Source organism: Haliotis asinina, chromosome 10 (assembly GCF_037392515.1).
Source record: "Haliotis asinina isolate JCU_RB_2024 chromosome 10, JCU_Hal_asi_v2, whole genome shotgun sequence".
NCBI classification, from domain to species: Eukaryota; Metazoa; Mollusca; class Gastropoda; order Lepetellida; family Haliotidae; genus Haliotis; species Haliotis asinina.
Genome location: NC_090289.1, coordinates 15,638,651 through 15,710,739, shown reverse-complemented (window position 1 = coordinate 15,710,739; position 72,089 = coordinate 15,638,651). Strand labels below are relative to the sequence as shown.

The 72,089-nt window shown below is 39.0% G+C and overlaps 1 protein-coding gene across 1 annotated transcript; it reads left to right on the top strand.

The window, feature by feature from the left end:
* The first annotated feature begins 23,742 nt into the window (after nt 1-23,742).
* Nucleotides 23,743-49,747, top strand: LOC137298483 (isotocin receptor-like). The gene is made up of 2 exons (XM_067830771.1): nt 23,743-24,820; nt 47,012-49,747. The coding sequence occupies exons 1-2, from the start codon at nt 23,809-23,811 to the stop codon at nt 47,263-47,265; spliced, it is 1,266 nt and encodes a 421-aa protein (XP_067686872.1). The 5' UTR covers nt 23,743-23,808; the 3' UTR covers nt 47,266-49,747.
* The last annotated feature ends 22,342 nt before the right edge of the window (nt 49,748-72,089 follow it).

Below are 72,089 nucleotides of genomic sequence, written 5' to 3'. Positions count from 1 at the left end.
CGCAACCACTCTGTGCAGATAAGATGACATGCATCTATGTTGAAATTATGCGTTTGTTGAAATTATGCCATATAAAGATTCAAGTTCACGCGCGTGATCAAAACCAAGTAAAGAAATTGTGAAACTGAAACAGAACTGAAACCTGACGATGTATTATCGGGGACACACCTATGATTCATGGGAAGGACACAATGTTCAAATTTAAACGCACCCAGATGCCGTTTACGTCTGATTCGAAATTTACAAGATGTCAAAATACAGGACAAACTATGTGCTTTGAAATTAAGCAAAAACCTTTGGCAGGATACCAGTTTTTTAAAAAGAAATTGAGAACAACTCATTAGGGTGTTTGATGGAAACAATTTTTTTCTCACGCTAGTGACGGCAACCTCTGCAACTGACGCTAGGTTACTGTCACGTTTCCTGTAAATGCTGAAATACCAGAAAAAAAACGAACGGGAGTTGGAATTAAATATGATTTTACTGGATAATTACTGGAATACTGATGCCGTTGGTTACAAATTTAGCTGGGGATATGATACGGTTTTTGTTTTCAAAGGTTATTTCCTAAAGAACGACTGTATGTCCAGTATGTCCTTCGTAGTCGGTCAATATCTCCTGTTACACGCCTGATCCGTCACACGAATTGAAACTAGGCAAGGGTCGCAGTTTCAAATTTTTAACGACTTTTGTTGATAGATTTCAACTAGAAGCTGCCCAACCCTTTTCGGCATGAATAAGAAACCTCTGCTTCAAGCAGAGTCGATTGTACAATAGTAACTAAATCATGAGTGATGAGAGCGAACTGTGTGAGTTATTTATATCCTGGTCTTGAAAACGATAATCTACGTCAAAAGGATTACAATAACGTAAAATATTTTACCCGTGAGCACAATGAAATCTGACTGTGATACTCATCACATTATTGTTGTTTTACACCATGGTACCGGTATTTTTGAGTCCGTATGGGGTAGTTTGTTTGGATAGTTTTCTCGAAATATTCTTAGGAAACATTATCAGCCTGGGTGCTTCATAGCTAATGAAACATATTTTGTAAACATCAAATGCTTGTATCGTTGGTAAGGTTGCGTCCCTTCGGTGGACATTGAATCCACTGTTTACAATGTTTTGTTTTCTGCAAAGTACCCGTGCCCTTTGCTTTCTCTGAAGTGACAGGCATGGGTTACCATGAGGGACATCCATGACAATATAAAACGACATGACATAACTGAACTATTGTTCAAAGACTCGCTAATCCAAGCTCAGTGACTGCATAGAATGTCACGAAATACTGGAAATAACGCGAGATCAGAGCATACTGACACTTCAAGGAAGACCAAGAAATACCCGTGACATGATATCCTCCGTTGACACATAATGTTGATATCTTAACTCCAAAAGGTTAATGCATCATGTCGAATTCTGACGAGGCTAAAACGAGGAAGCAGCCTCCTGCTCTTGAAAAAACGTTTCGTTATGGCACAGTCGGACACGATGTGTGTTTCCACAGTCCTTGGTAACACATCAGCAGAAATCGACTCTGGTTTATCAAAAACTCCGAGGATAATACAGCTAAAGCAGATAATATTCATGCAACTTAAACCTCATATATTGATTGAAAATTGATATTCCCCCAAGATTTCGCTGTTTGTTTCATTTCACTTGCCTTGTAGCATTCTTGATCCTCCCGCAAAACTTCGGTAAATGTATGTTTTTACCAGCGCACTGCTCTCTAAACAGCACCTCGGATAATTGTCTGTATTAGCATAATCTTCAATAAAAAGAGTTATTGCATATCTCTGAAAGCAATTTAGGACCAACAGGCACAAATGTAATATAACACATGAACACGCCAAAGAGCGCCAGCGAACGGACAGTTTGTGCTCACATGAACTCCAAACACACACACACACACACACACACACACACACACACACACACACACACACACACACACACACACACACACACACACACACACACACACACACACACACACACACACACACACACACACACACACACACACACACACACACACACACTGAAAACATGACCAGACATACACACCGACAAAGAGGGTATGTCAACATTTTGTCCAGGTTGATGATTTTAACCCATTCAACACCGTATGTCGAAAAATTGCCCAAGGCGTCACCAGTCCCCAGACACCGAAGGCCGTAAAATCGACCAAGGAGTAGTAGCATCAAAACTATGTATCATTTAAGGAACCTAACTAACATATGATTCATTTATCACATCTATCACTCTCCATAATACATGTCAACGCTTACTACATTTCAAATAACCATATATTATCGATAATATATATTAATATATTAATGCTAAAATATATGCATGAAACATTCTTGTCATGGGTCATAAGCCAAAACTTTCGTCTGAATCTACAGGTTTTCGTTTACGAGGACACAATCCATTGCTGTTATCTGATTGGCTGACGTGTCTGATGTTGACCAGTCTTATTGCAGACTGAGGTGAAAATGCGTCCTTATCCAATAAAATCACTTGTTACAACCATGAAAGTACTCTTGGCAAGGGCACAGTGATAATGTTGATGGTCAGAGCTTTCGAACGAATCGCTTCGCGTGTTATTCATACGAAACTTCGAAGCTGGAGGTTTTAGGCGGAATGTCACTGATATCGGGAAATACACGACCATACATATTATTTCAGAAATCTTTCTATAATAACTTTCTGGTCGTGTAAAAATGAAAATATGAAAGAAGAAACGAAGGGGATATCATGACATGTTACAAATTGAAAGAAATTGTCCCAGTTTTTGCTTCCTTCGTGGTTCATCTGGACATAAAAGTGTGCAAGCCTGCATTTTCATTAGAAATTAACTTATTTAAGTTGTAGTCGTATTACGTGAATGATATGTGAATATATATATTTATTTTATATTCATAAACAGTATAATTAGACATCTCAAAAAGTGTATGTATGTGGTAGTAATACCTATAGTAATCTATGACCTCAGAGTGTCTGGGAACTCGGTGTCATTGCAGGATATGCCTCTGGTTGACTGGTGTTGAAAGAGTTAACGTCATCGTGTAAGTAGTCTCGATGTAGCTGCCTTGTGTAAACCGGTGTCCGGTAACTGAGAAGCAGTTACCTTCACGATGTGTACAGGGCGAGTAGTTTTGGCAGTAAGATATTTGCGTGAATGTGTTTACGTGCGTGTGTGTGTACCCTGACATGAATAAATGGACACGTGTTATGCTTAAAGTTATATCTTTGTAATTCCTTCAAAACGTCAGACATGACAATGTTGCTGTATTCTAAGGAATACCGTAATAGTTATTTTGTGAAAAGGGTCATTTTATGCTTGGGTGGATTTCTATAATAATGGACTTCTATAGGTCTCCTTAAAAGTAATTTTAAGGAAAATATCCAAATATTGTTCGGCGGGTAGTCGACAAGCATGCAGATAACCTTTGTGAAATGTTGTCACTGCCATTAAAAATGGACATGATTTTAAATGCCACGTCCCTGGGTAAATACATGTTTCGCATAGCAGGGAAAACCTTTCAGTCTTGTGAGAGGTAGATCAAAGAAAAGTACTTTCGTCTATGATTACACAGACCTTGAGAGTAACATAAAACTTGGACGCTGACAGAAGATTGATGCTAGGGTATTTATGCTTTATGCTTAGATTCAACTGCATGGCACATGCATGTCCAGCTAACGAGCAATGGGTTCTAATGTAAAAATCAATAGTGATGAGGAAGAACCTTTCAAGGAACGTTAATTGTACGTATTTCCTGGTTATGGGGATGCCAGAAAGTACGTGTAACAGGCCGCATGCTGGAAAGTGAACTGTTGTCAGATGTACCACGTAGGTATACGGAAAACCAAAACAATGTTGATACAGGTTTTTAACTTTTACCAATTCAGGCTCATTGGTTGGGTTTTCCTAACTGCAGTGTGTTCTCACAAACAGGCATAAAACTTGCCTATGCTCTCTTATCTATTTCGTTAAAAAAACCCAAGACGCATCAGTTACTGGTGCAAACTTCCTCCAGTAAGTCTAACCCTCTTGTTTGTAGCATGACTATCAGTCCATGAAGATCCGAGTTTGAACTGATTTTCAAAAACCCATGCTTGTCGTAAAAGGCTGTTAACGGGATCTGCTGGTCAGGTTAGCTGACTTGATTGACACATTGCATCCAACTTACCTTTGGTTTGTGTAGTCCATACTAGACTAATCCTAGTTATATGGCTTAAATCTTATTGCTGGGAATGGCGTTGAACACCACCACCAACAAAATTAAATAAACTCACATACAGTTACGACTGCGATCCCCAGTATGTTAAGGGCATGCCTATACTTTTAGTGCCATTATGTACAAAGATTTTACAAGTATATAGAACATAACGCATGTTGTGCCGACGGGTTGACAATGCCAGTGATAATCGAAAGATCACAACACATGCTGTTAAATTTGAGTTTAGATATGGTGTGTCAATTATATAGTGACTACATAGCAACGGGGGTTTGAAAGCTGAAATACAGAGCTGTGCTTGCATACTATTCTCATTAATGCGACAGATATCATCCTTTCAACGGAAGCCATTAGATCGATCTTGACAGGAAGAGGATTTTGGTAAGACCTGCAGGGGAACCCAAGGGTATGCTTGTAATGATAAAGTATTCTGCTCGTGTCAAGACTCCAGTCAAGAAACATTCCTGAACATTGTACCAAGACACAAAAACACAGCTTATGTCCCCGTAATTAGGCAAAAGTCAGGCCAGATCAACGTTTGCCTCTTTGCCCTCTTTGATACATAGATGTCCTTCATGATTCATCGGCGATACTTTGATCAGTCAGATCCTTTCTTGCTATGGTACCTACATGAAATTACTAAAATAAATCACCTGTGTCAATGCTATGGGAAACTGGTGACACGAAAGAGCTACTGCTGTTTTGCATTAACTCGATTCCACAAAGGAAAACAAACGACCAGTCAACTGTGTGGGACGTATTATCTCAAGACAAGTAATTCCCTTGGTAGAAAGACCTCGTCAAGGACGCCATCGTGTAAGGAGTCCTGATGGAGTTGTCATGTGTAGACCCGTACCAGGTAGTTAATGCTTTAAACGTATTTGCGCCAGAGACTGATCGCTTGGATGACCCGAGACATGGCCACATCTAACTCCACTGTAACTGAGAAGCAGTTACTCTTTCGATGAGTGCAGGGCGTGTAGTTTCGTCACTAAGAGATCGCCTGCCCTTCAGCGTGTTCTGATCAACGTCACTATACCACTGAGCTTTCGCATCTACCAGTGCAAATTGTATAAGAGAGAGCGCCTTGAGCCTATAACAAATATTTGTTCTTGAGTTTGCGTTAGAGCTGCGCCCTTCCTATTAGGACGAAAGGAACGGCAGGAACTGGATGTACATCAGGGAAACAGTTTTGATTATAACGCATGGGTGTCTTCCTGTCCTCATTAGACATATGGATCATGTCATTTATATTGCGGTGTCACTTCGAACAAGACGTCCAATTAGACGACCTAATTCCAGTACATGTCTTCTACTCACTGTTAATCTCGGAGACTTTGTCATCGCGGCCACTTGACAAACACACGTGTTTGTACATAACATATTATCCCTTAACACCCTGGCTTAGTACTAGAAACATAATATAATACTTGAATAGCTGAAACAAATGTCGTATCCCGGATTGCCGACATCCGCTACAAGGAGGAAATGCACCTCTGACCCATTAGAATCTACTAATCTATTTTATTCCTTGGTGAAAAACACATCTATACTCATAAAAATTGTAAAGTGGAAATTATGTTTCGCAAGCGCCATTTAGGGCTTTCTCCTAGCATTTATATGTGATATGTGAAATACTGTGAATGTATCGTCAAACCCACATCACCCCAAGTCACGCAGTACGAGACATACAGATAAAACAGATAAATGTCAAATTATTGGAGACACTACAGATAAAACATGTTTGCAAGGCTGTCATTGAATTCCATATATTTCGAAATTCCCTTCAAAATCGTTAGATGTTGATTCCAGTCAAATACGCCAGACTGAATAAATCGGCAGTTACATGATTTAACTTACATCGCTGCCAAACAAATAAGGGAAAGTGATGCATCTGCCAGAAACATAGAGTAGAGTAGGTCCCGAGGTCGACAAATACAACCCATCCAGAACACACAAGGAGAACTTCAACTTCAAGGATAAGAAACGAGCTAAGAAGTATTTATTCAGCATTAAAGGTCTCCTACTAAAGTCAGGAAAAATATAAAGGAGACATGTTCTAGTACTGAATCTAACGTGGCAATTAGAGACATGATGTAGGTATCAAAGCAAAAACATTTAAAGGCGGAAAGAGCTAAGGTACTATTTATTGCGGGCAACGGCAGTATATACTGTTTGTAAAGTCAGGAGGTAACTAGCCAAACTGACGGGACAGACAATCCTGTAGGCATTTCAGGTTAGTAGATAGAAGAAATATGTGGCCCAGCTGATCAGCGAGGGATCAATACATTCATGATAGAATCCAAATAGGAGGATAAGTTAGACAGACAGGCACGCAAACAAGTGAACAATGATATGGCGAAGGCAATTACAATACAGTCCAGAGGGGATGCGGTCTCCTGTTGACGACATCGATCAAGCAAACGTAGATGTATAGAGCAAAGTGTGGGAAGGTACACACCTAGATGAAGAACCGGAGAGATACATCCGAAGCGTAGTTGCGGGATTTGACATTCCTCACAAGTTCTCAAATACGGAAATTTCACAGGAGTCGTCTGATGGGGGTGATGCGTAGAAGTCATACCGTATTCATTAAGCGTAACGCGCCAATAATAGGAGATAATAATATATGACATATTTCACCTTGTATTGCTTGATTGTGGGGAATAGGCATTAGCGTTTGAAGGTCCCTGGATCGCATCCCTCAGTGGTATAAGCAATTCATTGTGTCACATGCTGTAAATTCCAACTCGCTACTTTTAAATGAAAAGCTTCATCGAGCTGTATGAAAAAATACATGATAAAACTACAGAAGGAATGGACATTTAGCCCACGCCATATCCTAACTATGACTGTTAAATCCTAACTATGACTGTTATATTTTTAATATTTGGGAATGTTCTGAATCACAGCATATATGCGGTAAGTGTGCGTGGGCTTTTTCGATAGAAGGATCGACAATGATCATGAAGTTGAGCCTACTTAATCAAAGTAAGACATTTCATCCTTTTCGCAACTTGTTCTTCACGCCAAGGTGTTATTCACAGACCTCGGTCTGAAGAAGTGCGTTGCATGGTACTGATATTTTATGAAAACAAGTTGTACAGAAAACAACGTACAGAAGAAAATGTATGCTTAATATGAGATTGGAGCTAATTTGACAGACAATTGGCAATATGTACTATCCCAAACAAGAACGCATAGGCGATTTGTATTTTCAAAAAATCTAATATCTACCTATTGTGTTCAAACAGTCGTCAAAATATGTGACCAAAGTTTTCATCACATGATTATATACAATTGCATAAATACAAATGCTGGATATTACAAATTTTCTGTTGCCAGGCATCTGAATGTTAGTTTGAGCAAGATCATGGCTTGCAGCTCGTTGCAACCAAACAGGTGTAACAAATGACCGTACCCGTAATGGCAGACCTCGAGTTACGACTGCAGCCCAAAATCGGTACATCCGGATACTACAGATACGTGATCGTACTGCCAAGGGTGAGAGCACAGCAGCGAGTGTGCCTTGATTTCAGGGGATATCCGGTCAAACTGTACTGAACAGGTTGAAAGAGATTGGTCAGAGAGTCAGGAAACCCGACGTCGGGGTCGTGCTTTGTCGTCACCATCGCGTTCAACGTCTCCATTATCTAAACGTATTCAGATGGTTGTCTAGAGACTGCCTTCTCAACTGGTGTAAAATTTCATGTACTAAAGTGAAAGTTATACATGTTTGAAAATACATTTTCGCAACATATTTCCCTTATATGCGTTTCTTGTTTGGGATAGTATATGTGACATATTGAGGAACAATTACTGAAATCGTATCAAAACGTACTTGTAAGTACTGTTTAGTACATACGTACGTATGTAAGGGCAAGACAACGACGATGGGGACAAAGAACTGGGATATATACGAACATACCGGACGAAATGTATCCCATTAATTGTCCATGCAGTATTGCAAAAATGTTTTTTTACACAATATCACACATTAGAACTGGGCTCTTCTGTGTCCACCATCTTGGGAAGAAACTTGATCTCATACTGTTGATTACGGTGCGAATGGTTGCCCTTGGTCTTGTAAACCATTGTGCCCGAAGAGTAAGCACAAGCTGCACTATATTGGTAGATGTGTGCAGCAGATCACACATATGCTGTGTTAGGGTCATGTCAGGTTACTTGTCCAATATCTTTATGCCTTCTTGTAGGAGATAATTTAAGCGAGTTAGTTCAGCGAAAGGACCTAGTACAAAATCCAAAACTTGATTGAACTCTATACTAACATCACAAACGGTGCTTTCTCCATAGTCGTACGGATGTGACATGACACAAGTAGATCTACACTTACCTTTGGAAATCCTCATCCTGACACGCACACACACTACCACCACCAACAATACTCGCATTCATCACGCATTTGAAACAAGATAATGTGTTTCATCGGAATGAGGTGTTCACATACAACACCACGGTAATGTACCACGTGTTCACATACAACACCACGGTAATGTACCACGTGTTCACATACAACACCACGGTAATGTACCACGTGTTCACATACAACACCACGGTAATGTACCACGTGTTCACATACAACACCACGGTAATGTACCACGTGTTCACATACAACACCACGGTAATGTACCACGTGTTCACATACAACACCTCGGTAATAGCTAAATTCTATTAATTATTTGTATGAATTTTATCAATAATTACCTTTCATAAAAGGAATGTCCTCCTATACGAACATATTCTTTTAACGTATGTCATGCCACACGAGCTCATTCGTACGTCTTTCCAATTTCTTTATCGTGATTAAAGAGACTTTTCTTTCAGTGTATCTTTGACCAATTTCCGAATACGACTCAATCTGATGGTATTGGGTTTGACATGTCCGTGGTCGTTTCAATCAGTGAACCGAAACTGCAACTTCTTTATTGAATACTGGCACACCCACTCCATGCCTTTGTGCGAGTTACCCACGTCATGCCTTTGTGCGAGTTAATGCCCCAGAAATGACATTTTGCAGCCCATTTGGTTTCACAAAATGTGATGATTTGTGAAGAAACGGGACAAGATTAGATATCTTTCGTGTATGTTCTTACTTTCAAACTAAACGATCAAAGAATGACATGCAAGAATGTTTTTCAGAATAAACAACACCGCAGGTATCTGAAAAGGTAACATACACTCTTCAATAAAGGATGGATCCGAGGCAAACGGGCGAAGGAGCGTAAAGACTTTTTAGTAGTGGCAGTAAAACGACTATTACTGATAATTGAAACACGAGAAGCTATGGTTAGAATTCATCTGGGAAGAATCGTAAAGCTGAGGCGCTTTTTCATACTTTGGATACTTGGTGTAAAATGGCACTGAAGGATGTGAAAGGTACTAAACTCGAGCCATTTTGACTAAGGTCACATGAACTTCCGTCGCTCTAAGCACATGTTCTGAAATTAGTCAGACAAAGCTGGATTTACGTGATCGCATGCAGGCGTGAATATGTTCAGGTTAAAGTCACACAGTTATGCACGGGGGTAGATGGACAGGGATATTGAATGATGCCTTTAATCCCATTTAGATGATTAAGACCATTATCGATTTTGATATTTCAAAGTTTCACGTTTTTTTTAAAGTTTCACAGTTTTTTTTAAAAGTTTCACACAGCCATTAAGAGGAATGACTATCACATTCTAAAAGCAGAACAAAGGATCACAATACTGATCTATGCTCAGTAGCTAATCTGGAATGGAAGCAATTATTTTCTGAGAAAGAGTCACTGTAAGAAAAGAATCAGACAAGTTTGTATTGGTAAAATACTAGCTGAATAATTCAAAGATGATACGCTTTAAAAGAAAGGGAAATAAATATGGAACACAATGGCCACAAAAACATGAGATTTCACTTAACTATCTAACAATGACACACTGTTGTTGGGATAAAAAAACCTGCGACTTTACGGGGAACAACATTTTGTGTATTTTGATAAAGAGGAAGTTGTTATCTATTAAGTCGTATACTTTATTACAGAATACCGCAGATACAGAATGCCGATCAAGGAATTGTTCTTTGGAATTCAAAGGTAATTGCAGCCTACTTTCACATGTGATCTCAGTATCCAGCTGCTACCGTGTGAAGATATACAGCTGCGCCCCATATGTTTGTGGATTCATCAGATATAACTGAGTACACCTATGCTTGTGGAATCATCAGATATAACTGAGTACACATATGTTCAAGAAAAATATGTGTTTGGAAATAATGACATATTCATGAAAAACAATCAGTAACGTGTTGCCCCATCTTTTGCGAATTTTTGGGCCATGGTAAAATATGGATGCCTTTGGCAGGTATGTAATCAGTTCTTGAAGCATGAGCAAATCATTGTCTGTTGAAAAGGCTGAATTCTTTCTAGGGGAATGCGAGACAACGACCATGAATATCTGCGTCGTTGATTATTGTGTGTTGATATCGAACACTGTTCAACGTTCCAGTCACCTTTTTCAAGCACACCTGGGCCATTTGCAGATATCACTCCCCAAACATATACATAGGGGCGGATGTTTCATGATCGCTTGCAAGCAATGTGGACGGAATCTTTCGATTTGTAAACGTCGAATCTTCATTCTCCTTCAGTTGCTGAAACACGTACCGATAGATTCATCAGAAAACAGCATCTTCTTCCATTGTGGCACTCGAAATAGTCTCACCTTTCGAGTCCACGACAGTCAGCATTTTCGCTGCATTTTGTTCAGCAGAGGTTTTCTTGCCGATACACAGCAACCAATCCAACTCTATGCAGTCTACGAAAGAATGTCATCCTGCTGACCTGCCTGCCTAGTGTCTGCCTCAGCTTACCCCGAATCATATTCAGGGTCGAATACCTTTTCTTAAGACATTGTCTTCTGATGCCGTGCATTTTGGCCTGCTCGTTCTCGACAGGTCTTTCGTGCCACCTGTTTCTCTGTATATCTTGTTCAACAAACACATTCCACTAACTTACACCTGCAGATTGTTCCCCTTGGCCATTCTATCTTTTATTCTTGTCCCCTGAAGACCCATACTCCTAAGGGTTGCCATCTTGTTCGTTTCCCTAACTGTCCAGTTTCGTTTTTATCACCCATTCTATCAGAAAACAAGACTTTTAGTTAAAAGTAAGTAGAGGAATTTGCTGCACATCATACAAATATAAGTTGAACGTATAAAAATATATTTCATAGCATAATAATGGTTGTATATTATGCTTCCTTTAATAGAGGCATGTCACCTCCAAACAGAAATGTTCTTTTCTTATATTTTATATAATTAATTAGTGTGCAGTTATATACTGTAACACTTGCAATCTAACAGTTACATATTATCATAGATATTCAATTCAACTTACATCTCCTTGACAGCTATGATCCTTGACAGAAAGTCATTGTCAGATTAATCACTGATGATTTTGTGGCAATAAAGAATATTTGAAGAATGTTTAAATATGAACTTGGATTTGACTTCGGCAACGATGTGATTTTCTCCTAATTTTATTTAAAACTTGTCATATACCATTACTTTGTGTCTGTTTTGAACAATAATCGCATTAGGGTATCTATGTTCATCCTTTATTTTCGTTTAACAATTCTCAGTCCACACCTAAAATGTCAAAAGACATGATGTTTCCAGCAAATCATTTAATGAATCAAAATAACATAAGACGTATGAGTGAGTTTAGTTTTACGTCGCACTCTGCAATATTCCAGGTATATGTAAATAATCAAGTCTGGACCAGACAATCAAGTGATCAGCATGAGCATTGATCTTCGTAACTGGGAACTAATGACATCTGTCAACAGAGTCAGCCTGAACACCAGATCCCCTAGAAGCCTCTTACGATGAAACTAACTTCCATATTTATTAATAGTAGCAGTAATAGTGATATTAGAAAGACCGTTATACATGTAGATATTGAACTGATGAATTTTGAGTTTGTGTTCATATCGTAACACATTGCATTGACATTGTAGGATCTTACTAGACCTTCAAATATCCCATTCATGTGATTACGTTAGAGATATTATGTCATTGCTAAGTTGAAATCAGGCAAATGTCAGTGAACTTTACTAATGTGTCCGTGACTGGTTTTCGTCGCTTTCAGCAAAATTCCGAAAATAGGACGGGGAACACCAGAAATGGGCGTCACAAATTGTACCAGTGTAGGACGTACACCCCGTAGCGACCGAACGCCTTAAAGACTAAGCTACTTAACCGAAACAGGCGATGATAAAATGCATAGTTTGAAACAACAAATATGTTGTAGCACATCGAATTCTTGTACGTTATCAGGTATGAGATAGCTCCTAACTGCTCTTTGTCTTTCTTATCACTGAGGGCGGTGGAGTAGACGGGTGGTTAAAGCGTTCGCTCGTCACGTCCAAGGTTCGGGTTCGACTGCCCTCATGTGCAGCCAATATCTGGTGTCCCTGTCACATTGCTGGAATACTGTTTAAAGCGGCATAAACCTAAACTGACTCTCTTGTCACTAACATCGCATGCAATTCCTCGTAAAGAAATTTGACCGGACAACCACACGAAACACGGTACTGTTTGAGCTGGTCCAAAAATGAAGCCATGTTTTGTAAATGGGTCCATTTTGTAATACCACCTGTGACAGCATACCCTGATAAACCGAGGATGGACAAGTTGCTGATACATGACTAACCGTCTCTGCTAATGAATATGAGTCATATAGTCAAAGTTTCACAATTATACAGTTTTCTGTCAATCATTCGTGTTTTGCTTGTTTGTGGTTTGTTGGGTTTTACAACGTTTTCAAATTCAATTACGAGTGATTGCCCACTCTGCAGGACAAGTTGAATCATGGCTACAGTGTCACATTCAAAATAGAAACCTTTGTCAAGGATGGTTTTCTAACTTTTTCACCAGAAGCTTCATTCCGAACGTTTGATGTTTTAATGAAATAAGAGAGATTCTGGTGTAAAGTGTGTTATTTCGACCTTTCCTGGAAAAACTGATCTTACTCCGCCGTGATCAATGCACAAACCTGACAGAGTGCTTTCACATTCAACTGAAATGTAAACTGTAATTACGTTACATTCAACTATTGGGTTATCGATGGAGAGGTTCATGATTGGCCGTGGTATTTCAACACCTAAAATCCATGAAGGCTTTCACATTCAGCCGTAGGTGATTCTTGAAACAAATGTGGTTTCAGTGTCTTCTAATGACTGACTTTACATTTAGACTATGCCCTGACTGTGAAATGCGATTAGTGAAAATATAGAAGCAAATGACATTGACTAATGGTTTTAAATCATTGTGTAAGGCTGCAATTCCATCTAACGTAACTAACATTCCACTCGAAGTGATAATGCCACTTAACACCCATAGAAGGGGAAAAATAAGGTAGATAGTGCAACGTTAACAAAAACAACGTTTATCCTTCATTCGTGTTTCAAAACAAATTAGAAAGTTTTAAGTGTTAAGTAAGGAGCGCACGACTAATCTTTTGGCAGTTTAAGTTTAAGTTTCAAAGGGTTACGATCCATCTGAAAGAAATACTGATTTTTTAACGGACAAAGACACAGCACTACTACTTGTTTTATACTTGGAACAACATACCTGCAGCTAATATTCTCCATTCAAAACAATCAAATACAAATATGAAGGCGTCAATGCGTTCCAATATACTTGATCACATGTAAAGCTGATTTCATGTTGTTTTATGTTGACCCATGTTCTGCTTTGGAAAATACATCTGTCTGTAATGCAAGTTCTGTTAGTCCACACAGGTAAGGCGTCAAATACGACTAGACAAGTCACTGTTTTATTTCTGATTAACCTTTAACACATCATATCTATATGGACTAAAACTGACAGAAACAAACAAAATGAAACTGAATAGCACCATTCATCTTGATATAAGATTTCATGGAGTCTCTTTTTAGAGATCATTTGGAAGTGGGACCTCTTTTTGTTTTATATTTCATTTCAAGTTGCAAGTGCAGGCAAAGTAGTGACATGTACATATGCAGACAGAAAGGAACTTGATGAAAATGTTAGACACATTACTTGCAGTAAGTCAAATTGTATGTGTGCTGCTTAAAATGTGAAAGTAGGGTATCTAAGTGATGCCATTTACATATAAAATAGCTATATTTATTATTTTTCATTGCAATAAACCTTTAAATATGTCATATCTCCTTAAGCAAAATATGAAACGTAAAAAACTCCCGCAAAAGGTAATTCTGTGTAAAGCTTTAAGGGTAGAGGGGCTTGTGGGTATTGTGAGGCCCGTGGAGATCCGGGTAGGAATTAAACACGCTAACTGATATTCTAAACAAATCACTACTCTATTACTTTGCTGTATATTTTGCCACTGCATTCACTAGAACAAACACGAAGTGGGTTAATTACTCGGTTTACACGATGTACAGAAATTGTTTACGATTGTTAAGCGCTTGGTTGTTCCCTAATATGAACTGATAAACCACAGTATAACTGAAACACGATGCCATGAATAACTAAAACCTAATGATAAAGTAAATCTGTATGTATCCGTAGACGTTTACGTTTGTTTAATGTTTGGTTCTTCCCTAATATTAAGCTGATATGCGCCCTTATAACTGAAACTCAATACCGTGAAACACTAAATTCTAGTGCTAAAGTTAACCTATATATGTTCATGGAACGGAATAACTAACAAATGAATTGAAACCAGAACCAAAACCACGTACCTCTGGGCATCTAGCACAATTCATTGATGTGAGTCAGCATGATCTAATTTGGACAATAACGGGGCTTTCGATGACTTTCTAATCAAATAACACAACAATTCACGCATATTTCACCGCGGAGAGAGTACGGTAACTGACAGTAACTGCACAAAGTATTAGGGCTTCACATCAGACAGTTGCTATGTCTCCAACAAAGAATAATAAATATTGATTATATTTCACACATGTTATAAAGATGATTTACACATTTGCGGTCTTACGTGCTGACAAAGTAAGTGGGTAAGGTTCTACAATTTCCTGTACAGGACTTTGGACACGAATACCAGGGCGAACCCGAATCTCGAATTATAACTGATATCATTTTGTTCTGGATAGTTTCAGCTTTTGATGGGTGAATTGGTAAATTGTTCTATCTTGTTTTATCAAGAATAACAGACATATTTAATAGAGATGCAGGTTACAAACTTTTATTGCGTCATACCAAGATCAAAACAATTTTCATCGAAATTGAGGTTCGACAAACAAACAATGGTGCCATCATCACTACAACACTGATTTGTATATCTCGTTCTCACATATACAAAAACCAGCAATTGTGAAAGAGTCGGAATATGCAATGTCCTGTTTTAGCATCTGTTTAACCTTGGTAGGCATATGCTTAAAGGAAAATCGCTTTCATTCTAAAACAACTCGTTTATTTATTTATTTATTTTTTATTAACTCACGTTGACGAAAAGTTGTTAAAAGAACGTCTCTAGCCATTCCTTACTGAATAATAATAATAATAATATGTAAATAAAGATATCGTTTGACCTTTACAATGGATGTTTGGAAAATGTAACTGATTCAGTAAGACAGGAAAAAGGGCAAGCCGAAAAGCCGAAAGCTGAATACACACTTCCTACATATTCTAGTATCCTGAAGCAGATAAACTATGAATGTTTTATTACATGTATTCAGTTTCATGCGAAATGCAGTAACTGTTTCAGTTGTAGATGAACGCAAAGTATTCGCAAGGAAGTGGTTTAGAACTACTGGACCGTAGGTTTGTAACTTGGAAAAAAATACTTCGGACACACATCAGACATCTCGGAGACTTAAAGGCTGTAACCAGCAGGAATGACACGCACAGATCACACACTCAAAGAAACTTCACTCAGATCAACATTTCAAATCGTTACTGAACATGTAATTTTACCTATGAACTTACTAAACTAGAGAACGCCGTCTCCCTTTCCTTCCAGACAGGGGCGGTTGGGTTTCGTATTGGTCAAAGCGTTGGCTTGTCATGCCGAACATCCGCGTTCGAATCCTCACATGGGTACCCCCAGCATGTGGTACTCTAAGAAATTTACATCTACCAAAAACAGTCTTGCGTAATGATAACATTTTTTAACTTGTTCTCCTGTACAAAAATACTATTTTTTGCACAATTTGTAAAACATGCACTTCTCAAAAGACAAAAGGCAATCCATGGATGTTTAATCATAAACATTATGCATTGTATTGTGCACATGCGTTAATGGCTTTTACACGGCAATAAACAATTGAAATTGAAAGTGAGTGAATAAGCTGTGCAGCTGTGCGTGTTTCCATAGTATTTTCGCAAATATATCCTCCAGCTTACCCTGGTTTCATAGAATATTGCATGCATCATATGAGAGACGTGTCCAAGACACTTCAGAACTTAGGGTCGATCAAACTCTAGAATGAAATTACCCTGACGTATACTAATTACTGTGTATGAGTAGCTCACTCAGCCAGAATGTTCTGCTCAAGTGGACACGTCAAATACACAGATAATGGGAATGTCAGATAACTAATATAATTTTAAACGAATTGTCGTGTTTAAACGTTTTGCTAACTTCGGTCGTAGTTTCGCAAGGTAGGATGTAGTTATCACACAACCATTTGCATTGGTTTTACGGTCTTGGAAAAGTACTGTATTTAGAGCCATTACTCCCACTCAAGAGATGCAAATAAATGTTTCAGTCAACACAATTCTAACCAAAGGCATGGATGACGTGGTCAGAAGTAAAACGATGTTAGAAAATATATGGTCCAGTTACCTCAATGGCTCTTCATTCATTGACTTTTTCTTCTCACCGGAACCCACGAATTAAAAAAAGATCGATTGCTTTTCTGCAGATTATGTAATAAAATCGCTGGATGGTCGTGAAAACCCATTAAAGGGAGTCCCACGGAGACTAATTCCCTTCGAGGAATTTTATCAGCCGATTGGTGCTGTCACTTGCAACGAAGAGCCCACTCCGGGCGTTGTGTTTGCAGACTACTGTGCTTTGGCGGGGACTGCGAGTAATCCATCTGTCAATATGAAGACAAGAGGAAACAGTTGTCATACAGGGCAGTGGTCCTTAGTGACCACAAATCCTGACAGATGCTTTAAGTAATTCCACATGGGGCATATCTTGTAATTTGTGCATGTCAAATCCCTGTAGGAAAAGTTATTTCCAAGAAGAGGTTTTGCTCTGAACCAAGAAGCGCAAGCAAATTGCACGATAATATATTTGGTGATTATTCGGCAAAACCTGGTTTTGGTCTTTCTGCGAATGAATTATCCATTACTTCTTCAGGTGACTAAAAAATCCATACCCCATAATACATTTACGTCAAATTTCAGGTATATCTCTATCATTGTATGTAGTGGATAGTCTGCCGGGAGAGCAGATGGTCTGTAGTTGGATAGTCTACCTCAATACTTAAAATGGTACTTGTTTCCATGGCGCAGAGAAAAGAGAATACAATAAGAACCGACCAACTCGAAGTGCAATGTCCATTCCGCATCATTTTCAAACAGAGCCCTGGGTTAGCCTTGTGTTCCAACTGTTCGCTCGTCAAGCCGAAAACCCAGGTGCGATTCCCCTCATGGGTGGAATGTGTGAAACCCATTTCCCATTGCTGCTGGAATATTGACAAAAGCGACATAGAATTCAATTCACTCACTCAGTCATTTTGAAATATCAGGACCGCTTTTACTGTTTCATATATATTCGAAATATGTTGGAAATATGATGTGTTTTTCAGCAAAGGCTTAAGCGTATTAATTTTATATGATATTTCAAGTCATTTAGTAAAACATACTTTAATTGTATCTGATGGAAGCTTCATGTTTTGTTCCAAGGGGTATTAGTTTGTAGACATGGTTTGATTTAGATAGATGTCTTCACAGGCTCAGGAACAATCTGAAGATTACGAAGAAGAAATTCAGAAGGGAAGACCATTTAAAACAATTTCAGTGCGGGTTGGCAAAAGCAACACAGGGTATATTATTTTATTTACTTTGGCCTCAGGTACACCGATGATCTAATATCGCTGACACATGTTATCGTATCCAGATTGCGTAGATCGATGCTCATGATGTTGATCACTGTATTGTCTGGTCAAGACGTATAAGTGGAATATTGCTGACTAAGGCGTCAAACAGCAAAATAACCCCCCAAAACAGGAAACCCTGCAAAGCCAATTTCCCAATCTGAAACTGAAATAAGGAGGCCAGTGAGACTGGAGACAAGAATCACTTACTAAACATCTCCATTAGGATGACTGATTTTACCTTTCCTTTATGTCGAGCAATATTTCAGTTCACATATTTAGAGTATTTCCAGTAGAGTATATTCTTTTTAACAATATGTTAAAGACAGCTACTGGACACTTCAAAGCGTTTTTAGAAGGCAAGTGGAGGACATATTAAAATTTCACAAAAAACTGATATCAAGTGCTATTCTATGTTTCTTTATTTCTCATACAATTCTGTGCTCTTCAGGGATACAATTGATCAGTCGTTGCATGGTTGCACGGTGTGGCAGGTTAGGATGATTACCTATGGCAAAATTCATCACTATTAAATTGAGTAGTATAAACTCATGTCTGTTAAGTTACTTCGTGTTCCAGTGGCTACACACGCATGCGCCAACGCAGTACTCCTACTGAGGAATAAATCTCGTGAAACTGGCAACAAATATGTCAGTTTTCCCATTCATTTTCGTCTACAGGCGAAGATTCTATCTGAACTGGCGTTAGTTTTTTTCAGTGATGTACATGTACATGTATGTGACAGTTGTCCAAATAAGATAATTTTGGGTGGTTGAATGGCATTAAACGCGGAACACAAAGGGAAGAGACTTTTTGAGGATGTCATCTTCTTTATTATGATGAACATACCGTTTGTGAGTATACGTCCATATCAAATCACTTTTGAAACAACCTTGTTTTTAAATCTTTAAGAAGTATTCTGTGATGGGTTGTTTTGAGAATGCTCCTTTATCTCTCTTTACCAACTTGAAATCAAGTAAACAAATATTATTCAGTTTGAACGCTGTTATTATCATTGAGTTCCATTTATGACACAAGAGATTTCATACAACAAGCCACCATACTTTGTGGCGCCCGTGCAGAATACAGCTTGAGTGTTCTTATACATGAATATTACACACCGTTGAGGGATCTGTTGTTATTCAAGCGAGTGTAAGAATGTACAATATTTGTTCAAAATATATTACTACAGTTGAAGAAGCTGTGAAAACAGTCATATAATTGTTTCGGCACATATCTCTGACGCTGACGGTATTCATTACTATTTTGACCTTTCCAACTTGTAACTGTGGTTTTACATGATATTATATTCACACAAAAAGGATAATTAACCCTTGCTGTCTCTCCTTTGTCATTGTTCGTCTCCATATGCCAGTCTGTATCCATTACATGCCACGGGCATAGGTGGATTATTGGTTTAGGACCTTATGACGAATACTTCCTGCTATTGGAAAACGTTGACAATCGACCTTTGACATTCCGTTTTCCCCTGACAGTCACACTGCGATATTATCTGCCCGATCTGTGCACACAAAGCAGATACATATTGGGCGACAGCCACCTCCAAAGTGTGGGGTGCTCGCCCGGAGGCTCCTAGATTGTAAATTACAAGTCTGGCCTCATCGTTCATGAAGTTGTTTCACTGACATTAGGGAAAATAATAGTGTATATTTATAATGCGCACATATACACTCTCGTAAACATGTTCTTGGTGCTAACACACTGTTACCGAGGATAACCCAAGCTGAATGTTGCGCGCTAGAAGGTTATAGTCACATGAGCTTACCTGTCGGGTACCCATTGTCTGCTGGATGAACCGTGGTGATTTTGAACAAACTCACTTGCCTAAGAATGAAGATTTTATGGATATCAACTTCTTTATATGAGAACACAACGTTTCGGAGTTAATGCTTACTCCTTCATCAGGTGACCTGATGAAGGAGTAAGCATTAACTCCGAAAGGTGACCTGATGAAGGCGTAAGCATTAACTCCGAAACGTTGTGTTCTCATATAAAGAAGTTGATATCCATAAAATCTTCATTCTTATGCATTTCACTTCTAAATGCCCTTCAAAGACTCACTTGCCTAAAGTGGGACACCATCATGTCTATGTTGTATCACATTTTGTTTCGTTGTGGGCATGACTGAAGTCCGAGGAACCTTCTCGAGTCAAGCTGTGATTACGATCACTCATCCAAGGACTTGCGCGCAACCATATTCGTGACTAGAGTTCAATGTACATTGCCATTATTTGTCAATAATGGGGCATGGATTTATATGTGATCGAAATATGGTCAATGCCGAATTTGTTTTCTAATTTTTGAAGATATGTCAGTGTATTGATTTAAAATAACCATGTATAGTCCACATATAAATACGATGGGCAAATCGAAATACTAGTATAGACAATAGGGATTCCAAAATGACTTTCGTGTCACAACTAAATGCCAATTTCAGATAAAACAAACTCAGTTTATATTATACATCATATACACCGCAAAATTTGAACATGATGCACACATTATTGGTAATGTTTTACGTCGTGATTTGCAAGAACTTTAAGAAGGTATTATGGAAAATGTCTCGCATAACCCATGTGGGTGGCTGATAAAACGAAAAAAGTATTTTATGTCGTGAAACTATGTAGTGCATTGAGTGGAACTTCAATAAATACAATTCGAGTTAAATAGACATTCAAGTGTGACAAATCAGGTCACGTCATTACCGCAACAAATTTGTGACTACAGCATCCACTTTCCCCCATTTGCTAAAAGACCACCAGGAATGGACACCGGTATGATAGTTAGAAGATCATACATGCTGACCATCCAATTTCATCGTCTTTAACATTTCCAATAGGTGGGCAGACAAATCACGACTTGAACCTGATCGAACTCATTTGGGAGGAACTCGGAATAAACGCCAGATCTTGCAAGAACTTGGCAAACACTCACGGACAAATGGCGACGACCTCTGGTCGACGTTTCAGGACTGTTCCTCCTGTTCATAAGATGTGTTGCCGTCACCCTGTCTGGTCAAGCCCGTGACTAGCTTCTTCTGTTCCAACAATTTCGTCAGTGAGAACTTTGCGTTGAGCGGATAGGGGTCATGCAAACTCCATGCTTTATTTTCCCAATACGATTGACGCCACAATTCACTTTTAATCGTTTGCATTTTTACTTGCATCAGAGTAGTGTGATAGACATATATTTTCATAATAATGCACACTCTGCTTTCCTTGGGGTTCAGTTTAGCATGTTTGTGTACGGGCTATGAACTGTGAGGATCGTTTCCTCTGTTTAATCGGTGTGCCTATCTAGCTTATCATGCGAAAATAGCTAAGATACTGCATCGATCGGTTACCTCTAAATGTTGTTCAAGTAGGCGTTTTTTGAAACTTCACTCACATCTCTAAAGTAACACGTCATATTTGGGATTTCACTTTCTTAAGAAGGGACAGATACTAGTACTTTTGTTGGGTTGAAGAGTCCTATGCGGAATTCGGACCCACGCCCGCAGGGTCAGGCGTCTAATCGCCAGCATACAAAGTCAGCCATCTAACCCACTCAGCCACCTCGGCTTCCACGTAAAGTTTAACATCGAACACTTTGTGTACCCCTCTGATAAATGTAAATCTGTGATCACTTATTTTGCTATCCATCAGTGTTGAAAGTCATCCCATCAAGTATTTGATTATTTGTACGATTACGTATTTGTGATAGTTCTTACTGTGAAGAGAAGAACGCAAACAGCCCGCACTGACATCTGTCACAACGTACTAACAAATTATTGGAGTTAATTAAAACTCTCCCACTTAATTTGATATACAGCAACCAATCATTTGTTTTGACTCTCACATATTTGTGCTGGTTAAAGTATGAGGACAGAGGACATACACTGGTTCTAAGGGGACAACGCATACCACACGCATTGCGTTCTGTCACATTCAACAAACACTGCTGGTAGTTTCCATGCATAGAGGTGATTATTAACACTCGCCATATTTAACACCATGTACATCCATTGTACATATGGAGATATATCATTATGGAACAAGGAAGTTATATCATTCTCGAACGATAGCATTTGTATTACACAATACCCAAGTGTTTTATATATGCCACATTACAAGCAGTAATAAATTCTTCGGGAAGGGAATCCTTTTCCAGTTCGAATTAGTAACAGAGAGGTAGTTAATTATATTATTCACAGTGGATCATTTAAAGCGTAATGATACCATTACACATGCAAAACTTTTGATCAACCATCCATCATTGCATCTATCATGGAACCAGCTATACATGATTTTATTCCATCAAATTAACATGGGAGCTGTTTTGGTTTATAACATGGCATTTTTCGGTGAAATTACTGCCGATGTGACAAATCAGACTTTGCAAGAAATATACATTAGCAGATATGGACGGCTAGTCCCCTATGGTCTAATCTGAATGCAGCTGTTGCCATCGGGCAAGTCATTAACAAAACCATATCATTACACACTATCCCTCCCGTGTGGCGCCCCAAAGACGGAAGAGCATTGAAAACCTCAGTCTCTTCACTTTGCCGAGTTAGAATGATGGTGTCATATAAACGTAGATTTTTCGAGACGTTAATGACATCTTTAAACCCAAAAACTACAACGAATTCTGAAGTTAAATCCGTGATTATAAACATTTCAATGTATACCTTTACCCTTGCTGTTGATTTATAATATCCTTTAGCAGACGTGTACTGTTCAACCGACACCTTATCTGTTCCATAGTAATGAAAAGGTACGCGTTTTTTCCCAAATAATTAGCCCAAATATGAACTTTTCCATTGTTCTTCTAAAGTAGCGGTAAAGGTGAAAGTTTAAACTGGTGTGGCTTGACATAAATTAAGGAGATTAGTGTAGCTTGGACGTGCCTGGTGACGGTCACCCTGTGATATTGCTGAAATATTGTTTAAAACATATTGTCACAATTTTTTCAAAGAATGATGATAAATATTTTGCATCGTTAAACCAACTTAAAAATTTGTTTAGCAAATCATGAAGTTCAACCATATGGGATGCCACAGTTAGTTGTTGTGGGTTGCTTCCCTAACGTCTTTCCAGAATCCGATGATTGTTGAGTCGAGTAAACTAACTTTTGTCATTTGTGGTTCGGTGTGAGATCTTCAACCAACGTATCGTCATGACAGGAAATCAATATTTTGTGATTTTGTTTCAGGTTATCGGTAAGGGACTGGCATTGGAATCACAATTGGTTGTGATGTCACAGTTCATTTTTATACGTTGCGCCCATTATGTTCCGAGTATCCGATCATACAGTCAAATTCAATAATTTTGATATTCCATGGTTTGGTGTGAGATCTTCAACCATCGCATTGTCACAACAAGAAATGATTATTTTTTATTTTGTTACAGGTTATCGATGAAGGACTGGCCTTAAAATCACAACTGGTTCTCAGCCCCGATATCGCATCACAGGTGGTCGTAATGGCGACAGAGGCACCCCAAGCAACGTATGACGCTGTGGACGGTGACAATAGGACACTCACATATTTTCTTTCGGAAACACAAAATTCATCGACCAATATCACAACAACACCGGCGGGTGGGAGGAGCGAAGAATTGGCTAAAATTGAAATTGCCGTCCAGTCAATAATCCTGTATTTTGCTATATTTGGTAATTTGTTTGTGCTGATAGTTTTGCGCCTGCGCAAACAAAAGCTCACCCGGATGCAGTGTTTCATTGTCCATCTTAGTTTGGCTGATATATTTGTGGGCATATTCAACGTTCTTCCACAGCTGATCTGGGATATCACTTACCGCTTCTCTGGCAACGATTTTCTTTGTCGATCAATGAAATATTTCCAACTTGTGGCAATGTACGCCTCGTCATATGTGCTCGTGATGACGGCGATAGACAGATACGTTTCAATTTGTCACCCTCTTACCAGCCAAACAATGAATCCCAAAAGAGTCCATCTGATGACTTTGCTGGCTTGGGGTTTAGCCCTTGTTTTTTCTATTCCGCAAATCATAATATTTTCCAGAAAGGAGGTTTTTAAAGGTGTATATGATTGTTGGGCAACATTTGATCCGCCTTGGACAGACTATCTGAACACTGTGTGGTCGTTTGTGTCCATATACGCACTGCCTACCCTGCTTCTGGCGTTCTGTTATGGGCGAATCTGTCACGTGGTTTGGATCAGTGTAGGTTCAAAAGAGGATAACAGATTAAACAGGAAGAGAAAGAACAAGAGTATTATGTGGAGAATTACGTTCAGAAAGAGTCAGAATCAACAGAACACCGAGGATGACTCTGATCCCAAATTGTTCAAAAGTAACTCCATGAATCCACGAGGTCATGTTAGGTCAATGTCAAAGTCGAAGGTCAAGACTATCAAGATGACCTTGGCCGTTGTCCTGTGTTACGTCATTTGCTGGACACCCTTCTACACCGCGCTCATGTGGTCGACGTTTGATAGTAATGCACCATTAGGCAGTAAGTATTTACATGTGTTGATAATAAATGAGTGCGTCCTTGTATATGTGTGTATCCCTTGCCCATCAGTCGATGTTATGAAATATACTGTTGTGTCGTGAAAATACTTGCAGCCCAATGTATGGGCTCAGCCGCAAACAGATGGACTAATCTTAAGGAATACGCAGGGTTGGACCTTTGACTTTGAGATAACCCTGACGTCAACGTATCCAAATTCGACACAGGGGTATTTGACTGTAAGAATCTCAATATATACTCGTTTGAAGGATCAAAAGATGGTATGCAAATATTGCAGCCAGGTCAGAACACGTATGGCTGATCACATCTGTATGCCAGGCAGTAAGATAACATTAAAGACTTCTGCGGGTCTAGATGTGATGCTATTTGTACCAAACTGTAGGAACAGTCGTTCTTATGAACCAGGAATATGACTTCAAGTCTCACACTGGCAGGGTATTAAACGCGATCGACCGAGCTACTGAGTTAATTACTTTCAGAATCAATAGCCAGTCAGGTGGTGTTCTATTGAATTAATAGGGGGAACCAAAACCTATCAGGCTCCTAAACAAACTACTTCAACCTTAATGTGACTCTTTGGCGACCCTCACCATTTAAACTACCGAACAATTTGATATAAGTCTGAATACACGATCTGTTACGGATGACATTTTGACACAGAATGCTTTTACTACTAGTTCAGAGATTTTACGTCTTAAAAATCAAATCAGGGATAGAAATGTGTTATTTTGTTGTGAGATATTACAACTATTTTCCAACTACAGAAAGAAACCAGTAGATTTATTGTGTGGAAGTATTTGCATCAGGGTCCAGCATATACGGAGAAACAACATGATATGCGACAAATATGTTGAGGTTCGGAATGTTCCGAAGGCACACTATTGCTTAACGTACTGTAATCTACTTTATAAAGAAGCAAGTTCGGCTCGTTATAACCGTATAAACATGGTTCGGTATAACCGTATAAACATGGTTCACTATAACCTTATAAACATGGTTCAGTATAACCGTATAAACTTTTGTTCGGTATAACTGTGTGAGTGAGTGAGTTAATATTTAACGTCACATCCGCAATATTGCAGCCATATCGTGACGAGAACGATTAATTATAAAAAATACATATAAATTAATAGCATATACATTGTAAAAACCTGTCAACGAAGGACTGTAAAAATAACTAGAATATCACAGAGTAAAGTGTAAAACTAGTGATTAGACCTAAAACAATGTATCTATAGAGGACAATATAACATAAAAATGAGCTATAGGTTGCCAACAACTAAAGGTAGATCACCATACTCAGGACTATAACTATACGAACACGGTTCGGTATAACCGTATAAACTGATTAGGTATAACCGCATTAACATGGTTCAACAAATACAAGGCGCATTCCGATTAAATATACACTAAATGCCATAGAGCCAGCAACTCTTCTATACTAACAGTTCAGAATATTCAACAGGTCGTTATGAGCCTGTCCTTGATAAACGTAGTTCATGGTACATGTATAATCTCCAGTATCTTCTGTTATCGGTACCTTCCGGTATATTTCACAGACATCCAAATTGTTGTACAACTTGAGAAAGAAACGCAGTTATATGATGTATGTCTGCTGGCTGTTACTTATACTTGTATGGTTTGTAAGGTACAAAGGTTCGGGTGATCTTTATCGTGACAAATATTGATGTCATATGTAGATATATTGATATCTATATATATATATGAAAAGACATAATGGTTCAAGGCATAAGTATATATATAGTATATATATAGTATATATAGTATTTATATAGCGTGTTGCAATAGACTATCACTATCGCAATAGTAAATACACACCTACTTTCAATATGAAAATGTGAAGCCAAGATATACAGTGATACAGGTTCAAGCGATATTTTTCATAATAAGATAGTTAACATGGCTTCTCCACGAAGAAGTAAAGTATCCCAAAGCCTTCTTCCAGCATGTTCTTTTCGACACTGTAAACAATACGTAAACGTTTTCTTTCTTGGCTCGAGGCCGTTGAAATTTTCTGAATTCAACTGAAATTGTTGAATTATATAATCAACAAATGCAACACGCTTGCTACTGGCCAATACGACATCGTTCTCGCGTTTGGTTACCCAGCCATGTTATCACTTCTGGGAACACAATGGCTGATCCTGCTGCTAATGCAGGACTCAACAAATATTGTGTCACTGCTTCGTATTCCATACTCCGATTACAAGGCTACTATTAGATCTTACGTTCGTGATCTAATGCAAAAGAGGTGCGACACCCAAGTAGATATAAATAAACTACATGAAACTAAATCAACTATCTGTTATACCTACTTGTGTTGTCAGTCCAGATTTGAAGAGGTCATTATGCGACGATGTCTTGGGTACTCAGGATACACCCACGAATATTTGTTGAAAGATGAAGAGCCTCCGCTTCGTACCTCTTGAGATGAAAGAACCAGGTCACCCCGTGTGTCTGTATTGATTTTTTCATCACAAGGGATAACTATTTCAATGAAAAAACGATGACTGGTCATTTTAAATAATGTACATGGCAGTTTAATCATTTTAAAATTTCATTGATTACTTTGTTTTGCAGAGATGTATTTTAATGACTGGTAGTTTTGATTAATAACTTGTTAGTCACTGTGTTCTTAAAGGGGTTAAAGTATCCTAAAATTGGATACGTAAGTTCCAAAACATTTAGTGTAAATTTAAGCCTACTACCGTTTTAATCGTAGAAAATGTGTTCTTTTAATGTATGACTAGATTTGTCTAAACTGAACCCAACTAGGGTTAGTGCAGGAAGCAAATGTACTATCCCATAGTCCCCAGTATTGTCTATATTCCGCTGTTGGCAATCTATATGCCGTTTTCATACTGTACAGCTAAACATGGAAATAGCGCTTTATGCTTGTATACTACTTATATCATATACATTTATGACTAGGTATTTGCCTGTCCTTCGCAGACAGATGAGTATATAAGTCTGTTTTTACATTTACAAATTTGCACATTTCATAGACATGATGTATTGAAATACTGTGGCTTTAAACTTTAACTCACTCACTCACTCTCGACAATGAAATAGTTTGAAAGAACACGATCCTAAAGCTACTGATCCCAAGAAAACTAGCAGAATATTTTCCTTTAACCAACGCTCCTCGCCTCAAAATATGTACAAAATATTGATAGATCCGATAGATTTTAAACGAATTTGATAATAAAATATTTCATACGGTTCCATTTATGGTATAAGCAGCTGTTCTGGCACCTTCATGAAGGCATATGTGGCAGTACATAGAATCATGCGACAGTATCCTCCTGACCTGTGAAGGTCCGAGGTAGAGCAGGCCTTCAGCAACCCATTCCTTAAGAGGCGACTATGCTTGTCGTGAGAGGTGACTAACGGGATCGGGTGGTCAGGCTCGCTGACTTGGTTGACATACGTCATCGGTTCACAATTGCGCAGATCGATGCTCATGTTGTTGATCACTGGATTGTCTGGTCCAGACTCGATTATTTATAGACCGCCACCATATAGCTGGAATATTGCTGAGTGCGGCGTAAAACTAAGCTCACTCACACACTGAAGTAATATTGTTTCCAAAAGGAACTTATTACACACCTCTGTAGTGCCGTGAATCTAATCAGTTGAGACTGTTCGCACCACGATAGCACAGAAAGTGTAAAAGACAAGGAAGCAATTGCCTATTTCCATTATGTATAGATGCCGGTTTTGTTGTCGTGAAGCGAATATGTATATTCATGTTTAATACACCAAGTTTAATTTAATATACACAGTTTACATTTTCCAGAAGAATAAGGGTAATGGATATTCACCAATATTTATCTCCATTTTTGCTGTTTTGTCAATATTGCATGCATAGCTTTCTTTGGCTTTACTCCCGTATCTCCAGTATGTGACACCCGTGTGTCTAACTGTTTGAGAGTCTAGTTATTGTGAAAGAACTTATTTACCCGCAATTCTTGAAAACCCCAATGATACATATACATAAAACGTTTTATGGTTCTAGTCTCCTGAAGGTGATTGCTTTGAAGGTTCTGTGTATATTTTTCAATACAGACATGTAGCCAATCAGCTTTATTTGAACACCAAACACATTTTCTTCTCACTTCTTAAATCTAAATCTTTCATCTCCAACGTTTCTTTATCGTACTATAAGCTCTGTTGCTGATAATGTTCAGTTAACCTACGTCTCACAACAGTCCAGTCAATTGCCGAATATTCTATTTTCGAAGTAACCTCAAACAAAGTTGATCTTTAATAATATTAATAATATGTGTGTGAAAATGGAAAAAAGGTGATTGTAACCAGATAAGCCCAGAACCAGATTGTCCCGTGACGATAACAGGCGTGCTTTAACTATCGTGATATGAAACAGAGTGTGTTACTACTTTATCGCAAACTATGTCGTAATAATGTGCACTGTTTTTATTCTGAAAACGGAAAATACATTAGAGCATCTGACGTCACGACCAACAGGACGCAGAAACCATTGTGTTTCTTGTAGTTTCTGTGTCTATGGCGGTCACAATCTGATCCACAGTTAACCCTTACAATATTTAGTAGTTTGTGTAGCGTTGGTGGTATGTTTCAGCGGAAAGGAAAATTAATCTGCAGGAATCCATCCCCACTTCTGTGGAATCCAATCCCAATCTAGCTGTATCCACGGCTGAAGCAGCCAGTGAATAAACACACAATGCGGTGTCTGGCTGCTGATGAAGGTGGTAAGACAGCACATAGACAAGTGAGGTATCATGGCGTTCCTAATTTTTCTACACTTTATAACTCCAGGATTAACATTATAGATTGTAGGCACGTATCGACCTCATCTTGCTGTTGCTGCTGCACGTCCAGCAGCGGTAACATTCCTCTGCCCTGCTCCTACCAAACAATTTTGATATTGGCTTGTCGCTAAATGGAGCTAGGCACTGTCTCCTCATTCTGTCTTAATAGATTCCCAATGCAAATCTGAAAACACTTTTTATGTTTGGTCCAAGTACATGCATCGTGATCAAACAGCAAGTGCAATATAATTCACTTCCTGAGACACTTGCATACAAATACGTGCACATAGATTGCGTACGTTTTGGAACCGTTTCAGTTTGCAAGCACCTTTGAGCACAGTTCTCGTATACATTGCGTCCATGTGACCGACACAGGCTTTTCATGTATTATATCAAAAACATATTCCACGCAGTCTAACGCCTCATTTCACAGTCATCCATAGAAGTCGGTACATTCTGACAAGATATTAATGCTGGTTATTTTGCCAGGACATTGAACTACATACTTCATTTACAAAAGCTACGACCTACGACTATGTAGAATATCAGGTTCCCTCGGTGCATATACTTTTCATGTCATACCCTGCGTTATGGATTTATGTGATTCACTGAGTGACTGAACAGGATGGGATGCTTGCTGTATCTTTCGCATTACCGCTGGCCATCGCAGTGTCAGCAGTAGAATATACTAGGAAATTGTATATGGAGGATTTTCCAAGCTCTTTCCTTTCTTGATAGAACATATTTTATCCGTATTAAAATGCTCTCCGTCCTTGTACATTTGTCTGTTCCGGAGCAGAACTTCAAATCCGTCCACTATTTCTTCACGGATTTGATCTGGTGGCTGTACTGGTGCTTCTTTCTGGCTTTGCATTTCTGAAAACATAATTCATTGTGTAGTACGGCAACAAGTGAACACACTGTTTGTCCCAGAGCAGGCTGTGTTTCGGAAATGTTTCCAAACATGTAAGTATTGAATACAATCGTAAACAAATATTTATCTCTACATAAAGGGCGGGTGTATTGCGCTTTCATTGACTTTAAGGTTGAGTGTGGATTGCATATTGTGCTAGATGTGGACCAGTGACGACAAGGGTGGGGTTGATACAGTTCATGTACAGCACTGTTAGGTCTTGTGTCTCTTTGAAAGATGGACTCAATGATTTCTTTGATTGTCTCTTTGGTGTTAAGCAAGGCTGCTAGATATCACCATTACTATTTTTATGTTATGTAAATGGCATTATTGATTTCCTCGGAAATAGTAGCAAGAAATCTATTGAAATAGGCAATTTGTAGCTATTAATAGTCGCTGGTGAATCCTCTGATAAATACCTTATTTATTATGGCGATCAACAAAGTTTCGTCCTGGGACCAGTCCTTCTTACTTTATATAATAAGGAGCTTTGACAGTTACTCCATCGGCAGGCAACAATATGCTGATGACTCACAGCTGAACACGTTATTCCAACCTACCCCTACTAGTGCTTTTGAAGGTGTCCTGCATCTGAGTGCAGCAAAGACATCTAATCCTCGATGCTTCACAAAAGGCTGAACATTAATGACTCAAAGAGTGAATGCATCTTTGTCATTCAAATGACATTTTTGTCATTCATATTCAAAACATACCAGTTGGAAGCGCCATCATTCCAGTCTCTTCCATTGCCAAAAATCTTGGCATTATAGTGGACTCTGACCTCTCGCTCGACTCACACATCAACAACCTTACAAAAACGTGCTTCTATATTTGAGTAAACATTAGGGATAGTCCCAAATACTTGTCCACAAACTCTGGGTCAACCCTGGTCATCTCACTGGTGACATCCAGATTCGACTACTGCACTACGGCGCCACCGATGTTCAGCTTTCCAAGTTGCAAAATGCAGCTGCCAGAATCGTAATCCAGACCAAACCACCTGAACATATCACTCCGGTATTTAAGCAGTTCCACTGGCTCCCCATCCAGCACAGAATAATCTCCAAAATTCTCTGCTTTGTTTTCAAGGGTCTTACTGGCCAAGCGCCGCACTTCATAACTGAACTGATTCAGTCATACATCCTCACGGGAACATTACGATCCACCCCCAAGGCACTGCTTATGATCCCACCCGGCCATCTATGGGAAGAGAACCTTTCAGTATCATTTCAGACTGTCATACCCTGATGACAAGTTTCAGCGCAACTCTATATGCACTTAGAGCATTTACTGTGAACTGAAATAGCGCGGTACAAATGGAATAATCTTAATACTATTATATGCAGACGACATTGTGATAACGCAAAGATCGGTCATTCGGTTGCAGAGGAGGGTGGATAAACTACGTGATTACTGTAATAAATGGCAACTGAAGTTAATGTAGACAAGACTAAAATTAAGTTTTTCAGGAAAGCGGGAAGGTTTAGAAAGTATGAGAAGTTCTATTTTAATGGCTCCAAGTTGGAGACAGTCTCCCATATAAGCATCTCAGTGTTCATTTCTCTAACACAGGGTCCTGGTCGGTCTTTCAGCAGATACTGTCTCCGCAAGCCCTGAAAGTTTTACCTATCGTTAGGCCATTCATAACTTTGCTAATTTGTCATACAATGTTCCCTGTCACAGTTTTTTGTTAAGATGTTGCCAGTCCTGTTGTATGGTGTGGAAATGTGGAGGTTTCACCCATCATTATACATATCACGTGTCCATGGACTGTTTTGTAAAGAGGTCCTGCATGTTGGAAGATTTTCTCAGCGATGTTTTCTGACAACGTGGTAAACCAGTACGGAAAATGCAGTATTTGTTCGCAACGTTTTTGTCAATGAAGGGATATCGCCCTGACATCATTGAAAAGCGCCCTGATTTTTCCACTCTCCTACACCAAGTAATTCAATGTCAGAGCTATTATATGTATCGAAGTTTTGTACGACTGTTTCGAAAATGTATCTTATCTTAAACCGGAGTCATGTTGCCTTTGAACGTTTCGCAAAATTAGGCCCTGATTTTGTGCAACAAACCCAGATACAGCTGTACTTCTGAAGGTGGCAGAATTCGGTATTGGAAATACGAACGTGCGGTAATGACAGTTGAGTGTGAAGTTGTATTAAGAACTTTGGCAAAATCTACTCAGCCTCGAATAATCAACACGCTGCTTGCAAATACAGAGTCAAATGTCTTTTGAAAGTCTTTGGTGCAAACAGGATAGATATCCATTTTTGTTGAATGCTTGGATATTTGTAACGAAAACAGCTTTCGCTGAAAAAAAATGTTCAAAGGAGTCAATTAGTATTACTCCTCCCTTGCTAATGTCGGGTTATATTTTGGGGGCGTGTTGGGCGAGCTGTTTAAGGCGCCAGGCTTGAGATACAGCCAGCTTGATATCCCGGGGTCGATCACACCTGTGACCAGGTGTAAAAGCTTTGGAGTCGGCCTTTGACTTTTTCAGTGTAGTCACAACCCTGTAAACTTCCCACGAACCCGTAGCTATATGACCAGATGGTGGCCACATGAATACGTGCAAACACCAAGTTGCGGGTGCAGGAAGTTCAGACGTGCAGCAAACAATAAAGTCCTGTGACTGAGTGTCCCAGTCTATCCAACTGTGAACTGGTACCTCGTAAGGATGGGAGAGCCGCAATAGCTTGGTGCGCACTGTGATATGTCCCCCAGGGTGGGGATACTGGTAATACTATGAGACATCCATTGTTCTAGGCGAAGAACAGTGCCTTGAGCATGTACTAACTGCGTGGATATATATGCTATATACACATCCAGTAAAACTAGAAATGTTAGGAACGTCATGCACCTAGTCCCCCAGTGAACGCTACAGTGTCTCCACGGTGTCCTGTAGTTTAGGTATATTGTTCCTAACATGTTGTGATGGACAGGTACACCGTGCATATTAGACTGAACTAGAATAACACGTTTATTGAGTTCATGTCAATTCCGGTGCCGTGGTTTCTCGATGGTAATTTCTTGCCATGATCTGCATTTACCTTCCGCTCCAAGATAACCCAAGCGGCCATCCATCGGCGACCCATACTACTGTTTCCGTGATTGTTTATGCATTACCTAAGTCAATACGCTTGGGCATATTAAAGAAACGACGAATTCTTTTGCATTTTTACTCACTAACTGGACTATACGTCATAATCGGAGAACGATTTGACATTAAACGTGATGGGATATTATTTCAAACAAGTCGTTCACGTTTGATCACGGATATAATTTTATTTTGTAATGAAGGCGAATCTGTCATACTTCCTTAGTTATCATGTGGTGTCTAGCATTAGCTCTTCGATTCGGGCAGATTCTAGAGATAAATGATATTTATAAATATAATCACTAAAGAAATTTTCATGGGTTACGAGATCTGGTAGAAAAACGATCCAGCGAAAATGTGGTTACATGATAATTTTCAAATCGAAATATAAATGCTAACCTAGGACATAATTGTGAATTTTGTGAAAACCATTAAATATCAACAAATAGAAGCAACAAATATTGAAACACAAAGTTGTAAGTTGTGATTAGAAAATCCAATACAGTCGATCTAATACTTCTAAGCAGCGGCAAATAAGGGATAGTATATTTTCCAGTGGACTCTCGAATGACCAGATTTGAATGCTTGAATGTTGCATGTGTTCATAAACAGCTATCATACTGGCACAGCCAAGAATACAAACCCTTTATGAATGATCCCGAACATCATTAGAACTTGATGTGGGTGGTATTTTACAAAGTGCATCCAATATGTACTGGGCAAGTAGATTAGAAACAAGTCAGAATCCGAATCGCCATGATATTACTCTTACATAGAAAAGGAAGACAGACCCTCAGGAAAGCTTTAAATCAGTATGATTTTTAATAATCGCCTACAGACAGCCAAACCAGGTAACTGTATTTTATAACATGACTTCCTCTGCTGACAGGCTACTAGCGCTCTATACATTTGCCGCTTCTGGCAATCATTACTACCTTCCTTCAAATCTGCAACTAAATGAACAAAGTTCCATTATGAAAGATACAGACTAACACTTACATGCCACAAATGCAGGTTTGATACTTAGTTCATGGAGGTGTGCATGTAAAATAGACTTAACAACAAAATCTATTCAACGCCTCTTGGACGTTTATTGGCAGTCGAAGAAACTCTATTGGAGAATGAGGTGGTCGTGCCACTATTCCTATTGCTGTTGGCACCTGAACCTGTCTCCAGAATCTCTGCCACTCGTTTCAGCAGCTTTGGTGCAGAGGACCATCTGGATCATCTATGCCTTGATATGGTCCTTTTGAGACACCACTGAAATCCTCCAGGTAATGGATGATCGTACGTGGGATTTCGTTTCCATTGATGTATTTGATGCATGGGGAAGCTTCCACCATTGTTGAAGACTATGCAGTTATTTACGTGGATTAACTCCATCATCGGAGTTCAGTAAATGATGAAAGTCCATGAAACTTGCCAATCCTTAACAAAACTTTACACCAAAACGTAGCTATTCACATGCACAATATTTCCAAATGATTTTAGCAATCTGATGCATGAGACATTGAATAAAATTCAGCAGGCCAACTTAAATAATGCTTTGTGTGAATTTAACACCACTTCACCGATATTCCTTTCCTTTGGTAATATGTAATAGTATCCAGGATTATAGATGTTTCAGGTGACTAAACATTATCTAGTTACAAAGCACACTTAAATTCGGATTTGTCTGGAAAACCAAACTTAATGTGTCTCACCATGTGTAATCTTTTTCTAAATACCTCCATTTAATCAACGTGAATCATGTTACGTTTTATGAGACATCGCAGACGATGCTAAGATATGAAGCACATCCAATATCTTCAAACAAACTGATTCATTACGACAACATGCACTACTCAAACAGACTGGGCATCGTGACACAGTTCTTCAGTAGTTTAGAACCATTGGTTCAGGATTAATCACATTATCGGCAGTGTAAATGGTTTGCACTCCATCGATGTTACTCGCTGTTTGCATTGTGCCTCTGTAAACCGTAGGAATCTGTTGGACTGATAACCATAGCCGGATTTTACATTGATTTGACTCGGAGCATGGAAAACATATATAATGATTATTTACGTAAGCTCCCAGTAACTGTCACCTTTTATTGTATCTATGTAAACAATCACAGTCACACTTCAGCATGTCTTAAACGCGCCCTTCAATAATAATATCAATTATACGATAGTTATACAATGGTATATCAGTCCGAAATTAATAAGTATTCAGTACATTAATAACATTTTCGTTTATAGACGATGTGACGTTATGATTACCATCCATATACTTTGGATATTACTCTTCCAACAGACATTCTATTACTAATGAATTTCCTAAGTGAAGAATGTAAGGTACAAATTCTACAAGCTAAGGATTGTGTAAAAGCGGGCTTTTACTTGCTAGTGTTTTCAGAATGTTTGTTGCCTTGATCTGGTTAGCCATTATCGAAACGTTCGTAGCCTTGCGCACTTCTTAAGTCCACTGGCAACAATCAAAGTTCAGAGTTCTTAGAGCTGCGAACATTTCCGGAATAAAGTCGCTGGTGAACAAAATGTAATGACGACTAATTCAGCGTATATACAGGACTCATCTGGTCGCTCCACCTACTGTTCCAAACGATGTATACCTTGACATTGTAACCAAATGCAAAAGCCCGAGGACAATGACGTCCTACCAGATCAGCAGGAAGACGCGTGGTGCGAATATGATGCGACCTTCATAGTTGTTATTCGCCGTTAGCTGTGCTTCAGAGAACCTTATTTAACTGTCAATCAGCAGAGTGATATCTAGTCCACGAGTCATTTGTCGAGTAATGCGACCGTTGTGAATTGGTCTCCTAAAACGAAAATAACTCAGAGTATTTAAGGCTGCTGTGTCACATGAAGCATTCGCACACTGAAAGACATTTCATCCTAACATTGTCTTCGTGGTGCTCGTTGATCAAATCAATTCTTTTTTTGAAATAAGCAATTTGGAATTAACGGGGCGTATCTACATTTGAACTGCCAAATGCACGTGATTGCAAATGCTATTGGTGCGGTGTGTCATTACCGCAGTAATCACAAGGCACACCGGCGTTAGTGTACCGAGGTAAAGCACCAGAACAGGTATTTGGAGTCATGAGCGGACGCTAGGCGTAGCTGATAGGCTACTGTGGCGACTGATTCGATAATATTTGTCAGAGTGTCGTAACAGCAAGTCACATATTGATAATAAATAACTTTCGATTGTGAACAACTAATAACAGACAGTAAGCCAAGTTGAATCTCACATATATGTATATTAAAGAAATATCATCTAACTTTAAATAGTTTGTTCCATACTGAAGCCAGATTACCCGTCAGAGGACTATGGTATTTACAAGGCTGTTACTACATGGATAGACATGCATGCAGCTGGATTTACATAATCTTTTCAGTCGGTAACGATAGCTAGGATTTTTAATCAAAAGTGTTTAGTCAAACAGTGGTTGACGAAATATACCTTGAATGACATGGCCGGACATGCATGTAGCTCGAATTACAAAACTTTTTTAGTCGGTGAGGACAGTTAGGAATGTTAGCCATATTTTTAGTCAAACCCATTTGATAAAATATACCTTGAGTGACATGGACGTACAGGAACCCCTTGGTGGGATAATACTTTTACAGGTTTTCAACCTCCTCAAAGGTACAACACAAACAATCTCACTCATCTCACTCTCACTCACTTACCAATTACATGAAACATGTTGTTATATTCATATCACTCAGCAGTTGTGTCATGAATCAATTTCTTAACCCCAAAACAAGAATTATAAACGAACCTGATTTAAATGTATTCTTTGAAATACTTATCTCTGTGATGGAAAAAAGTCAACACAGACAAGTAGGACATGTAGACAAGTAGGACATGTTTGACCGTGATTCTCGCATCAAAGGGGATAAGAATGGAGGACCTTCACCTTTCAGAAAATATCCATGAGTGTATCTCCTATGGCTAATACGGCATCGTCTTGCAATGACCTCTTCAAGTCAGGACTGACAACCCAAGTAGCTTAAACCGATATATGGTTTATGGCATGGCATTTAATTATACCTGCTTTGGTGACCCACTTCGATGGAATATAATCCGGGATGTAAACTCGAATATCATGTTTATAATCTGTGTATTGTATCAGGAGTGGTGTCACAGGTGTGGTGAGTGTTGGGTGTTGAGCATCAGTCACCGTGCTTAGAAGAGACTGCAACTTGGGCAAGATTTGGTCGTATTGGCCAGAGGGCCTTATGCAGTTCCATATTCAAATCAAAGTTGGATGTACACGGGGCATGTTTATTAAGAGCCTGAAGGCATGAATGTTGTGCTCAGATTGTACATTCATACAATTCAAAACTTTAAAATGGTATTTGCGCCTCCAGTAAAATGGAACAGTTGTCAAGTATTCTGGACGTTGCTCTGGAGTCTAGGATCCAATTTCTCTGGCGCTAACAGCAGCGTCACCTTATTTGGACTTATATATGAATATAGATTTATAAGCGTTATAAGGTCTCCTTAACTGAATTTATTCTTGCTGATATTGTAGTTGATTTATGTTTCTTATATTCCAAGAGGAGAAGAAAGCAAGCGGAAGGGAGATATATATTCCAGTGCAATATTAGCAGTTCATATTAATACTAATAAAAGGTTTCATTTCTATTCCTGGAGGCGGAAAAAGAGACCATTTATTATTGTACGCATAACCATAAAAAGGAATAAAGACACAACCGTGTGATGAGTAGAGTTGATTAGAATAATTATATTCTTATGATGTATGTAATGATAAATAAGGCGATGATATATATTTAATTATTTCGAGTTCCCTTGCCTTCTTGAGATCATCTTCAAATTGAATCTCCATAAAATGAATCATTTCAAACTTTTGATAAGCTGTTTACCTTGATGGTAAATAAAGTGAAAGACAAAATACTGCCCTGTGGTATACTCTGATTCTGATTATACTGATCACGTGGAAATTGCTTGCCATTTAAAAAATTGGATGTATATTTAGGCAATCGACTCGCCATTCAAAGTCATGTAAATCTTTTATAATACCGTATTTTCACTTAATGTCGTATGCTTTTTCTCGATGGAAGACGTTTGGCATTGCAATTGTTTTGATTAATTACATTATCATGCCACGATGGATTATTGTTTAAAGTTATTTCAAATTGTCTACCACAGGATGGCGAGGGAAATAATATTCAGTCTTTTTGCCTCGCCTTCTGAGCTTGTTTACAGTCATTGATGAACCATGGTTTTCAAATGTGTGGAATGACAGAGGACCTAGTGCCACACTCGTCAGCCGTGTTATTCAGTTTAACAGGAGGAAACATTCTATAGCAAAGGGATTTACCCTGAGTCCTGTATTTAAGGGTCCCATGGCCTCATGATTATAACTTTCAGGGGTCCAAGACCCCTGAAGTGTGAGTCCCAGACATTTGAATAATATCATTAATACTGTTATTGTATTGTGGATCATGATCACATCACATTGATGAATGCCCATGTTTCTCAAGACAAAGATAATCTTACAAAATATTAGTGCTACTACATCTCGTATACCATCTGAAAGGTATAATTCTACTGTCTATGAATATGGAATATATTTGTTATCATCTTATTCAAATAATACAAGTTCAACGTAAATAGTTCAGTATTTAATGGAAAATTGAAGCTTACATATTTATAACGTCCAAATAAAACAGGTAAAGTAAAGATGTAGTGATTTGTCTCCACTTGTAACATGCCATACCATCCCCTTACCTATTCTATTGATATTTCCATTTTTACTTAATCGGGAGGTTTTTATTTAAAGATTTATGAAATAATATGTATGGTCGTCTATTTCCTAATACCAGTGGCATTCCACTTGGTAACGTGATGCAACAACCGAAAATACACCCGTTTTCGACGCTACGTATGAATTACATGTGAGACGATTCGTTTTATGGCGGGTATCGTTGGAAAGCTCTGAACATCAACAGTATCACAGTATCCTTGCCAAGAGTATTTTCACAGTTGTATGGAGTGACATTGTTACATAAAACTTTCTAACGACGCTCTTTTTGTCCAAGTCTGCTATATGGATCGTGATCGCTAAAAATATGGCACGTGACCTAAGTTAGCCAGTCAGATAACAGCAATGGATACTGTCCTGTTGATTCAGGCGAAAAATTGAGGTAAAATCATGCTATTCTAAACGTGTTTCGCAAAACATCACCACAATTGAGGTAAAATCATGCTATTCTAAACGTGTTTCGCAAAACATCACCATTTATAACGTATATTATTGAACTCAGAATACCTGTCGTCCTAGGTTATGACCTGTGACAAGACAGTTTTATGCACATATTTTAGCATTAAACATCGTGTCCGAGTGACGTCTTGGCCGTTTTTCCGACCAACCGGGTTGAATTTGGCTGCAAGTAATAGCCCAACTAGTAGCAAACTCACTGATAAGTAGTTGTTTGATAAGTATTTTCACAAAAGTATTTGGCCTTTTTCTGCATCCCTGTGGACGCGCTAATACATTTGTTGCGTCCATGGTCAATTTTAATGCGTATAGGACACAGGAATTCGCGACCGGTAAATCACTGATAGCATCTGAAACGTTGTCCATAGAAATGAGCCAGCTGGATAGGTGAAGAAAGCGAATGCACAATGAACATGGCGTAAGTGCAACTGTGACGACTTGGAGATTTGTTGTGAGTGTTACATGGCTTTGAATAACATTCATTACAAGGATAGACCCTGTCAAACCGGAGGAGAAACACAGTGATATGCATCGAAATGGCTTTAGTGAAAAGTATATGTGTGCTTTAGATATAGTTCGTTGAGGTCATTTGATTTTGGTTTCACCAGTCGCATTTTACTGTGTTGAACGAGCAGTGAATCTGAAAGTAAGCGTTTCATGTTTTGGACATCACCTGCGAAGCCTTATATGCCCTTAGATGCTGTCTTATCTTGAGCCTCAACCACTGCAATACGTGGTCAGTAACTAACTGATTTGGTCACTCTGTGTTCATTAACATCGGGGTCTGTATCAATGGAACGTTTATGATTTTATGGTCCAATTTTGTACTCAAGTTTGCCGGATCGCCCGAGCTCCCCAGCCACCAAAGAGTACAAAAATGCTAAAACATCTGGGTTTCAGACTTGCAGAACCAAGGATACTCAGATGATACATTCATATAAAACTACAGCATTCATGTTTTTACCCGTTGATCAATGCGCCACAGCCATGTTGGCACATGGCGCACGGCAAATATACAACAGAGACATTATGCATTAGAAATTCCGAGATACAAATAATTTACTAAGACTGTGAAGATCATGTCGTCATTTTGATCAGTCTCGCTCAACATTAAGTAGAATCGCAGGGCTTGGTATGGCCAACAAATCACTGGGAACGGGCACATTGTATCACCCTAGGTGAAGTCGAAGTAGCATATTGGGGAAAGGAACGTTATTCCTGGAACCAGAGCCGTCTTCAAGCATAATTCCGATTGCCAACAAGCGTGGAACCCACGGCAGATATGTTGCCCAATTCGGTCTCCTTTCATGTTCAGTAAATGCGTGCTGTGCACCCTGCTACCCTGGGTCTACAAAGGGGAAGAGCTATCAGGGTAACACTCACAAGATGGATGTTCATCATAACTGCCGGTTTGGTTAAGAATGAACCACAGAAAGAAATAGGCCAGCTTATCAAACCTCACATTCCTTACATCGGGCACCTTTTTTCTGGAGTGAAAATACCTTTTGTTGTTATCATAATGGAAATACTATTGGTTTAGTATTGTCTGGATCCCTATTTCTAATTTCACGACGACGCTTAGATTCTTTGCTAGAAACAAATCATGCAAGACATTAACAGCTTCTATCGGGTTGATTGGCAAATTGATTCTGCTGATGATATAGAGAACAATCACATCTGACGACTTTACTTGAAACGAATACCTTTACATGCAAGTTCTTATTGCTCTTGGGGACTTGAGATTGCCTTCGCCGGTTCCCATGGTTAAATGTTCGTGACGTAGGTACATCCTTACATTATCGTTATTGGTCCTGAACTGTCATACAGTTTATCGATTGTTCAGGGACTTGCTACATTGGCTTAAACCTGTCTACGAGGGCAGGCCTGTCGGTGACATTTTGAAGCACAGTCACAACGAGGTTAATTTTGTTCCTTCTCTTCACGAACTAACATCAGCCGATGATGACAACTGACGCTTTCCCTTACGCAGCTTCTGAGAACCAATTATCGTCATAAACCGACCCATAACCTGGTTTGATTTATATCAAACTAAATATATAAATCAAAGATTACCTTGTGTACACTTGTAGGAGATCGCTTGTTGTAAGTTTATAAAATTTCCATGCTGATTTCATCGAGTCTCAAGTTGCAGAAAATGTATTTTGTCCATGTCATCTTAGACATCTCAACAACCTGAAAGCCTTTCCTGCAGCCTGTTATTTGTTTCCATCAGTTTAACAAATATGAGGCATATTTAACATTTTGGTTAATTACCTTATGATTACTTAATCGTATAGGGTTGTTCTTCTATTACCACTGATTGTTACTGATAATTACTTGCGGTTACTCTAGCTTTTACGGTCTACTGTCTTTTGTCTATAATGACTGTTCTTGAAAACAGACAGATTGCAGTTGTCTTATATATCATGGTCATGGAAAGACATGTTATTTAGCAGATTAATTAGCTGACCTAAAGCACTGCCCACACTCAATTTGGAAGCCAATGCTCAATTCTTTTTACATCCCCTAACCTTTAAGATAGTCCCTTTGTCTATTTCACTTGTGCATTTGCCCAGTGTATCGTGATAGCTGTAACTTTCCATTGTGGTAAGATTTTACCATAATGATTGAAAATGACAATGATCAACTTTGAGGTCGTGAAGACATACAAGGCGGCTGTTAACAACCAACCGATCAGTGTGTAGCATTACCAAGTTTCTGGTAGAGTTCAAATTTGAAACTTTCAGAAATAAGTACAAATTTACATGTGTATCTCATGAGTGCAACATGACTAATATTACAGTTTTTCTTCAATGTTGTTGACAGACTGTCATAAGATATTAATGGCCGATGAAACCATAGAGATGCAGATCCTTGCTATGATTAGCGTTGATTCTGCATTCCCAGGGGAAGTGCCCCAAACGCTTGACAGCTTATTACCCCAGTTTACGGATCGGTGTGTATCAGCATTCAATATCAACCCCTTAGGGACTATACAATCCAATATGCCTGTCATACTGTAATAGGATATCAATTAGATTAACACCTCACGCTACCGGGTACCCTTTCTGATGAAGCAGACACTAAACAATAATCAGTCAGTTTTTGCAACTGTTTTCAGCGTTCCAATATTTTCCATAGACAGTGCATGCGTTATAAGGGTAAACAAATACAACATCAAACTATGCACCTGAGCAGGACGTCAAGAATCAACCCCGATGTAAGATCAGATGTAAAATGCACCTCTCATGATCACGAGAACTAGTTTATAAGCAATCTGCTTCCTGTGAATCTCATGTTTGTGGGTTTCATCAGTGCTGCAAACATCTACATTTTCCGTTACTCTTGACTTTCCTTCTTCATGAAATAGATCATTGGGGTATTTAACTTAGACTGAAATCGGCTATGTACCTACCTCATCACCATGCTGTTGAATCGCAGTACCAGTATGCATGGTAATGGGCAATGAAGCCAAAACGTTTCATCTGGTAGAGAGATGTAAGTAAATTCTCCTCTAGAGATTGCCATGAAGCCCATTTCTGGTGTCCCCCGCCGTGATATTGCTGGAATATTGCTGAAAGTGGTTATCTGTCTACCTAACCCACTCACTCACTCTAGCCATTGCCATCGTCGAACTATCAAGTCTGAAAAAAGTATTTGTCATAATTTCCGTTTTAATATTTGATCTTTTAATCGCGTAAATGTTTTGATATATATCAAGATACTGTTTTGTTAGAATAACCACTAATTTCAGCTTTAACATCTTAACTTTTAACTAACTAAATGTTTGGATGTGTTACAAGATACTGTTGTGTCAGAATAAATATTAGTCTTGAGTGATGTCTTCCATTTGGATAATCTTTTAATCCCTGCCTATTCTCTGGGATAGTGCAGATTTAATTGTGAACTGCCCAGTTCCCGAGAATGGGGCACATCAGTTGAGCTGTTCCAAGAAATGGGCACGACTTATATGAGGGTGATGTACCACAGAATCAAAGAAATAACACAGAACTATACTTGGTGGATGCATGGAAAAAGATATGAAACTAGGTAACCACGAATAGCTTTGTCTTGTTAAGATACCCTGTTATAAATGACAGTGTGATAACGACTTGTAGGATAGTAAAAGACCGATGTTTAAACCTCTATGTCAGTATGGATTGCTAATGTTGCTTGGTGGATGCATGGGGAAAGATATGAACTTAGGTAACCACGAATAGCTTTGTCTTGTTAAGATACCCTGTTATAAATGACATTGTGATAACGACTTGTAGGATAGTAAAAGACCGATATTTAAACTTCTATGTCAGTATGGATTGCAAATGTTGCTTGGTGGATGCATGGGAAAAGACAGGAAACAAGTAACCACTAAAAGCTTTGTCTTGTTAAGATACCTTGTTATAAATGGCATTGTGATAACGACTTGTAGGATATTAAAAGACCATGACTTAAACTCAATGTCGGTATTGATTGCAAATGTTACTTTATGTTTTGTTTTCACTATGTTCAGTTTCATTAAAACGCGTTTTACAAGATTTAAATGAAACAAATATTTTTAATATTTAAGAAAGGTTATTATTCATTTTACGCTATTCTTAAAACACTTTCCGAACTATTTAAAATACGTCCCTTCAAGGCATATGATTTCAATAATAATAGTCTCCTTGGGGGTATTCATTACCGTCAACACATTCGAGCGCGATCATAATATTCCTGTACGTCGCCTTCATAACGTATGCTATGTCCTTAATCCCCTTTGCTCTTACCTCGAGCAAAATAATTTACATTTCGATTTCAGAAACTGACTCAAATGACTTCAATGTTTTTTTACCTCCATTTACTATTCAGTTGTCAATCTAATTCAGCGTATGGCGTGTTCTCTGCAGATATCAAATTGAGTCACTTATTTCACATCCTGATGTAACCCCCAAATCCCAAGAATCTTTAATGAGTTTAATGTATCAACGTGAACCCTGGTTTCATCGGAGAAGTGTCAAACAGCTGGTCATGAAATGACATATAGTAAGGAAATGCTGGTAATTGATTTTGTAATTTTGCTTCCGAGTGAGCTGTAAACCAGATGTTACAACAAGATAATGTTTCAGGTTGAACAATTGTCATATCTTGTGTCTCATCTTCCTTGTACGCAGAGGATGTATAACTATCTCAGTCTTTATCACTGTTTATACCAGTTCAAGGGTATTTAACTACCTACAAAGAATAGAACTCTGTGCTCATAATAAAAATCACTCAACAGAAGGTGAGCTTTACCCGTATGTCATTAGGAAAAGCAATATTTATGGTTGCAACCTTCTTCTTGTTTGTGAATAACACTGGCATCCATGAATCTTGCTTTTCTTATTCATTCCACTTCTAAGCCCTTCAAAGATTTCGTATGTCATTACATGAAAATGCGTCTCATATCATTTATATTGTATTATGTAACTGATAAATGTCTCTTGTTGACCAGTGTTAGTGTTCAATGTTGAACTGAAGGAAATCATCACCAGAATCGTTTATATGTAAAACTAATGCAAAATGTCAACACCAGAAGATCACTAGTCTCGATTTTCTGTCAGATGGTCATTGAGCGAATACAGATATATAGCGGCGATACTTTCATATATGGCTAAATGATGAGATCAGGGGATAGCGAAAGGGTATATATAATCTTACCATTAGATATTATATTGATGACTCTTTCTAACTGCGTTGACAAATCATATCAAGCTGCAGAAGGATGCAGTAGAGGTCTTGTGTCAAACACCCAAGTAATATAACACCCAAGAGTGTATTTAGATCGCGCATACAAACTATTTCATGTCAGTGGGGACAGTGGGGTAACCTAGTGGTCAATGCGTCTGCTTACCACGCCAAAGGCCCGGGTTCGATTCCCTACATGGATGCAATGTGTGAAGCCCATTTCTGGTGTCCTCCAAGTAGTATTGATGGAATATTGCTAAAAGCGGCGTAAAACCATACTCACTCACTCAGACATGAGTGTGATATGTGATAATGATATTTAATTGAACATTGAGCATTCTGTAAACTACGCTTATAACGAAAACTCAGAGGGATCTCGAACTATACACATATCTCGACTAAGCTTTACAGAAAGAGAGAGGTTCGTTGGTTCGTTACAAAGTACTTTACCGTGGTATGTTGTTTAACAGTTACAATAAGTCCAAATAATTGTTTTCAACAGATCCTCAGACAGGATGACATAAGGACCGTCCCTACTAATCAAATCCTGCCCTGTATACACGCATACGGATACACCAACTATCTCACTTACATTGAAGTTCCTTATTAGATCACGTTGATGAAGTTATTTCTCATATTACTCCTAACTTCACATTTCATCAGTGGAAAGCTAATAACGGAGACAGGAGCTGCATGATCAGGATATTACGTTGCAAATACCGGGCTTTGCTGCACCAAACAGTCAGAGCACTATCGGAAGTCAATACACTTGAATATGGCTACAAGAAAATGTTGGCCCGTCGTGCAGTCATGCCTCATGTCAATATTGGACGTTCGCTGATTTTGTCTTGAGTGAATTGCTGTCCGTATCTTTTTCGCCGCATAACACAAATACCAACATCAATACAATTTTCGACAGAAGATTTAAAGTACTTGTTAGCCGTTCACCTGAGGCAATACATGTACATAAGTAGATGAAATGATCTTCTCCCAACTCCCGGTGAATGGTGGTCTGGTGGTTAGATGGTAGTCTTTAGTTTTCAGGCTGTTGTAGTTCATGTTTTACTTGAATTTGCATTTCTGAAATTTTAAAAAATTGCTCAGTTTTAGAATGCCGATATGAAAATATCTGTTTGAATTCAACTCATCGACCGCACGATTTTCATGCTAATAAATGCTATGTAACATGTACTCAGTACAGAATCCGCGAATCACACTCATAACAGCTCAAGATATGTTTCCTTTGGAGCCACCATGAACGATGTATTAGTGTAGACCGCATGTAACACGATGGTGTTAAAGATTATGTTTAAATGTTACTCGTAGCATTCGGAGATAGCGATGTGTCAAAAACAACTGCATTATATCTGCTTGTTTTTTGTAGGTACATCGATGACAATAATCCTCCTGTTGGCAAGTCTCAACAGCTGCACCAATCCCTGGATTTACCTGTGCTTCAGCGGAAGACTGTGTGGAAAAGTAGAGCGACGCATGTCTCGATCTTGGACGCAAACCACGCAGGTTACCCACACATATGACTCAGAAAGTAGATCAAGACATTCCAACTACGATATATCACCCCACACATCACGCGATATCAGTTCCTGGGCACGGACATCTATGACTAGCTCGTGTTAAGAGATCACAACTACATGTGTTATGAAAATCCGACGAAACATTCCTCACCCAAGATCACCGGGGCCATGAGATGTTTTCTGACATGCCATTTTTTCCGGCAAGTAGTGAGCTGAAAGACTGACATTACATTTGGTAACTGCATGGGTTTAAGTTAGAAAAGGCTTATTATGGTAACACAAATGTGTGTGCAACAAGAAATGGTTCATTTATCAATTGTCTTAAAAATATGCGCAGGTTTACCACGCTTTACTACGGGTATTTGTAAACAGAAAACTAGTCTTAGGCTGGGGACTAGAAATTATCCCACGAATTTGTCCTTAACCCACGAACTCAACAAAGACTTACTCTTAAAATATGTTAACGCATTTTAGTTCTTAAAGGAAAATGAGGTTTCGTTGAATGGATAATGATGTACATGTATTTCCATTATTGCTATTGGAGGAGACTTTCACAAATCGCCGATTATCTGTTTAAATTTAAGTGTAATTGTAGGATACTCCACCATACAGATTGGATGTATTTTTCTTGTGGTGTGATGGTATCTTTTTTTCTGTTTTGAGGATGAGACAGAACATATATACGTTTGTTAACAAGGGGACCCAGATTCCCCCAAACCAGTATGATGCATGGACATGTACCTACAGTTGTCTTTTGACGAGTTTTTGTTTACGTTTGTAGATAGTTGCAATGTTTTCACGATTTACATATATAACTATCGAATTCTTATCAAAAATCGATTCTCGGATACATTGATAATTTCAACAAAACTTTTCCGTTTCTGTAAAGATATGCGCATATCCATAAATGGGTCACAATGAATATGTTATGTAAATGTAGTACATTAGTTATACGTTTTTAGCATACTTTGTGTTACATGTGTTTCAAACTATCCCTTTCCAGTTGTATTTGATAGATAAAAAGTATGTAATATGCTGACCCTTGTTAGCTGTACAATGACATATTTTGACCACTGTCCACCGAGGATGGGGTTGCACATTAATCTTGATATAAGGTGTTTTGTGACTACCTGTGGTGTTATGTTGGGTTAACTGGCCTTCTGTGAAAGTGAACATAGTGCTGTCTTTGACTGATTGTGGTAGGAATTAAAAGCGTACATGTTTGATTGCAAAGGATTGCATAAAAACATACTTTGTCGATCAAAGTTTATAGTTTTATTCAACACCTATGGAAACACGAAATGCATAAGAGTTTGTACTCTACAAAATGTGCTCAATGTTAGATCCACATCACACGCATTAGTTAGATGGCTGAATGACATATCATCCCCAGTATACAACGTGACTAAGCACAAGAAAATCGGATAATCGTTCATGTTTTTGTTCCTTACAATATTACAGTAACTCAACACATTTCAAGAAGGCATATAATACCGATTTGCTATTAATTTAGCTACACATCTCTAAGTATGCTGCCATACTGATACACTCAATTGTGTCCCTTATTGGCGTTCATGCACTGGATATCACTTTTTATAATGTCTTAACGCAATTCCATAAATATACATTTTATGAATACAAATACAGTTCTGCTCACCACCACTTTTACAGCAGAAAGCAATTACCTTGCCGTAGTAGAGCAATTATTTGCAGTATAATGTATTGGTATGAACTTGAAATACATTACACGCATGTTGGACTTAACCTACAGAGTGCACAGCTTATGGTCTATAGTCACCGACATGCGCACTTAATTACTGAATTATTCCAAGCTCCAATACACACCGCTGTAGTCTTTCATTTTGTTGCAACATGCTACAGCTGGAAATGGACTACAATATGAATGTTTCAACAAATGCATTGCAACAAGAAGTGACCATGTGTTGCCTGTTGATCACTTCTCTAAATATCCAGCGTCTCCTTATAATCGATGTATTATATTGATTCCTACCTTAACAGAGACTTCTAATACATTTTTGTTGTTTTGTTCTCCCGGTTAAAGCCATTTTCACTAATTTGATAGTACTGTTAACGACGTTACGATCAGTCCGTCTGACAGCATGTGTGTCCGATTAGCTTTCAAGGTCACAATTTCCATACTGGTCTTCAATTTACATAAATGGACGCATTAAAAGAATCGTTATTAAATATTACTCTTTTATGCACCTCTATGTTTTCACCTTATTATCAAAAGATTATAAACACATACATAGAATATGAGTCACTGTAAGAGTTTTGCAAAAATTTAAAGTTTAAAATAATGTTAAATTTTGATGTTAGATGTTTTGCAGAGTCTTTTCAAGTGACAGATTTCACGAACAGATGCCGTTAATTAGATAATGTGATGGAATTTTCTATTTTTGTTAAATTTTGTTAAATGTGAGATTACTGCCATGACAATGGTGTTTCGATGCTCAAAGTAAACTGTTTTAGTGCTGTCTTTATCTACATATACCTGCCCGTTATTCAGTGTCACCTCCTGGATGTGTTGTTTCAATCGTTGATGAATAAACTTTTATTAATGTGAATTCGTTTTGTTTTGCACACGTGTTGGTATGTGAAGACATCGCCACATTGACAATATGTGGCTCTTTTTTGGGTTAAATCGATAGTCTCCTCCCACATAGGTTACTTGTCATATCTTCCTGCGAATCTCTGTTCTACTACGGCCCTTGGGTGTCCAGGCTTCGTGATTGGTTGCAGTCAGATCTAGTTGTGCAATGAGCGACGTTGTTTCAAAAATGATCAGTCGTAAGGTCTCGGTAATTCATGTATGCTTTGGTAAAAGTAAAAACTCTTCCCCAGTGCGATGGACAAATGTTTCATCAAGACAGAACTCAGTCATGTAATGGGGGGATCAATTGCATTTCCATAGTCCTCGTTGACAACGGAGAAGCTAGCCATTAGATTCTTAGGTGCCATATCAACACACATAGATGAAGGATGTTTCTGTCACCACAGTGCTTGCATTAGTCAAGTTGGACCGACGTCGATGTAAAACGTGTTCTGATTGGATAGAAAGAAGGGAGATGATTCGTATTGCGATTTTTATCCGCTAGGGGATGTTTTGAGAACCGGAAAATATGGCCTTATTAGAATAGAGGTTCGTAAGAAGATGTGACAAGTAACCTTTGAGTGTAGAGAATGTTAAATGTTAAAGAGAATATGGAACATTTCTGAATACGGTGAATGCTTTGCAAACGAGAGCTTTTCATTCCAGGAAAATTCGTTTCACCAATAACATCATTACTGATGGTTCTTTTTTCAGCTGACGGGATAAAAAAGTGGAAAACACGCAAAAACGAATTTGTCATGGGTCTAATCACATTGTCATGGTGAGGGATGAACGTAGAAAACACAACACTTTGTGAAACAAGTTCATGTACTGAGTGATAAATCAACCAACCGATTACTCAAACGCTTGTATGAATTTGATAAATGCGCGCAGTGGAAAATGTGAAGCAGGATTTAAAGCATTAAGGGTCTTAACCAAAATAATCAATTAAGAAAGTGTTGTTGTTTTTGCGCCGACATCATTTAGACTTTTCAGCCAAAAAATCCAGGAATAATTGAGAAATAGTCAATATCGACTTGGTTAGGGCTGTCCAAGAGTTATGAATAGTTTATGTTATGATACAAACATATAGCCTGCTGCATGAATTCGTTCTGTTCTATGGCCATTACAATATGGTCTAAATGAGCCAGGTGAATTGCTATGTCCTGCTATTTCTTGTCCATCGTCACATGTCCTGTCATTCCTTGACCATCGTTCAATCCTTCTATTTCCTGTCTTGTCATGCCTTGGCATCGGCATGATCTATTCCTGGTAAATTGGTATGCCCTACTATTCCATGAACGGCGAGGTGTCCTGCTAAACCATGGTTATGCCTAGGTATTTCTTATCTATCATTACGCCCTACTATTCCTTGCCCGTCGTTTTGTACCTGCTATTCCAACTTGCCCATCGCTGTGTTCTGCTATTCCTTATCCATCTGTATGTCCTATCCCTCGTAAATTTGTATGTCCGGCTATTCCTTGTCCAGCAGTGTGTCCTGTTCCTTGCAAATTGACACTCCCTGCTATTCCATATCCACTTGTATGTCCCAAGCCTTGTAAATGTGTATGTCCGGCTATTCCTTGTCCAGCAGTATGTCCTCTTCCGTGCAAATGCATATTCCGTGCTATTCCTTATGCATCGGTATGACCTATTTCTTACCCATCTTGATGCCTTGCTATTCCGTTCCCATCTGTATGTCCTGCCAGTCCTTGTAGATAATTATCTCCTCCTATTCCTTTCCATCGTTTAATCATGCTGCTCACACAAAGCCTGTCATAACTCCTTATGAGAAGGCGGATGACACCTGTCATGGTACGAAAACGCATGTTTTTGGCCACTAGCTTAATATGATATATAACACAAGCATTTACAACTGTAAAGGCTCCTTCACACTTACTTCGAATTGACAGGAAACTTATCGTCAGTAAGACGTTTTCGAATTCAGTTAGAATGCCATTCCATTTCTATTCCGACAGCATTCCGACTCTTTTCGCCTCAAGTGTGAAGAGGGTATAATAACATATATGAAAGAAACCATTCGTCCTTCCTGTGGTTCACTCACAATATCTAATGTATCACGAAGGTAGGTTTGAAAAAAAGAACCAACAACAATCAGGAAGCGTTTTGGACCAAAGCTGATTTGTTACACGATGTTGAAGAAAATGTAAACAATCGTATAACATTTCGCACGCACCATGGCTTACTTCTTATCGTATGCTTTCATCGTAATTTTTCTATATTTAATCCTGTCATAATTCTAAGACATACATAACATACAAAGACAAAACTGTCGTATGCAGTTATATGCCCTATATCTGTCGTTACTAATATCGAATTAGTTTAAAAGGTCGTCTTATCCAGTGGGCAAACATGACCTTATCATACTTACTTACTTTCATTAGCCATAAAAAGTATCACAGAACCATCTCACGATAGAATATTGCCATACTATGCCATCATATCAGAATGCCAGCAGTGCTACGTGCAACCAGCGTCAGATAGAATATTTGGTAATACTGATTTACGTTGTGTTCTAAGAGAGGTCGAACCAATTCATTGCATGATACAAGCACGTTTCAATTTTGGAATGAAAAATAGCCATCGATCTGATCTTCCCATTCTGGTTTCAGCAACTCCAGACTTCTTGACTCCTTAAGAGAGAGAGCTTTTTAACAGACTTTGATCAGAACCTATTTTGAAACGACGTAAATATGTCAGTGCGTATTCCGAGTTGTATATGTATGTTTACTTTGAATAACTGTTTACACAACACAGGATTAAGTGGAAGAAATTCACAATAATAGCTTACTTGTATAATTTAACAGATTATACCACTTGATTTTTACAGGTATAACATTGTAGTTATATTCCTTCGCCTTGAGACTCTAATGCCTAACGAGGCGGTAAGGTGGGCTAGTGGTTTAAGCGCTCGGTTTTCACCCCGAAGTTCTGGGTTCGATTGCCTACAAATGTGCAATGTGTGAAGCTCATTTCTGATATCCTCGGTCGTGTCATTGCGGGAATGTTGCTAAAAGCGGCGTAAAACTAAACTCACTCACTGACACTAGTGCCTGTACACATATATCAGAAAAAGACATGCACAGCAACCGAAAAGATTCAAAAGTTGTAAGATGAGAACATGTTACTTTCATAGTTTACTACAAAGAAGGTGTCAGTGTGTCTGCAGGAGGTAGTTTGGCTTAGCAGCATAATATACATCGGTCTATTTACTTATGGGCAATACACCAAGTGCCCTTGGATCAGTAATATCTATTAAATAGACCCCCAGTGACACGAACACAGTGAAACAAATATCCTTAAATACCGTCATACTACTAATATACTGTGTGACTATGTACATAACTGCTGTCAGTTGTCTCATGGGTGATATCAACCGTTAAAGCAATATTGCTTGATATGCAATAAGAATTTAAAGTAAAACTGATAATGAGACGATTACGACTCCTTTGTGGCTGAAACTCATTTGCACAGGACATTGCACTCTCCTTTAAACAGTATCAATGACCCACACATTGTATTGTTGTGACTTAATTGACACAGACTGTGGTAAAAATACATGAATGGCGTATTATTTGATATAGTGTATGCATATTCAAATCTTTTCAAACCATGAGAATTCAGCTGTACTTCTAAAAGGACCTAACGGCCATATGAAGTATGAACTGAATGTACCTTAAATATCCGTTTCCATCTGCCGGCTCACTTTAGAATAGTCTTCTCATGTGTCTGTTCTTTGTTTATCTTTGTCTATGAAACAACTGAATGGCGACTTCCTGTAAATAGGGCCCGTCAGTAGGTCATGGCACTTCGCACTACTCCGGGTGACAAAAACAGAGTACGCTTTGTCCGGTCCAGTAAGGTCATATTTTGTCGGTGGCGCAATTTGGAACCAGAACTGGTTCCTGAATATACGCCGGAAATCTAGTACCGGAAGTCAGCTGGGCCCCGTCTCGCATGTCTCAGGTGGGCCCGCAAAGTGAGTGAGTGAGTTAATATTTAACGTCACACTGGCAATATTTCAGCCATATCGTGACGAGAACATTTGGATACTGAAATGAAATATGTATACATTATAAAAACCTGTCGTCAAAGGACAGTAAAACCACTAGAGCATCACATTTACAATTAAAACTAGTGTGGAGACTTAAAACAAATACCACTAATACAACATAAAATACGGGCTGTAGATCGCCAGCAACTGAAGGTAGATCACCATACTAGGGACCATGGGGACTTACAGTACCTTTGCTACCTGCTTGGATCCCAGATGGATTTACACCATCCCCTCAGCCGTTGGCGATTATACTCAAAGTTAGCCATTATTAAAAACAACAAATATACTACGATTAAAAGTTTGGTCGTACTAAATATACATAGAATGTTTTGGACTTACGTACCCTCTCAGGAGGACAATAATTCTTATTGGCAATGTCAGCCTTATCCGTTAATAAATTATCACCATCCTTTAAATGTTGAACGGTAGATTTGGAACCTTTGCCCTTTATTCTTTGTATCATATTCCACACCTTTGAAATAGGTGTGCGTGAATTGATCTTGGAAACATATTTTCTGGATGACTGACGTTTATTCTTCTTAAATGTGCGTCGAGCCTTGGCATTTAAAATTTTAACTTTATCTAAATTGTGAACAGTAGGGTGTCGGCGAAAATAGTCTTCTGCTTTCTTCCTACTTTTCCTGGCCTGTTTACATTCGTTATCAAACCGTGGCTTACGAATGTGTGGACTTACAGAGGACTTAGGAATAGTATCATCAGCAATTTGTTTCAGTGTCTCCGAAAATGACTGGATTGCATCATGAGCGTCCATGAAAAATTCTGGTTTTAAGTTTTTAGTACAACTAGTCTGAAATAAAGGCCAATTAGCTTTAGAAAAATTCCATCTTGACGTCGACAGAACATCAGTTGGATTTATAGCAGTGATTTCTGTCGGAAAATGGTCACTACCACACAGGTCACCGTGGACTGACTATGAAAATTCATTAAGTATGGTTGGATCTGTGATTGACAAATCTAGTACTGAATATGTACCCGTTTCTGGATGTAGATATGTGTTCGAACCGTCGTTAAATATGCACAAGTCATTATTAGAAACAAAATCTTCAAGAATTGTACCTTTATTGTTCGTATCGTTGGTTTCCCACAGAGAATTATGTCCGTTGAGATCTCCCGTTATAACACAGGGTCCAGGCAATTGGGAATATAAATCCTGAAGTTCTGATACCTGAAGAGTCGAGGATGGTGGTATGTACAAGGAACAGAGTGTGATCGTGACGTGTAAAGTTAGTCGGACAGCAACAGCCTGAAGTTTAGTTTTAAGAGGAACAGGGCTGTAAATGATACCCTGTCTCACCAAAATCGAAGCGCCCCCGGTTGCTTTATCCCCCAGAGGTGAAAAACAGTGATACGAGTTGTACTGACGCATTTCAAACTTATCATCAGGTTTAAGAAATGTTTCCTGTAGACTAAATGCTGATGGGTTTAAATCTTGAGCTAATAATTGGACTTTGTGAAAATTATTCCTAAGCCCTCTGCAATTCCACTATACTACATTTGTAGCGTTACTCATGGCGGTTCTATTGGAGACCTCTCACGTGTACGAGAGCAGGGTGTACCGCTATTTCGGTTTTGTGAAGATGGCGTATCATCCATCTCCAAAGGCTCAAACAAATTGTGAACCTCTACAGGAGTATCAGCAAGAGATTTCTTTGATCTACGATTTAGACGTTTTCTTTGCGATCTTGACATTTCACCTTTTGACGTTTCAACATCTATAGCTGTTTGAACAACTTCACCTGATACGTGACTAATAGTCTGAGAGGCAGACGCTGTAAAAAAGCCCTGACTGCCAGAAGTACTATTCACATGAACAGGTTTCTCAGAAGCCATCTAGGTCAAATCCGTTTGACACGAAGAAGAGATTGTTTCTGGTCGTCGTGAGACAGCAGCAGAGTATGTCACAGTGGGAGAGGGATTATGTTGATTCTGGCTAAGGACTTTGTTTTTAGCCTCCATGAAGGAAATATTTGTTTCATACTTTAATTTAAGTATCTTAGATTGCATTTGCCATTCAGGACAACATTTAGAAGATGAAAGATGACTGCTTCCACAATTGGCACATTTAATATCATTGCTGCAGTCAGAGTCCTGATGATGTTCACTACAACGATGACAACGAGGAGTGTTTCGACAGGACTTAGACCCGTGTCCACACTTCTGACAGGAATAGCAGCGGAGTGGAGTGGGGATATACACCTCCACTCCGATATTGAAATAGCCGGCTTTGATTGATTTTGGCAGAGTGCACGATGAAAAGGTAAACATTTAAGTGTGGCCAGGTACAATGTTACCATCCTGCTTCTTAACAGGAAAGCGTTTCACGGAAGTTACATTCTGATCCTTAAGTTCAGCCACTATTTCATCCTCGGACATGTCCGCCAGACAATAGGCTCTATCCCTAACAATGCCTCTATTTGAGTTCAGAGTTCTATGAGCTGAGACAGCAACATTTATGTTGGCAAATTGATGTTGCAATAAATTTATGGATTGCTGTCGTCGCGCACACTCAACACGAAGTGTACCTCCTCTGAGACGTGAAACGTTCTTAACCTCTCCACAAATAGATTGTATTGTCTTTGATACTAGAAGTGGATTGATCTTGAGTGGTTCACCATTGGTAGATTCAATAACTATGAATTTTGGCCAAGGTTCTTGGTGTGTTGGACCTGAAACATCTTCATTACAAGAAAGATGATCAGCCTCTAAACGTCTTTTTTGTCGTTTCTCGTGGAACCAGAAAGGGTGATTGACATGGTGATGATAATAGATTCAGCACTCCCGCTCCCCACCCGCCACCGAGTGTCAACGATGACAGTGTTGTAATGCAGTGGAACTCCAGCCTGCAAACACTAGGGATACAGGAGTGGTATACTCCAGTAAATACGACATGAGTAGCTACATTTGTCTACCAATTCAAATGCTAGGCTGGTTCGGCTACTAACAAGAAATTGTAGACATACAGAACACAGAGGTCGACATCACCAGATTGGCCCATGAGCCACCGCCTTCTGGCATAGGACTCTAAGCAAGTAGGTATAGCAAAAAGGTATTACACACTAGACATCAAAAATGCCCAATGCCCAATGAATCAAATGTGCGAAAATACTTTCTATTCACAGGGCATGGCGTGACCAGCCGATTGATAGAATCGGGCCGATTCTACCACCCGTCTAGGTGAAGTAAGGGCCGAAGTGGTGTGTTGAGCAATAGGAGCAAAATGGTTCAGTCTCCTACTGCCCTCAACCACCAGGATCCCGTCCTCCACCGACACGGGACGGCAAACAGGTTGCCCAATTTAGTCGCCTCTTACGACAAGCAATGGGGTGCTGTGGACACTTTCTGTCCCGGGTCCACGCGGGATGGGCCCGCAAAGGGAAGTGGGAACTGTGAGTAGTGCTTTGCGAGGCTTTCAGGCTCCATAATAGTGTCTGATACAGAGTCACGTGTACCGGTCGTATGAGTACAGATGCACACCGAGGAGGAACGATGACATCAATAAACAAAGTCAAAGAATCTGGACACTCAAACCAAAATGTCCCCTTACAACAAATAGCTGCATGGTGCAGAGGATTGTGTTAGTTGTTCAAATTAGCAATATTCAAGCGACGGTCTGTAAATCCAGTCTGGACCAGGCAATCCAGTGATCAACAAGCAAGAGTATAGATCTACGCAAGTTGGATACAATGACATGTCTCATCCAATTCAGCGAGCTTTACCACTCGATCATGTTAGTGGCCTCATCCAACAAGCATTGGTTACTGCTGACCAGTTCTAACCAAGATCTTCACTTTGTATAGAGAAGCAATACTTACAAAGATGACACAACGGTCAGATTGTCGCCAGCACGATGTTCCGAATTCAATTATTTCAGATCGACATCAAGCGTCTGAAGCATTAATTAGAAATGGTCTGATTGTCGCTGGACGATATAGTCACAGTCTGAAGTCGATGAAGACCAAATTCAAAGATGCTTGTTATGGTTAACGCGGTGCCGTTCCCAGCAATTTGATATATTGACAAGAAAGCTCTGTGTCTTAGATTACATGACATCTATGTCACATTAAAGTCTCTTCTCTCTAACTGTTTCCGATATCCGTTGTGAATATGTGACAAGGCATGGAATCTGCAATAAGTCTGGTCAGAAACATGCCTTCCCTTACTCAACTGATCCGGTATGCAGGAACTCTGCGTCACACAAACATGTCGTCGAATGTCACGTTCATGTCTTCACAGTTTCAGTACTGCTTGTTGTCGACACATCCGAGAATCATCATTTGTCACGTAAGCAGATGAAAATAGTTATCATATATTCTTCAGGTGATGTACGCATCTGCAAACTTGATCTCCACCATGGTGGAGTCTCTTGGTATCGATCTTTTAAAGCAATAACCTTACAGCAAACATATCCATCAGCGCCGTGTTAAAACACTTGATCACTGTTACAACATTCAAGGTCTCACTGAAACTATCAAATAGTGAGTGAGTTAGCTTTTATGCTGCTTTTAGCATTATTCCATGAATATCACGTGGGGGACACCAGAGATGAGCTTTACACCTTGTAGTCATGTGAGGAATCGAACCTGGGCCAGTGGCGTAACGAGCGGACGCGTCAACCACTTGGCTACCCAACCCTCCCGAAAGTATAAAGTAAAAAAGTGCAGGTTATTGACAAATATCTTGCCCTTGCATGTGTTTGTGCCATTCACGAAGGCGGATAGGATGACCGTGTACTGTATATCACCGCTATAATTTGATAGTGATTTATGATCGTGCTGTCAGCAGATATATCCTATCAGTGTCGAAAGCGCCATTTGAATGCTTACACATTTGTGATATTGACGGATTAGTATTCAACACAAATAAGGTATATGTGAGGTATGGCCAAATACATAGGCTCAACTAAACTGCAAGTGCAACTGCGATTGTTAATGGCTGTATCCTCAAAAGGGGTTTAATTGTGCAAAATTATTGTCCTACAGAGAATGTAAGTCAGTCAAAAAACTTTAAAAGTTAAACTTAAGTTTTTGCGATATTCGGGTAAATTTTCCTACAGTCGCCAGCAGATGAAGGCATATTGTAAATCCAGCTAGAGTCCATGCAGGTAGCCAAGGCACTGGAAATCCCCATGTGATCTACCTTTAGATGCAGCGACTATAGCCTGCATTTATATTGTATTGTCTTCGTAAATAAATAGTTTTAGACTGATATTCTAGTGTTAAACACCATCTGTCATACAATTGCTATTTTACAGTGCTTCAATTACTGGTTATTTGACAACTTGTATTTATTGAAATTATTTCATATTAATTAAATATTTATTTAAAATATTTCTCGTCAGTATATGGAAGCAATGACGTTACATTTTAACTCTCCACACACTTTAAAAAAAAAATATGGACATACAATGTATCACAGAGGTGAACAGTATTTCCAATTACAAATTTTGATAAAGAGGTCTGATTTTAAACTAAAGGTTTTAACGTCTCTGTCGAGTCTATTTCAATGCTTTTCAGTGGCCAATGATGTAATTAAATGGACTGCATGACCTTAAAGTGTCTCCACCTGTCAATATCGTCCAGATAAAATAAATGCACTATGTACAGAACGAATAACTGAGTAGATGTATATAATTAACTTCATTTCAACCGGCTACGTTTCGTCCAGAGACTTCTTCGAAATTAATATGTCCATATCTCGAGAGGAGCCAAATTTCTATGATTTGAACGAACGGGTCGTCAAGAAACGTCTTTAAAAGATTCATTTAACAAAAACTGCTTCTAGGAAATTTCAAGAACGCTGGTGAAAACATCTAAGTAATTTGAAAATTCATTAAGTTTGATCCTTTCACTTACTGAACTGTCTGACAGTAATTTACGGTTAGAGTCCATCTTTGACCTTAGCACTAGAACAAAAAAAATGTTTTTGTCGAGGTTTCTCACTACTTGGAATCCGTCTTCGCAGAAACTGGATGTGTTCAAAATAAATGTACATATGTATAATCCATGGAGTTGGACTAAGTTGCCATTGCATACTATTGAAAGTAAATAGTGGGTTGTGAATATTAATGTTATCATCGATGGTAATCGTATCACAAATTGCGTAGGTGAATGTTCAGTCTGGCAATCACTGGATTGGCTCGTCCACACTTAATTATTATATAGAGATGGACTATTGAAAATGTTTGCTTTGAACAATTCAAGTCATGAGATTTCGAAGAAGCCGCACAAGCGCAAACTGAAACACGTTCGGGGTAGTTGTTGTTAAACCGATCATTTGTCATACCCAGACACCACATCGGTATAATGTGTGCAGCCCATTTCTGGTGTACCCTGACTTGATACTACTGGACCTTTGTAACAGACCGCGTATAATCTGTCTCACTCACTCATTCACTTTTAACTGCATCTATATCAAAATTTTAATCCAGATTGGATGTGCAACAAATCCAGGGAACGGGAAAGCCAGTCTATGTCATCAACACCGGCATTCTGTAGGAAGTCACATGTCATGCACCTGTGTATTGCGAGACGAAACGTTGTCATGCCGACGTGTCAGTACAGGACCAGGCCGGATAAAATGGTAGAAGGACTGAAGCGAAAACTTAAATATTATGGCAGGAGGATTTCTCTGGATGACGAAACATGAAGGTTAGAATATCGGCCTTCAGCAACCCATGCTTGTCGTAAGAGGCGACTAACGGGATCGGGTGATCAGGCTCCCTTACTTGGTTGACACATGTCATCGGTACCCGCCTGATGTTGTTGATCACTGAATTGTGTGGTCCAGACTAGATTTTTTACAAACCGCCGCCATATATCTAGAATATTGCTGAGTGCGACGTGAAACTAAACTCACCCACTCTTCTGGATGACAATCAACTGATATGGTACAAGCATTACCCAAACCAACACTTCGTCTCGATACTGAATGGCAAAGAAATGTCCCTTGGACGACAATCAGAATCCCCTGGACGAGTTAGAAGGCTCTCCACATCTGTCCCCTCCAAATCGGTCATCGTCATGGACACAACACAGCGTGACGTCCCCTCTTCCCACGCCACACCTGTACCCACGTTAGCGTTGAACCCGATACGGAACTGTGTCGGGAAACGTCGAGTGTATGTATGCTCGTCTAGCTCTGATACGTTCTGCCATGCTGTGCACAAGCATTAATGGTGCTGTTACTTAGAGACCAGTGTCGCAAAAATACTTTTCTTACAAACCGTACAAATATATATAAAGAATGTAAGCATAATGCCATAGTTTTGTTTGTAAACACAATACATATTTGGTAAAGCACCATTATGTTTGTGGATGATTATGGCTCACGGCACACATTATAGACAGCACTGTGTCTTACGAGAGACATGAGAACATTCAGAGGTATCAACTTGGTTCACTTGCAGTTATTGGACAAATCTTCAGAAAAAGTGCACACGCACACAATCACGCACGCACGATTTTCACGAATAACAATATTGCTGACGTTAACATAATAACGTGTTTTTCACTTTGTTGAAATGTGTACCCACACATTTTCACAAAATGGAAAAGCGAGGGTAAAGCAGATTACTGATGTCAATTTTGTATAAATCATTAAGAAACTAGCACGACCCTCACAATTCAAGTCCAATTCTAGCATTAAATTTTGCTTAGTATGATCATCTATAACAATCCGTTTACTAAAGATGAAGTGGGAATCTGATCCTGAGATTGTAACTTCCACGATTTGCAGCTGTTGTAGCTAGTCATGCTCAAGAGGGCCTGAGGCGTGCAGCTCGGTTTCAGGTGAAGGTTCATCATATCTCCTGAGGATTGACATCGCTTTGATGCAGACCCAACTGATATTTTTTTAACGATTTTTAACAAAGAATGAAAAACGCAAGTCAATGTGTCATCACCAGACAAGCTGATGACTTTGGTTTTCTGGTATTCAAAGGGAATTCTTGAGACGGACAACCTTCCGAAAGGTCAAATCATTGATGGTCATCATCATGTAAATCTCCTGAGGCACCTGACAAATCATATCATGGTTAAGCCTTGTGGAAAAGCCACAAAAGGTGAGTCATGGACACAATTATTATGTGCTGTCACTAAGACTATAAAGTATGACTGTCGTTTTGAACTCATTGAACAACCACCAAAGTCAGTACGTCAGATTCTAACCAAAAGAAACCCGTGAAGCATGCATTATGAAAATGGTGACACATAGAGGATTCTATATGAATATCCATGTCATAGTATGTTTACAACACGAGTGCCTGAATGTTGGTATTTCCCGAGCGAGATCGAGGGGCATACCGATATTTAGGCACGAGTGTCGTAAATATATGAGCACAAATATAATATTCTGTTTATGATCGAAGTTGTCTAATTGAGGAAAATAAACCCAAATGTACTTTCAAACACAGGCTTGCTAACGTGCTAAACGCCGTCGCCGAAACGATAACGAAGAAACATGACGTCATAGCATTGGTCATGACGTCACGTCACCACTGACAAATGTTATATTTTGCCGTGGGGCATCGTATGAAAAATATGAACCCGACATGTTCGCCCTCGCAGGTAATAAGTCATCTTACTATAGAGGCATTTCCTCACATTGCACACACGTGGGCATTGCGGTATCGTTGGACCCCTCAAGGTAGTAAGTTAAAAGTTTTAGCAGACAACTCCACCTACGCAGTCATTTATGTTAAGGCCCCAAACTCCAAACCTTGAAATCGCTGCAGTGACTGTGCAAAACAGTGAGCGTGTGAGTATGGTATTTCAGCAGTATCTTGGTGGGGGCGATACCAAAAATGGGTGGGGTTGGGGGTGGGGGAGGATCGAACACAACTTCTCAAGCAAGTACAGTGCCTACATGATCCAACACTGTGATATTTTCTTACTTAATCGTTTCCATCAATTGAGAAATACAATTTGATTATCTGAATGAACTTAAACCACGATTCTGCACACCCACGGTTTCCAAAAGAATGTGGATCTAGTCTATCAGTGTTCTCTAAAGAAAATCATATGTTGAAAAAAAAATAAATATGAACGTAAAAATACACTCTAGTCATTATCTAGTCCTTCCATAACACAAACCCGGAGATAACAGCGGTGGAGCCACAGACTTTAAAGCCATCAGAAGCATTCAGACCTCCGGCGTGGGCAAAGAAGTAGTCCTACATTTAATGTGACTCTCGTACACACTGACAGAGATACACTGAGGAACGTCAGGTTCATGTGATCTGCATACATGCTTCTGTAAAACATAAATATCGTGTATAGTACTCTCCGACATTCGCATTTACAAATGTCTTAACAACACCTGAACGGTGACTCCATTAGTCTCAGCTACTAATTGCTGGAATATTCCCCATACTGACGTAAAACCAAACTCATGCACTAATCTATGTGATACTTTACAGGTAACCACCAGTATCTAGGCACCAAAGCATACACGCAATAACGCGGTGAATTACAATTCAGTGAAACAGTGGTGACAGATAGATGTAAAGAATTTTCATAGTCTTTGCATGGAGTTACAGCAAGTGACATCGCAGCACAGGAAGTACCTTCTATTTACCAACTGGTTAAAGTGGCGTCATTTCTCACTCACTTCCTCAATCTTTAATATATACCTTAAATACAGTGTACAGTACACAACCCCGTGCACTTAAAAGAACCCACGAATCCGTTGGTATATGACCAGATGATGGCCACATGAACACGTGCATACACCTAGTTGCGGGATACAGCAACGTGCAGTAAACTTGGACAAAGTGCTGTGACTATGTGTCCCAGTCCACCCAGCTGTTAACTGGGTACCTCGTTAGGATGAGAGAGCCACAATAAACTCGGTGCGCCTAGTGGCGGCAAGAGGTGTATACTCCCCAGGGAGTTGAGATTGAAATACGATGTGCTGTTGAGATTGACATCCGGTGATCGAGGGAAAAATACTTTAGCGCCTAGAGAAATTGCCTTGCAGTTTGATTTGTGCGATATACAAGAACACTTATTATTATTATTATTATTAAATAAAAACATGTAGATATCTTTGCGTGTAATATAAATGTAATAAATACCAACTTAATAGAGATCGAACTATTAACATACATTACTGATGTGTGTGACCGTTAACGGATGGCTTCGATTAGGTTTTCGTTCTACGATCAATGTTTTAGATCGTGTTGCTAACACACTTTTTCGCGAGTCATCAATCACAATTTATCTTACTGCACAGCGTATAGCAATCAACAAGTCCTTATGACAGTGCTGAGAATGGTAGCCAAAATTTACAAAGATTACAAGAACAGTTTTCTTAATTTCCTCTGCGTCATCGTATTAAGGAGTTGAGAATGACTTCATTTTCATTTTTGAATTCACAGACACTCCATCAAAACCTGTAATGCATGTAAAATGGTTTTATGCCTGACGAGCACATTAACCTGCTGAAACCATTATTACGTTCGTTACATCTCCAAGTGTGTTTTCTCAAATGACAAATGGAGATGCATTCTGTGCTTCCTGTTCACGATATATCACTGTGCAATCTGTCCATCCTCAGCTAAACGTTGTCGACAACAGAAAGATCACAAGAATGTATCAGGCCACCGCCCCTACCTTCCTTAATCTGTTCAGTCAAATATCCACGGACTGAACTTCACAGATCAGAGTTTTACATACACTTGTGACAATGGGTTCTATCTTATCATGATACAGGTTATACTAAATGCTTTTATTAGATTTGACATTTGATATTGATATTTATCAACGATCAAGTGATGTGCAGTTTAGTGTTAACAATTCGAATAAGGCGAGAGGAATGTGACACATCTGAGATGGTGTTATATACTGTTGTTTGTTTCATTCTTTGCTATTCTCGGAGGTTCCATAGCAACCAACCAGTCAGAGCTAGCTTTTGTCGTGTAAAGCAATTCGTCTTGAACGGATGGCAAAGGTCTTTATGGCTGACACCTTCCTTCAGTCGAGGAAACTGAGTAAGTGAATGACGTAATTATAAAACATCGAAATCCACATCTTCATGTATTCCTGTTCCAACTTCTAGGTGTCTGTTAATCCTTCATGGACTGGTCATTGTGGGGCGTTTAGTCCACCGACGTCTATCATGCATGCAATACCAACTGACAGGCAGCTTCGGTCTGATGCTATATAGTACGAAGTAAATGTTAGACCTTGATCAGCAATTCATGCATTGGTCTGAGCGTGCTAAATGTATATTTTAGCAGTGACGGGCATACATATAGATTTAACAAATAAGGTACAGCGCGTAATACTGATATATGTACTCTCACTGTGGGAACAACAGAAATATCTGATCTGATCACGTTTCAGCTATCATATACACGTGTGAATGGTCAAATTGTAACAAGTATATCTGTCAAGTTTGCTCAGTTGTTTCATTAATATGTTTGGCATTCTTACACCTTCATCTGGGGAAATGAATATACTTCGAAAGGTCGTGTTTCTTAAATAAAGGAATTGACATTCTCGCCCTTGAAACTCATATCACATAAACACGTCAATTTTTTCACGTAGCACGTTCGGGCAGAGGTCTTCAGCTTTGTACACTTTGAAAGTGATAACAGGTACTCACTTCTCTGTGCACTGCGTTGGCAAGTCTGACTTCAGTTGGAATGCATATTGACTGTGTTTTCACAGTCTATAGCTAATTTAAGGCCATAGGATGGATCTTATAGAATGTAAGAATCCACAGAATGTAAGAAATAATACACGTACCCTGTACATGTATGTTTCTAAGCATATCTACCAATAGCTGGCACCGAGGTGGCACCATAATGGCTCTAGCCATTATCTAATCCTTCCATAACACAAACCCGGAGATAACAGCGGTGGAGCCACAGACTTTAAAGCCATCAGAAGCATTCAGACCTCCGGCGTGGACAAAGGAGTAGTCCTACATTTATTATGACAGTCGTACACACTGACACACAAAACGAGTTTTACCTTTCATCATCTCCAAGTCATAAAATAACAAATTAGCGTTATTATCGTGCCCGGGAACTGGCGACAGCGGACCTATTGTCCACTTCACGCTTTTGTCATGACCACATATCAAAACCGGCAAATGAGCAGCGGTTCCTGACGTCCAAGTGTGAAATACATTTGCTGGAGGGTTGGGCATGGCATATTGTTCCGTGTCCAAGTATATGCAATGCACAATGAAGTCATGGATTTCACAAACGATGCGCTTTTGACAGAAATATGAAAAGGAACAGTTCATTGACAAGGTTGACAAGGTCTTTATTTAGCAATGTCTTTGGCTGTTTAATCCTTTGTAGTATAGCCAGCTCTGAGGAGGACAATGTTATAGGCAAACCGACGTGCAAGACTCAACCTTCCTCTTCAGTTAGTCAGATCAGTCCACATGGTGTCAGGGTCTCGGGTCCCAAATCCATGATAAGGGTACGCCTTCATCAAGATATGTTTTTGATGAAACACCAGCATCATCCAACACTGCCATTTGAAGGATTTCTCGTTAGAAATTTATCCAGTTTTGATTACTCTGGTGGCGCTCTTGTTGACGGTTGTGCGCGTTTTACAGCAAATACACGTAGCGCGTGTGGTTGGGTGAATAAGGATGTCCCAGCGGAACTGTTGACAGATCATAGAGCTGTGGTGACATAATGATAGTTGACTTTGCACATTCAAAACAACACTAGCAATGTCTTTGCATTCAAACATCCCGATCACTATCACTACCACTTTGGATTTACCACATATTCACTTGTATCAGATTGTATCACAATAAATATTCTGAAATCTTTGGGTGTTCATGGCTATAGTTCCAAACCTCCTAGCGTCACGTACAAGAACCCCCAGAGACACTCCGACATGACGCATGCATTACAGAAACTTTTTATCAGTATCATCAATCATCCTTAAAACGCTTGCATGTTAGAGTAACGATGTGACAGTCGATAAGGAAAGTCGCTGGTGGCAACCTTCGAGTCTGACTCCAAATTCACATGCTAGTCACTAAAATCAAATAGTGTTTGGTTTTTATTTGTTTTTATTGTGTTTACATTTTATATTTTATACTGAAATCTACCTTTTGTACAAATACTGGTTTTGTACAAGTACTGGTTATAGACATTTCCTACCCAACTATAAACAACAGATGAGGCCGATGACGCATGCATTACAGAAACTGTTTGTCAGTATCATTAATCATCCTTAAAACGCTTGCATGTTAGACTAAGGATGTGACAGTTGATAAGGAAATCGCGGATGGCAAGCTTCGAGTCCAGACGCCAAATTCACACGAAATCAAACACCAGATGCCAAAATTAAACCGTGTTTGATTTTCATTTGTCCTTATTGTGTTTATCAGAAATTAAATTTTATATTTTATAGTTAAATCTACCTTTTGCAGAAAATGCACTGGTTACAGACAGTTCCTACCAAATTATAAACAACAGGTGAGGCCGATGTTCGTTAAGGTCAGTTGCGGGCAAATAATGAAAATATGAAATATTGCTACACGAGCGTCATGTCTAATAACCATCATCAAGCAAACTAATAGTGAAACATCATTATCGTGGGATGGACGTGTGATCTTTACTACTCTCCGGCATGTCATTATTTCATGCAAAAGAGACATTAACGACAAAGCGGGACGAACTTAGACTTTCCATTGTCGCAAAATCGTTGTTTTATAACTATAGTTGAATTACACGCAACGCCGAGACGAAACCTGACATATTTAACACAGTTTATCACCTGTGTAAATGTTTTGCCCTCTCGTGCTGAAACAGGATTATGCTTCTGGAAAAAACATATTGATATTGATTGACTTTTTATGCACATTATGGTGATAGTGTATGGTTTGACAATTCTCTTGGAAGCTGAAGGATATTGATTGTGATATTGATACTGAGTGGAATAAATCATTTCCGGATGTTCATACAAAAGGTTACAATATATTGGCAAAGAGTTGCTTAAAGAAGAGAATCAATGTTTATAGTCCTTTTCTACGAGTAAATACGCAGTGTAACAGCTCGTAAATTCAATAACATCGCCAAAACAATGGATGAGAGTGTTGATGCCAAATCTTTACTTATATGGATGAATATAACAGTTATGTCTCAAACAGAAATCGGCTTCACATAATGGGTCTACAAATATACAGACTATCCAGGTCTAACGAGTGAACACTTCAACCGCTATGCTACCCCGCACTCAACAGCAGCTTAGACATACATAACACAACAGTGTTCAGCCAAACATGTCTAAAAACACATGAAAGTATTTCTGAAATTGCCAACAAGTATGAAAACATGTAACTTTGATAGGATGAGTGTTAGCGACTGAATCTGTTCCAATATGTATATGACCCGTGAAGGTCTGGGGTAGAACAGGTCTTCAGCAACACATGCTCGCCACAAAAGGCGACTCTGCATGTTGAAAGAGGTGACTAACGGATCGTGTGGTCAGGCTCGCTCACTTGGTTGACACATGTCATCGGTTCTCAGTTGCGCAGATCGATGCTGTTGATCTCTGGATTGTCTGGTCCAGATTCGATTTTTACAGACCGCCGCCATATGGCGGGAGTGTATTGCAGAGTGCGGTGTAAAACTCAACCCACTCTCTCACTCACTCATTACGTATATAAATGAAATAAACAAATACCATTTCAACGGACTCGAGGCCACTGACGATCACGCCAGTTTGCACACGTGGTTTGCGCCGCTAGTTTCTGTACGTGTTGTTTGTGACATGATCAGTTAGTGAGAGACGTGGAGCACGGGAATATGCATGGAAATGCATTGACCCATAGCATTTGACCCTTAACCCAGACGCTTCATGAAAGTTTGAAAAGAACCCGTTCGCCATTTGTTTTTGAATGGTTGCAGATAACTCGATACTGTTCTCTGTCACAGACCCTAATATAAATGACCTAACATGAGTTGATCGACAACATTTTAGATTGTTAGAGCATGTTTCATGAGCAAAACTCCATATTTCCAGTGCAACATGGAACGTATTAACACCAACGTTAATATTTTCCTGCTTACAGCATGCCAACAGCCCCTAATTACAAATTTATACACAATGAATGAACAATATGAAGTTGATCTCAACTACCTAACAAGCAGAATGTATAAGTGTGACAGAAATATATAAACACTCCACGGGGATTAATCCACGGTACTTCAAAGTCTCAAGTTTCTTATATCTATGGAGCCATGTTGGAGCATGTAAAGGATAAGCTTCGAGGCTCTATAACTGGATTTAGGCATGTATGTCACATGTACCAATTCTATACTCTAATTAGTAGCGAAGTGCACTATAGTTTTGAACTTTTTGGTTTCAAACATAAACGGCATTGTTCCCCCTAAGATTACTATTTGCACTGGAGACGTAGGTTGAATTCGAATTCAGATTTCAGTATATTAAAGTTTTTTATTCTCATGATCACTCAGTTCGCAACCTGACAACCAAATTCGCTTGATTCAACCTGATTCGCAATGCTTTTGTAAATATTTGACTGATGTCAACTGACAGTTCATGTAGACGTTTCTTGTATTGATGGAAAACCCTATGATAACACCGTTTAAGCAATACTTGCTGGATTAAACGGAACACATATGCATAATTGCAGCCGTTTCACATGCCTTGCCTCTGATAAAACCAACTGAGTTAATCATGTCCCCGTGTAATTAAAGCATGAAAGCCATTCTTTTGCCGATGTATGTGCGTGTTTCACAAAATGCATGATTCTTATTAATAATATCTCAGTCCTTGCGATCAAACCATGTTCAAAATGAAAATGAAAAGTATTTTTTGTAGCTTATAGTAATTTAGTAGTACTTTCCTGTGTTACAGACTGAAGATTTCGGTGCATGACATCATCACGTGAAGACTTTCGGTGAATTGCAACAACCAACGAAATAACCATCATGGAGTCGTACAAAACCATCGCACCAAAGAACATGAAGAACCGGCAGGTTATGATTGATTTGTACATGAGCTTAATGTAGGAGAACAATATGGATGATCATGAATACAGTAACATCTGAGGGCTTATCTGCGAGGTAAAAGAGACACGGTAGATAAGCTAGCAGGCACAGAAATGTCATTTTGTTGACACAAAGTACAGGAAATTATAAGACTATGCCATGTGGATAATATATAGTCGGGAGGTGTCTTTGACAGAAGTCGCAACCTTTTGTCATGAAGAGGCAGTAATTAAAGTAATGAAAAGGAACCCTTCACATTTATACATGGCCTTTCATTCTAGTCTCTTCCTGAAAGGCTAGCATCAGCCATGCGTGTAAGAGAATCAATTGATACTGCACAGTGGGCTCTCAGACACAGGACTATGTGAAATATGGACACCAAACACGACACGAAGGCATGTGATGTGAAACTGTAATTTACACATTTCATAGAGCCTATCCCGTTATTATGGTAAAACACAGTAGTTTATCTGTCGCTGTTGTTGTCCGAGTATGGAGGGCCAGGCTTTAAGACGTGACAGAACAGTTAGATGAATTATATAGTTTGAAACAACTTTGTAATCAATGAATGAGAGTAAGAGTCAGAAAATGAAATCCAGGAAATGTTTCGGGTCTATAACCTTTGATTTACTGGCTAGGAGGAATTTTATGACCAATAAACATACAAACATTTCGTTGATAAGAAGTAATCTTCATGAACACAACATGTTTGAAATATTAATACTCAGTCACAAAAGTACCATGACGCTTTGAACAATAATGCATCAATATCATATTGTGTTGGTAACCTGCTTGGTGAATTCTGTGCTGAACCTACGACCATTGAATGTGTATGAAAAAGTAGTAGGAACCCAGAATGTAACTGCTTTTTGGGGTATTACTTGTTAACTCTTGAAAATGAATTTGACCAACGTCTTGCTTTTACCATTGTAGATAATGTCAGATATTGTACTTATGTTGAAACCGACCACCACCGAAAGAATGATCTCCTTTTGTGCGAAGTACTTCTAAATGTCTAAAAACATTCCTGTGACTATTGTTTATCGCTCCAAACTGACAGCATTTATTGATAGGTTTCCTTTGTCAGACAGAAGTACTTCTTAACACTAAATTACACTCACGTCACTGGGAAAAAAAGCAATTTGGATGAACGGGATACCTTGTAAACAGTTCAACTGTGTAGTTGTCATCAGCTAACTGCTTGGCATATAGATTTTCACCAATTATGGGGACATTACTACATCGATCCGTGTCAATGTCCAGACTGAAATAATATGAAATCAGCGAGAGGCCAACGGGATTTATAAATCAATGAAATTTATTCAACAACATTACAAGGGCAGTTAGCAATATAATGACAGTACAAATGGCTGGATTATCATTTGATATGGCAGCATAAAATAGGAACATTGGTAACTAGGACCGTCTGTTGACAAGTAATTGCTCTGAAATATTTCAGGTACTCGTATTGCGATACGTATCACTATATTGAACAGACACAAATTGTACGTGTCTTTCCTATTTCCTACATTCCAAGTCCCTACACCTGAAAGCTGTTGTTCCGATAACAGCAATTCCAAAATTAGGTTGCCTAGTCACGGATTCTATTTTCTTTTTGATATAATTCGTGGTATTTCAGTATGCCGCTTGGTCGATGAACAAAGAAGGAAAACATTTGTTGTGAATGAATGTCTGTGTAGATATTAATTTAAACCATAAAAGTAATGACAAAAACTGTATGTTCTTTACCCAGTATACGATTTCTCAGAAAAAAAATATAGCAATATGTATCGTTTGAAAGGCGTATTGCGACATACCAGTACATCGTTAATACCATGCAGTCCTACTGGTAACGTAGCGAGAAGACTAGTACAGGATATTTATATAGCGCACATATCCATGCACCTAATGCTTGTTCAAGGCGCCTATATATGGTTCTCTAGATCATTGGATGTCAGTCTCAACGTCACTTCGTATTATCAATCTCAACTCCCTGGGGAGTATACAATTCTTGCTGCCACTCGGTGCACTGTGTTTTGTTGCAGCACTCTCATCCTAACGAGATATCCAAGTTTACTGCAAGTTGCTGTACCCACAACTAGGTGTATGCACATATTCATGAGGCCAACATCTGGTCATATACCAACGGATTCGTGCATAGGGTTGTGTACTGTACACTAGGGGTTGCGATAAATACTGAAAGAGTCTGCACACAATGTTGAA

What these genes read in the sequence shown, in the direction of transcription:
- LOC137298483 (XM_067830771.1), top strand. Translation starts at nt 23,809, where the DNA reads ATGGCGACAGAGGCACCCCAAGCAACGTATGACGCTGTGGACGGTGAC. An exon ending in TAGTAATGCACCATTAGGCA is followed by an intron (nt 24,821 to 47,011) that starts GTAAGTATTTAC and finishes TGTTTTTTGTAG; the next exon opens with GTACATCGATGACAATAATC.